The 72,089-nt window shown below is 38.5% G+C and overlaps 1 protein-coding gene across 2 annotated transcripts; it reads left to right on the top strand.

Moving 5' to 3' along the window:
* The first annotated feature begins 13,958 nt into the window (after positions 1 to 13,958).
* On the top strand, positions 13,959 to 19,109 carry LOC132055440 (ras-related protein RABA4d-like). Of its 2 annotated transcripts, none has more exons than XR_009414572.1 (3): positions 13,959 to 14,591; positions 16,569 to 17,166; positions 18,858 to 19,109. XR_009414572.1 is itself a non-coding variant. In XM_059447258.1 (3 exons), the coding sequence occupies exons 1-2, from the start codon at positions 14,365 to 14,367 to the stop codon at positions 17,014 to 17,016; spliced, it is 675 nt and encodes a 224-aa protein (XP_059303241.1). In that variant the 5' UTR covers positions 13,959 to 14,364; the 3' UTR covers positions 17,017 to 17,029; positions 18,858 to 19,109. The 2 variants fall into 2 exon arrangements, 1 of the variants encoding a protein (XP_059303241.1); XM_059447258.1 differs by having other exon boundaries at positions 16,569 to 17,029.
* The last annotated feature ends 52,980 nt before the right edge of the window (positions 19,110 to 72,089 follow it).

Raw genomic sequence — 72,089 nt, 5'->3', positions numbered from 1 at the left:
AGACAAAATTGAGTAGAACTCTACGTGAGGGAAACTTTGAGTGTGTTTTGATCCGGAAAGTGAAATAAACCTATTTGTATAAGATATAATTATAACACTTTGGACAAAATTGAGTAGAACTCTACTTGAGGAAAACTTTGAGTGTGTTCTGATCCGGAAAGTGAAATAAACAATTCTACTTCTTATTCGCATTTTCGAAAAACCCAACTCTTTTTGAAGAGAATGAAAGAACTTTACTGTAAACTATTTTTCATATGCCATGACCTTTTTATATACATATTTCTAAACAAACCTTTTAAGCAAGTATTTACAAAATCCACACGTTTAAAACCTGAAGGTCAACCGCATTCGGCGGATTCTTAATAAGGGGGTGTCTAACACCTTTTCGGGGAATCACCTGAACCCCGGATTCGTAATAAGGGGGTGTTTAACACCTTTCCGGGGAATCACCTGAATCCTTACCCGAACTCTGGTACTAAATAAGGTTTTTTCATAAATAACAACTTTAAAACTGGTTTTTCTAATTTCCATAAATAAATTAGGTGGCAACTCTAAAAATAGTAAATCCAAAAAGAGTCCACAATTATGAAGTAACTTTGATGCCTCGCGTAAAAGTGAACTGTAACGGGGGTTGAACAAATGTATGACATGAAAATTGGAAAAAGTTGGACAGTTTGTATCATGTGGTTCCTGTAGATTTCCAAATCAATAAAAACCCGGAGGAGGTTTCAGAACTTATATTAAAAGTAAACTGGACTGATCAGTAGCCGCAAAAATACTTTCATGTAGATATTGTAGAATACATAAGAACATAAATACATGTTGAGGAACTGAAAGGGTATTGGGATAGACCACGGTGGATGGTTACCATCATAGGCAAATTCACTGTCAACAGTGCTTGGAACATTATCAGAAACAAGTGCCTTCAGAACCTGCATATAGGAACATGTGGCTTAAAGGATTACCTTTCAAAATCTCACTTTTCCTATGGATGTTATGGAAACTTAGGACCGGTTTGGCCATGAGAACTTTTCACTTTTTTCGGAATTTTTTTTTTGAAAACTAGTGTTTGGTCATGAAAATTTCAATTACAGCTTGAAGTTGTATTTAAAATTTGGAAAACAATCAAAACCTTGTTTTCACTATTTTCATTTTCTGTTTTTGACCCTAGCTTTATTTTTCCTTTTTCAAATTTTACCCTAAATTTTTTATTTTTATAAACTTAACCACGTTTATTCTAGTATTGGTAGTATTTACAACAATTTGTTTTAGTTCTTGTTGGGTTTCGTATGGGTAAACTTACCGCACCGAGTGTGTACACCCAACAAGTAAATAAATGACACTTGTTATATTCTTTAGTAATAAATATTAATATTTAACCATAGTTAACCAAGTATTTTGCAGATGATCTTAATTAATAATATAAAATATTCTCACGCTATTTCGATTATCTACTAAATAATAAGTAGATTGACTATAATTTCTTAACACTTCTATATCGGTAATTAAGCACATCCCAAAGGCCATAACTATTTTTATGTTCCATTAGCAGTATGATCATGAAAATATTAGCCTATTCTTAGATTAGTTAGTTTTACAAATTTATCATCATATTCATTTATTATACTTCTATTTCACCTCCAATATCTTAATTAATGTTACTTAGTTAAGACTACAGATGTGATAGATGATATAATAACCAGAAATCTGCAATAACAAAGATGATTTTGGTAATGAAAAACAAGAGATGATTTTGGTAATGAAAAACAATATAAGAATTAAATCAACGGATGTCTTTATAATTTAAATAATTCAACCAAAACATGATAGTGTGCCCGAAAAGAGTTAAACAACAACTCTTCTTCTACCCACATTCGAATGTATACTAAGGAGCTTCTAAGAATAAGGAATAAATGTCTAACTCATCGGGACGCAGCCCGGAAACTAATATAAATAAATGGAATTAAATAAATAGGGTGTCCCACGAATGAATGTGTGGGCTCACCAAATCAGCAGCAACCGCAAGTCCTTCCTAAACGCCCGGAGTATCAAGAACCTGCTCTTCTCCGTTACCTAACATACCATAAAAAACAACAATGGTATGCCTGAGTACTTCGTACTCAGTGAGTGCCTCGGGGACAACAAGTAATATGAAAATAAAGTACAATAATACATAAAGAAATCGGTCCTGAAATTAATGTGAAACCAATGTAAGAACAGTTATTCAGTTTGTGTATCTCAATAAGAATTATCAAAACCGATTATAAGGCCTCTTGTCAAGGTACAACTTCAAATATGCCTTTCAATTGATCATAATTAACAACAACAATTCCATGAGAAAATAAGAATATCACACATGCCAATACAGGCCCAAGAATCAAGCACATCGAAGGGGTGACCGTAGAGGTTCCCTTGTCACAGTGCACCACACCGGAATATGAAATTCAACGGTGGCTATCCTTCCTCCCGAATAGCTAGGCATAATCACACCCCAGGTAGCGAACCCGAAGTGGCCACTCTTCCTCCCGAATGGCTAGGCATTATCACACTAGGATCCATAGTGGCTACCCTTCCTCCCGAGTAGCTAGGCCAAACACAACAACAAAGTTCATAATATAGAAGCCGATTCACAATTTGTCTCAATGTAGTCACACCATCGAATACCATTAAAGTTCATTATGCCATTACGAAATTCCATAATTTCATAGATAATCTTGAAAACGTTTCCACTTCTTTAAACAAGATTCCTTTGTCATAGTTTCTTTGTAAAACATCAATACCAACAATTAACCATCATTGATTATCTCTTTATAGAAGAAAACGATTATGATTTCATATACGTATATAGAGGATAATACAATCAAGGTTTAATGTGGGCTTGTCCCCTCACACACACCAACCACAAGCAAAGACATGAATTAGGGTTTTGCATGAGAAGTTCACCTTTTTATTCAATAAAGAACCTTTGAGAAGAAAACATATATCCATGATAAGGTTTTTAAAAGAGAGACATACCTTAGTATGTTAAACAAAGTTTAACAATTCACTTTTCTAGTGAAGAACACCCAAACCCTAGCTTGAATCACTTTAGGAAGAATTATGTTGCAAACCCTAGGTTTTAGTCACAAGAATCATGTTAAGAATCATGGGTTTGATGTTAGGATTGATAATCAATGATTAAGATGTTCTTACCTTAGTGTTGGAGCCCTAGAGAGATATTTTCGTCCTTAGGGTTTTTGAGAGTGAAAAGAATGGAAGAAAAACTAAAATTTTGCAACTTATATAATTTCAGCCCGCCAGGCACAAAGGACGGAGCGTCGAACAGAACGACGGAGCGTCGATCTGCTCCGTCGAATGGTCTTTGTGCTAGGTCAATTCGACGGTACAAACGACGGAGCGTCGATCTGCTCCGTCAAAGTCATGAAATTTCCAGTGAGCAACTTTCTCTTCCTCACAATCGACGGTGCAAAGGACGGAGCGTCGAACAGAACGACGGTACAAAGGACGACCGTCAAACCTCCTTTTCGTGAAACTGTAGAGAATTTTCATTTTGACCATCTCCTCTTGGGTCTTTAGCCTAAAGTCATGCACGTAACCCAACATATAAGGTTCCAAAGGACTCATACAATGCTTTCACACTCTATACGGATTTACGGGATGTTACATTATCCCCCCCTTAAGATTCATTCGTCCTCGAATGAGAATAATAGTCTAGAAAAGAATTCACTAAACCACAAGTTGCTTCGAACAAACACAACGATTCATCCATAAGTAATTTAAAACGCTAGCTCATACCTGCAATAGGGAACAAGTGAGGATATCTCTTCTTCATGTCCTCCTCTGCTTCCCAAGTAGCTTCCTCAGTATTATGGTTTCGCCACAAAACTTTAACCGATGCAACATCCTTTGTTCTCAACCTTCTAACTTGACGATCTAGAATCTGAACCGATTTTTCTTCATAGGTTAACCCTTCATTAATTTCAATCTCTTCATGGTTCAACACATGGGAAGGATCGGGTTTGTACAACCTCAACATCGAAACGTGAAATTCAGGATGCACCATGGCCATATCAGATGGTAACTTCAATTCATAAGCCACCGTCCCAATTTTCCTAACAATCTCGTAAGGGCCAATAAAACGGGGACTAAGTTTCCCCTTTTTACCAAACCGCATTACTCCCTTCATCGGCGACACTTTCAAGAACACTTTGTCACCGACAGAAAACTCTAGCTCACGCCGCCTCATATCCGTATAGGACTTCTGTCTACTCTGAGCTGTCTTGAGCCGTTGCACAATAAGATTAACCTTCTCAATTGCTTCATGAACTGAATCCGGACCCAACAACTCCACTTCAGTTGGTTCAAACCAACCAATTGGAGACCGACAACGCCTCCCATAAAGAGCCTCATAAGGAGCCATTTGAATACTCGCTTGATAGCTATTGTTGTAAGCGAATTCCACCAGAGGTAGGTGTTCATCCCAACTTCCTCCAAAATCGATTGCACAAGCTCGTAGCATATCTTCCAAAGTATGAATAGTTCTATCCGCCTGTCCGTCAGTTTGAGGATGAAAGGTAGTGCTCAATTTCACTCTAGTTCCCAACCCTTCTTGAAAGGATGTCCAAAAATGAGCAGTAAATTGCGTACCTCTATTAGATATAATCGATGTCGGAACACCATGCAATCTAACTATCTCTTTTAGATATAACTTGGCATACTCCGCTGCGGTATATGACGTCTTCACAGGGAGAAAATGGGCAGACTTTGTGAGTCTATCCACGATAACCCAAATCGAGTCAAACTTGGCCTTTGTGCGGGGTAACCCCACAACGAAATCCATATTGATCTCCTCCCACTTCCACTGCGGAATCTCGATATTCTGAGCCAGGCCTCCAGGCCTTTGATGTTCGACCTTCACTGTTGACAGTTTAAACACTTAGCCACAAAGTTAGAAATATCAACCTTCATGCTCTTCCACCAATAGTGTTGTTTCAAATCCTTATACATTTTGGTGGATCCCGGATGAACCGAATACTTGGAACTATGAGCTTCCATCATTAATTCTTGTCGAAGACCATCAACATCAGGAACACACAATCGTCCTTGCAACCGCAAAACACTATCACCAGTACCAACAGTAAATGAAGTGTACTCACCCCTTTCCACTCCATCTCTCAGCTTTGCCAAAAGTTCATCATCATATTGCTTGGATTTTATCCTTTCCACCATGTCAGACCGTGATGGCGTGATTCCCACTAACTCTCCATCTTTGGTTTCATCAAGTCTGACCCCAAGACTAGCAAGTCTTCGAATTTCCTTCCCCATGGGCATGTCATGTGCACGCAAATAAGCCAACGTGCCCATAGATTTTCTACTCAAAGCATCAGCAACCACATTAGCCTTACCAGGATGATACAAGATATTCAAGTCGTAATCTTTCAACAACTCCAACCACCTCCTCTGATTGAGGTTCAACTCTCGCTGCTTGAAGATATATTGCAAACTCTTGTGATCAGTAAAAACATCACAATGCTCACCATACAGATAATGACGCCAAATTTTCAAAGCAAATACCACAGCAGCCAACTCCAAGTCATGAGTCGGATAATTCTTCTCATGCTTCTTCAACTGACGTGAAGCATAAGCAATCACCTTACCGTTCTGCATCAATACACAACCCAAACCAATTCTAGAAGCATCACAATACACCACATATCCACCAGACCCAGAAGGTAAAGTCAAAATAGGAGCCGAAGTCAACCTTGTCTTAAGCTCTTGGAAACTCTTTTCACAAGCTTCGGACCACTGAAACTTAGCAGTCTTCTGTGTCAATTTAGTCAATGGAGAGGCTATTGACGAAAAACCTTCCACAAACTTTCTGTAATAATTTGCCAAACCCAAGAAACTACGAATTTCAGTCGCACTAGTTGGTCTAGGCCAATCCTTAACCGCTGAAATTTTCTGGTCTACTTTAATGCCGTCACCAGTCACCACATGACCCAAGAAAGACACAGACTCAAGCCAGAATTCACACTTAGAGAATTTTGCATAAAGCTCGTTCTCCTCAAGTGTTGTCAAAGTTATCCTCAAATGATTAGCATGATCCTCACGATTCTTAGAGTACACCAAAATGTCATCAATAAACACAATAATGAAGCGGTCTAGATAAGGCTTAAACACACGATTCATCAAATCCATGAATGCGGCAGGTGCATTAGTCAACCCAAATGACATGACTAGAAACTCAAAGTGCCCATAACGAGTACGGAAAGCGATTTTTGGGATATCCTTCTCCTTTATCTTCAATTAGTGATACCCAGACCTCCGGTCAATCTTTGAAAAGAACTTAGCATCCTGAAGTTGGTCAAACAGATCATCTATCCTAAGCAAAGGATATTTATTCTTAATGGTCACTTTATTAAGCTGACGGTAATCAACACACATCCTAAGGGAACCATCCTTCTTCCTAACAAACAAGACTGGGGCACCCCAAGGTGAGGAACTTGGTCGGATGAAACCCTTATCCAACAAGTCCTTCAATTGATCCTTTAATTCCCTTAGCTCCGCTGGAGCCATACGATAAGGTGGAATAGAAATAGGTTGGGTGTCGGGGATAACATCAATCCCAAAATCAATAACTCTATCAGGAGGAATACCAGGAAGATCTTCGGGAAATACTTTGGGATAATCACTGACTATGGGAACAGATGCAAATTCGGGTACTACGGCTTTTGTATCATTAACAACAACCAAATGGTAAATACACCCCTTAGTAATCATCTTATGAGCCTTAAGATAGGAAATAAATCTACCCTTTGGCTTAGCAATTTCACCCTCCCACACGATAACAGGCTCATCGGGAAAGGCGAAACGAACTAACTTATGGCGACAATCCACATTAGCATAACACGCGGACAACCGGTCCATCCCCATAATTACATCAAAATCCACTATCTCAAGTTCATACAATTCAGCCACGATCTCACGTCCCTTAATCACAACAACACAAGTTCTATACACTCTAGAAGCAATAACAGGAACACCAGAAGGTGTATCAACAACAAAAGGTTCCAACAAAGGTTCGGGTTTCATACCCATATCAAGAGCAAAATAAGGAGTCACATAGGATAAATTTGAACCCGGATCAATCAATGAGTAAGCATCATGAGAACAGATGGTAAGGATACCTGTAACCACAGCGTCAGACCTCCTACGAGTCAGCCCATAAAGTCGAGTTGTCCCTCCACCAGAAGTATTAGCAACTTCCTTTCCTTTGCCGTTATTACGAGCATTCTGATTATTATTGTTAGCATTACCAGCAGGCGGATTTTTAGCAGATGCAGAAGCAGGCGAATCATTCTTTTGGTTATTCATAGCAGCCATCTCACGTAGCCACTTTCTGCATTCCCTCTTAATGTGGCCTCTAATCCCACAATGATGACAGATACGTTCTTCCCACACTGGCGGACGACTACTTCCCTACGAAAACATTATTATTATATTATTATTATTATTATTTTTCTTATTATTATTATTCCTTGCCTACCGAAAGGCACACTAGCATGGGAATAAGCCGGACCGAGCGTGTGCGAATATACCTTTACTCGCCCTCCTTATAATTATTACCACCGAAACCACCCGCATCGGGCCTTCTTGTTCGATCTCGATCCACCCTCTCTTCATTTTTCCAACTCTCTTGTTGTTCAGCAAACCCAACCAGAGATGAGAAAGTGCAAGTAGGAGACATAGCAACAACAGCACATGCAGACTTGATACGTGGTACCAAGCCTTTCACAAAACGAGTCAACTTATGCTTTTCAGTCGGAATCATGTATAAAGCATACTTTGACAGACGGGTGAACTCCAAACTATACTCACGAACCGACTTGTTACCCTGTTCTAGCTTTTCAAACTTCGTAGCCATAGCAAATCTTTCCTCATCAGACAAGAACCTTTCCATGAACGCCTCTTCAAATTCAGCCCACGTCGGAGCTAAAGCAGCGTCACCCCTCTCAGATTCCCACATCTCAAACCATGCGTGAGCAACATCCTTCAACTGATAAGAAGCAAGCCTCACAGCTTCGAATCCTAGGCATCCATTGCCCTCAATGCCTTGAAGGTCTCATCTAAAAAGTGTTGGGGGGTCATCCACCTCTCGTGACCCAAAGAACTCTGGTGACTTCAAGTCGAGGAATTGCTTAAGTCTGCCTCCACCATGAGGTCCCACACCTCCACGCTGCTGCTAAGCCGCAACCAATGCAGTCAACATTTGAATAGCCATTTGCATAGTACCAATCTCAGGCACACCCGCAACAGGAACAACAGGAGCAGGCGGTGCTGGGGGTGGTGCTTGATTTCCAGCATTATTTCCATTAACAGCATTCGCGCCCCCAAGATTTTGGTTAGCTCTCACGGGTTGTGCTCGGTTACCATTTTTGGATCGCGTCAGAGCCATTTCTGCAAGGCACGAATTAACGAGCGAATTAGAACGATCCTAAAAGGACTTGAAGCTCTACAGCACAATCTAGAATCAAGAAGAATAGGAAACACCTATAAATGTCCTGGGAGTTTCTCGGTCATGCAGGTGATCAGGCTGCACAAGGAAAACTCCACTAGACACAGCTCCACAGACACCGACAATAATCCTAGGACGTATTTAAACCTAGGCTCTGATACCAAGCTTGTCACGCCCCAAAACCCACCCTAGACGTGACCGGCATCCGACGTCATGAACAACATCGGAAGAACCTAAACGACACAATAATAACACTTGAACCCGCCAGGTTCAATATTCGCCTCCAACAGTTTATAAAATAAATGTAACAAATCATGAATATATGAATTAAATCAGCGAAAGTCTTTATAATTTAAATAATTCAACCAAAACATGATAGTGTGCCCGAAAGAGTTAAACAACAACTCTTCTTCTACCCACATTCGAATGTATACTAAGGAGCTTCTAAGAATAAGGAATAAATGTCTAACTCATCGGGACGCAGCTCGAAAACTAATATAAATAAATGGAATTAAATAAATAGGGTGTCCCACGAATGAATGTGTGGGCTCACCAAATCGGCGAACCGCAAGTCCTTCCTAAACGCCCGAGTATCAAGAACCTAGTCTTCACCGTTACCTAACATACCATCAAAAACAACAATGGTATGCCTGAGTACTTCGTACTCAGTGAGTGCCTCGGGGACAACAAGTAATATGAAAATAAAGTACAATAATACATAAAGAAATCAGTCTTGAAAATCATGTGAAACCAATGTAAGAACAATTATTCAGTTTGTGTATCTCAATAAGAATTATCAAAACCGATTATAAGGCCTCTTGTCAAGGTACAACTTCAAATATGCCTTTCAATTGATCATAATTAACAACAACAATTCCATGAGAAAATAAGAATATCACACATGCCAATACGGGCCCAAGAATCAAGCACATCGAAGGGGTGACCGTAGAGGTTCCCTTGTCACAGCGCACCACACACCGGAATATGAAATTCAACGGTGGCTATCCTTCCTCCCGAATAGCTAGGCATAATCACACCCCAGGTAGCGAACCCGGAAGTGGCCACTCTTCCTCCCGAATGGCTAGGCATTATCACACTAGGATCCATAGTGGCTACCCTTCCTCCCGAGTAGCTAGGCCAAACACAACAATCAAAGTTCATAGCATAGAAGCCGATTCACAATTTGTCTCAAAGTAGTCACACCATCAATTAGCATTAAAGTTCATTATGCCATTACGAAAATCCATAATTTCATAGATAATCTTGAAAACGTTTCCACTTCTTTAAACAAGATTCCTTTGTCTTAGTTTCTTTGTAAAATCATCAATACCAACAATTAACCATCATCACTGATCATCTCTTATAGAAGAAAACGATTATGATTTCATATACGTATATAGAGGATAATACAATCAAGGTTTAATGTGGGCTTGTCCCCTCACGCACACCAACCACAATCAAAACATGAATTAGGGTTTTGCATGAGAAGTTCACCTTTTTATTCAATAAAGAACCTTTGAGAAGAAAACATCCATCCATGATAAGGTTTTTAAAAGAGAGACATACCTTAGTATGTTAAACAAAGTTTAACAATTCACTTTTCTAGTGAAGAACACCCAAACCCTAGCTTGAATCACTTTAGGAAGAATTATGTTGCAAACCCTAGGTTTTAGTCACAAGAATCATGTTAAGAATCATGGGTTTGATGTTAGGATTGATAATCAATGATTAAGATGTTCTTACCTTAGTGTTGGAGCCCTAGAGAGATATTTTCGTCCTTAGGGTTTTTGAGAGTGAAAAGAATGGAAGAAAAACTAAAATTTTGCAACTTATATAATTTCAGCCCGTCAGGCACAAACGACGGTACAAAGGACGGAGCGTCGAACAGATCGACGGAGCGTCGATGCTCTCCGTCGAATGGTCTTTGTGCTAGGTCAATTCGACGGTACAAACAACGGAGCGTCGAACGGATCGACGGAGCGTCGATCTCGTCAAAGTCATGAAATTTCCGGTGAGCAACTTTCTCTTCCTCACTTTCTACGGTGCAAAGGACGGAGCGTCGAACGAATCGACGGTTCAAAGGACTACCGTCAAACCTCCTTTTCGTGAAACTGTAGAGAATTTTCATTTTCACCATCTCCTCTTGGGTCTTTAGCCTAAAGTCATGCACGTAACCCAACATATAAGGTTCCAAAGGACTCATTACAATGCTTTCGCTAAGTGTTACTCAAAACTTAAACCAATTTTAAAGCAGTTCTAGTAGTGATACTCTGGGAATTATGGAAAAGGAGGAACCCACATAAGTATAGAGAAAAAATTAGCTTCACGAGAGTAGTACATGAGATTAATAATAACCTATACTATCTGGCAAATGTGACTTATCCATGGCTACATAACATCCGTTATCTATGGCCTGATATGGTTAAACACTTGGAATACTATAATAAACCTGCTATTATCACAAAAGCAGTTGCCTGGAAGAGTCCATATGAAGGATGGTATAAAAGTAATACTAATAGAGCATCAATAGGCAATTATGGACCTAGATTAATTGGATTTTGTGTGAGAAATTATCAAGGAGATATGTTAGTTTTGTTGGCGATCTAAGTACTCAAAGAACCGGGTTCTTTGAGCAGCTATACAAGAAGGTAAAGTGCAAACACAAGAATTTTCACGTGAAAAACTCCTTGCACAAAGGAGAAAGAAACCACAACCTACCTCTTGTAGAACGAGTAGTTTTAAGGTCACAAATTTATGTACACCTAAGGAACTGTTTCAACCATTACACCCCTTCTCCTCAATAATTTTCTCAATCGTTGACTCTCTCACCTAACTCTTCAATGACTCTACCCGGTCAATGAAGTCACTTACAACACAAAATAACACCTACTAAAATCTATAAGAATGTAATGAAGACAAGATCCTAACTATTAAAACTAAAAAACAATATAGATAAAGCATGATTGGAACAGCTTCTCTTGTTGTAGCAATTGCTTCTTCTTCTTGAGTCTGTTTAGAATCTACTCTCACTCTGATGTCTCTCTCTTTTGTTGTGGTGAAGCTCCAAAGCTTTATGACATGATGTATTTATAGGAGTAAAATAGCCTCGTAGTTCTCCAAATTCAATCAAGACTTAGTTCCATTAATTGTTCAAAACCACTAGTATTTGAACTTCACGCGTCTACGACTAATTTCTCTTAATTCCATGTGTCCAATTTATGTAATGTTTTCATATCTTGAACTCCAGTTCCTTGTAGAATTGGGTTAAGATTTAATACCAATTATCCAAGGTTTCCTTTTATGATATGGAACAACGTCTTCAATCAGTCTCCAGCTCTTGTTCAAAGGACCAGTTCCTTTCAGTAGTTTCTCTTCAGTGTTGCCTGTACGGATCTGATTCTTGTACATCTTCATTCATTCTTCCTTATACATTCATTATCACTTGTACATAATTTATCAATCATAAAAAATTCATAATTTCTTGAACTATTATTGAGATCACAACATTTTAACAAGATCTAGTGTTTACCACAACAAGGACATTGGCTTATACTACAAATGTAGTGGCTGAGGCTAGAGCTATACTGGAAGGTCTAGCATTTTGTGTAAAACATGAATTCTACCCCTTAATTGTAGAAACAGATTCATTATTGATTAAGAGGCTTATTGATAGGGTCTGGAAACCACCTTGGAGTATTATAACATAAGTGAAAAGATTTGGAGAATGATGTGTAGTTTCAATGTGATCATACAACATATATACAGGGAGGACAATACACTGGAAGACTTTTTAACTAACTTTGCTTTTTAATTTTGCATGTGAAGCTAGTTTTAACTCTTTCTCTGAATTATCTAGTGCAGATGGGAGGATTGTGAACTTGGACAAGAATCATACACCAAATCTCAGAATCAGGACAGTACAAAGGGAAGCTTCAAATTAAAGACAACATATGCAGGAATCAATAATCTGTCAAATAGTGACATCAATCCAATGTGTGGTACAACTTTTGCTCAATATATTGGAGGTCTGACAACATAGGACAATGTTGAAACATATAGACACATCATCAAAGATTACAAGTAAATGAAGGTTTAGCATCCAGATTTACTCAGAAGGCATAGGACAGAAGTACAAAGCACAAGTCCCAGTTTCTTTCAGAAGATAATTAACACTTTAATGGGCTTACTGGAATTGTATTTCTGCTTGTGAATGGTGGTAGTTAAAGCTTTATGTACTCCTTGAGGGATACTCATATTGTCTTAAGATTCATAGTACCTAGTGAGAGTTTAGAGGTGCTTCTAAATGATATTAGCCAAAGGAGTAGGGAGGCAACAACTTTAGTGCAACAGTTTAGTTCCATTTAGCTACTTAGTTGTTAGCTCATAGTTCTAGTTTTCTTTCCCAATTATTTTCTTTTGTTGTAAGACTTTTTCATCTTTTGATCTATATAATATTAGCTACTAGGCAGCTTGCCTAGTGGTATATTGGCTTTAAAAAAGGGCGGTGATTCCGTGAGTGGTTCAACCTCCTGTTACATTGAGCCAACTTTTGATTATAGATCCCAAGAGAGATATAAGATCCCACATAACGGTATGCGGATATTCATTTAATCCGATGTACATGTGACAAGTTTTTTGATTGCATGAATACAAAATTGTCATTGAATAATAAAATTGTACTACTCCCCAGGGATTTGAATTGCAGTCATATTGATGCGATTCCGAATGACTTAGTAAATCTGGAAATGAGATATTTTACTCACTATTAAAAATAATACTAAGATATTGTATCTAAGATCCATCAATTTGCAATTAAAATAAGAGGAAACAAAAACACAATTGGAATTAGAGAGGTTACCGAATAATGTGGACAAAGTGAAACATATTTGGATCGTCAATGAATTAAAAATTCATACATGTGGTTCCAAAAAGTATCAGAATGTCACACAAACAAATTAAACTTGCAACCTAGAGCAATTTTGAACTCTTTATGCCTCTACACTATAAACTTTTGTAGGAAATTCAACGGTTTATATATAATAAACTTTTTATTTTGACCTATTTGGACAGTAATCCAATTGAACCCCATATCTCCACTTACCTCCACTCCTGAGTGCAGCAAACAACATTAGAATAATTAAATTACTTAATATAATACATAAATGGAGTAAGTCTTTCTTTTTGTTGATATATGTGGATTGTGGATGACTAAATCGCATTATAAAGTGAAGTCATTTGCGGGTGCACCCCATCTGTTGTAAGTCATGAAAGACCGGAATGTCAACGGACATCTATTATTGACAAAATTAATTAAGTCATAAGTTGGGTACATCCTAAATATTGACTACTTTTTATACTTATGTAAACACTTTTTAATCAAATTTCTTTTATAACTTTATCCCTAACAACTTTTTTTAACGCGCTCCCAAATATGCTCTATATATATATTTTGAAAAAATTCTTTTTGTTAATTTTGCTTTGCACTCAAAAAGACAGTTAATGGTCCCGCACTAACCGTTGGTCTTTCCCAAGTTCTCTCTTCTCCAACATAGGAATCTGCATGCAGGAAGCCAAGTATTTCAACCAAAAGCACCATCCTCTCATCATTTTTCTCAAACCCTAAGCTTAAGCCTAATCTAGAAATCAAATTTATTGAACCCCTTCATGTCTCTCTTGAATTTCGTGAGAAATTTGCATCTTCAATTGCCATATATTCACTGACTGGGATTTTATTCTATTAAATTTGGATCCACATTATTAGCCTCAATCATATGCTAAAATCTGAAGATTTAAAAGGTGTTGGTTGAGGTAAAATAATTTTTTTTTAAAGGGGGGAATTTTGGTAAACAATGTCAAATTTATATGGAGATTACAATCAAAAGATTGATTATGTATTCAAGATTGTATTGATTGGAGATTCTGCAGTAGGGAAATCACAGCTTCTGGCTAGATTTGCTAGGAATGAATTTAGCTTGGATTCAAAAGCTACAATTGGAGTCGAATTCCAGACTAAGACTCTGACTATTGATCACAAGACCATCAAGGCACAGATTTGGGACACCGCTGGCCAAGAAAGGTCTGCATTTCCCTCCTTTTTTCTTTTAAAATCTTTTTGGAATTATAGAATCAAGTTCAATCATATTGTTTGAAGGAGAACGTTCGAACAACGGTAAAGTTGTCTCCGTGTGACCTATTTGGTGTGCTGTGGAAGTAGCTACTAATACTTGCATTAGGGTAGGCTATCTACATCACACTTGGGGTGCGGCCCTTCCCTGACTCTGCTAACGCAAGATGCTTTGTGCTTCGGGTTGCCCCTTTAGGTCATTCATATTGTTCTCCGACTGGCCTTACAAGTTCTGTAATTTACACTAAATTTGTCAAATGATGACCTGAAGGCCAAAAATACTTGCCAACGCTTGGTGTTTACACCAAATCTAAGCAATCTAACCTTAACAGTTAAATATTAAAGTGATAATACATATCACTTAACCATGGTTAAGTGATAAATATGTGTATGGAAGAGACATGCCTTGCATTTATTGGTTTGGTGTACACAACGCCTATGGATAAGTTTTTACCAAGAGAAAATTCATATTTTCATTAGTGAGCACTTTTTCAATGAGTTAATTAAAAAGTCTCAACAATTCAGTGACTATAAAAGAATTTGCCATGGTTTATCTGTTGGGGTAATGCGAAAAGTAATAGTATGGCTACTTAGAATTGCTACTCTGTAGGCACCTAGTGGATTAAATTGTGAGTGTATTAGCAACTAGAGTAATACTCCAAATCACTAATTAGACTTCCCGTCTATATGGACAGTTGTTGTTCATTATTATTCTTCTTAGTTTGTGCTTGAGGGTATTGTTCATAATAATAGATGTTTTGAGCTTTAGTTTTGAATTGTAGAATGTCATGCCAAATTGTGACTTCTTAATGGATCACATCTGATCTACATCTATAATGCAGATATCACTTCAGTTAATCTTTCTTAGAGTTTTCTTCTTCGGCCATTATATGGAAGTCACTTTTCTCAGAAGCATCGTTTTTTCGTTGACAAACTTCTTAATACATGCATGTGGTGCATTATTTTACACATTTGCAATGCCTTGGCTGTATCGAGAATTAAATCCGTTTTATAGGCTGACCTAAGTTACAGACTAGTTATTTTACCGCAGTGGTCTTCCTGAAAAGTAATCCTTAATAGGTTGATACCAGTCTAGTATTTTCCTGATTAATTGATACTCTAAAGTACCATAACATAATACGCTTCTATTTAGCCATACTGAAAAACACTACATGAATCAGATAAGTCTGTCTTGTGGTCCCTTTTTTTTTTTTCATTTATCAAATAAATTTGGGGTCCCTATTCCAGATACCCTACTTGTGGGATTACACTAGGTATGTTGTTGTTATATTCCGGACACTCTTGTTGTGCCTGGCATAAAGTGAGACCTGTTTAACACTAATTGCTTTTCTTTTATCATGTTTTTTAATAATCTATTAGTTTACTTCTTGGAATGTTGTCTTTTCTAGAGGAAAGAATAAATCAAGATAGAACCTTCTGATACCAATTGACTAGTTATTTATTCCCTCCTTGTGCATCATAGAAATTCAGACAATTTATATTTTCTGTATGCTAATCTTCATTGATTTGTATCAAAGGGTAGCAATGTTAGAGATTAGAGATAGTCTGAGAAATGCTACCTTAGAAATTTGCCTTGCATATGTTGATATGGTGATTGGGCTGGCAGTATATTTTGCTTTACACTTTATATACCATTGTTGTTTTACAAGTAATTACTAAAAGAAGCGAAAGGTGGTACGGGTCTTAAATAACCTTACATAAAGGGTAGTTTTGGAATAAAAGTTACTTTATCGAGAAGGTAACGACATTCTAGGACATCTTAAAATGGAAAAAAATGACAAATGATGATATGAGGTAAAGGCTTAGTGCTAATTGTAGTTTAAACTGTAAATTTACCAAATAGTTTCTCTCAGTATTTGCAGTTACATGATACATTGTCGACATAGTTCTAAGAGTAAATTTTCTCAGGTATAGAGCAGTAACTAGTGCATACTATCGAGGTGCAGTTGGTGCAATGTTAGTGTACGACTTGACAAAACGTCAATCATTTGATCATATGGCTAGATGGTTGGAGGAACTAAGGGGTCATGCCGATAAGAACATAGTTATAATGCTGATTGGGAACAAATGTGATCTAGGGAGTCTTCGAGCAGTACCCATTGAAGATGCTCAAGAATTCGCTGAACGGGAGAATCTGTTCTTCATGGAAACATCAGCCCTTGAATCCACCAACGTTGAGACTGCATTTATGGGAATATTAAAAGAAATTTATCAAATTGTTGGCAAGAAAACTCTCACTTCAGATGAAGGTGCAGAGTACGCAAAGTCACAATCTCTAAAGGGAACAAGGATCATAGTTCCTGGCCAGGAATCAGATTCTGGTGGCAGAGGAGGCTGCTGCATGTCCTCCTCCTGATCTTTGCTTTCAGGTTTTTAAAACTATTTTTGGTTCTTATTGTGTATTATTTTCTTGACGATCTATTGGAAACAACCTCTCTTATAAAGCTAGGGATAAGGTCTGCATACACTCTACCCTCCCCAGACCCCACTTGTGGGATTACTCTAGGTATGTTGTTGTAGTATTTTTTTGACGATCTTCTTAATTACGTGTTAGTGGGAAGTTTTCTTTGTAAATATAAAGCTACTGTTTGAGGATGAGAGTGCGTGGATGAAAAAATTTGTTAAGCTTCTGTGTAAGGTAGGATTATGAATAAGACTATATAGCTCACTTCTCCTTTTGTTCTTTACTATTTAGCCTCTTTTTTAACAAATAAAGTAAATTACATACTTAAATTAGGCTCGATGGTCTAGAAAAATACCATTTTTACTCTCCCTTAAATAACTATGCCAGCTAAGTAAATATTTAAACATTTGTATCAGTAATTTACTTACTGAAAATAGACAGAAGAAAAAGGTTTTTTGGTAAAAACTTAACATTAGCAATAGCATATAGTTTGACCTGTCTAGGATACATAGTCCCCAAGTAGTCAGTTTCAAAAGTAGATTGTGTCATACAACATTAAGATCTCAAAACTTTTCATATATCCTACTTCCATAATTTGCTGGCTTATTAGCTACCTTGTTTCCTTCCCTTTATATATGCTTCACATTGTCAATGAGTTATTCCCATGTAGAATCACATTGATCACATCCTTAGAAGCATTTTCCATTTACAATGGCATTAAGTCGTTTTGCAAGGCACCCAACTTCCATTCATCGTATACTGCCGAGGATTCTGCAAAAATGCTAGTTGTATATGCATACCTTTCCTATAATCTAGTTATTGTCTTATGTTAAAGTAAGCTATTGATTCCCCAACATTTGGGGTTACAATCAGAGGCGGAGCCAGGATTTGAGGTTTGTGGGTTCGACATTTTAAAACAGGTCAACGACTTCAAGCACAGGCAGAGCCAGAATTTTGAGGCTGTGGGCCTTCATAAAGAAGCCGATAGTCCGTAGTTAGGTCTCTTGTTAGTGGAGCCTGCTCTTTTAGTTTTCTTCACTTATCAATTTTAAGTTTTGTTTTATTAAAATTAACTAAAAAAAAATCTACGTTATAAGAAAAAGGAAATACTACCCGCTAATGGAGGACAACACGAGTGAGTGAAAAGTCTTTTATATATTTTTTTTAGAAAGAGAGCACATAGCAAAAAACAGAAAAGGACAGCATGAGTGAGTGCAAAGTCTTTTATATATATATTTTTTTAGAAAGAGAGCACATAGCAAAAAATAGAAAAGAAATGCTGGAGCTTGGTTTCGAACCCAAATCTCATAGGGAACAACACTTTACTAGCCTCTTCGCACCGTTGAACCATCCACAACATTTGTTACTGGGTGTTCACGTAATATTTTGATATTCATTCACTGGATTTTCTAGTACTATTACAGCGTCTACGCAAAAGCTACTGGGTTCGTCAGAAACCCCCTATTGCAGTGTAGTTCTGCCCCTAGTTACAATAAATCCATTTGTGTTTAGCTTATAAATCATTTTTTCCTAGTCGGCTAGCTAATGAATAAACTTAATATAGACCTCTCTTTTCGCTTTTGTTATTATTGCCTTGGCATTGAATGCTTTTGCTCTCGTTATGACAACTTGTGGTGATAAATTATTATTATTGCTGGGAGCTCTGTTATTTCTGTTTAGCCCTAATTATGCCAAAGACTAAATGAAAAAAGAGTGCTCGGTTATTTTTTGCACGGTTACTATTGTTGCTAATACATTCATTCTTAATCCATTTGTAAGTATGGTTTCTGTAGGATCAAGGACGACATCTGATTTGATGCAAAAGTTAGAATCAGCTGGACAGTGTATAAAGATAGGGTCAATGGTTTCAATATGATGTTGCAACTTGCAAGTATGGCATAATGCATTTGGAGTAAAACCTCTATCATGAATAGCTAGCCAGATGAAGTTTTTAGAGTTTTTAGTTTCCATAACCATTTATAGTTTTGGTTATGATTTATTATTGTAATGAGGTGAGACAATTCTATAAGATGAATTAACACTAAGGGATCCATCAACAGTATATTTCCAAAGTATGGAGTCCTTTTCTAGACTAGATTGCTTTATGCATGTACGATGAATTAGCTAAGTTATGTTCTCAGGTAATGGAAAAGAAATGTTGGATAAAGATATACTTTCCCCATTTTAATTTGTTTGTCTTAGGTTGACTAGGCAGGGAGTTTAAGAAAATAAAGAAGACTTTTAAATCTTGTGATCTTAAACAAAAGATGTGTTTAATGTACTAAAGTACCCTTTAAATCTTGTGGTCTTAAGTGTGTCATGTATGATGTTGCGTGTAAACAGTTACTAAATATAGAAAATGACATTCTTTTTTAAACAAACTAAAAAGGAAAGTAAGACAAACAAAGTGAAATGAAGAGAGTAATATTATTGGATATATATGGTATGGCCTCTGTGGTTGTTTAAACGTCCAAAAAGAAAAGCAAACAAGCATTTCGTAGAGGATGAAAGTGTTTGCTGAGATGTTGTGATCTCAATAATAGTTCAAGGGCATATGAAGTCTTGATGATTGACAAACTATGAACAAGTGACAATCAATGTACACAGAAGAATAAGGACAACGATGTATAAGAACCAGATCCTTAACAGATCTCCAGAAGGAACTGGTAAAGCAGGCAACACTGAGGGGGAAGTTTTGGAAGAAACTGGTCCTTATGAACAAGAGCTGGAGACTGTTTGAAAAAACTGTTCCATACACGTAAAGGGAAACCTTGGAGAATTGGTATTAAAGCTTAATTCAATTCTACAAGGAACTTGAGCACAAGATATGAAAACACTACTATAAATTGAACACATGTAATTAGCTTGGAATTAGGATAATTTAATCGTATACGCATGAAGTTTAAATCCTAGTCAAACAAGGATTGTTTTCGAACAATTAACGAAACCAAGTCTTAGTTGGATCTGGAGAACTACAAACGGCTATATTACTCCTATAAATACAACATTTTATAAATATCTGGACCTTACCCACAACCAAAGAGAGAGACATCAGAGTGAGAGCAGAGTCTACTGTTACACCTCGAAAATTTTTCCGTTGATGCACAGTGAGTAGGCCAATGAGGAGCATGAAGTATATGATGTTTCGATAAGTAAGTAATGACTTTTGATGACCTTAAGTAAGATTTTAAAGGCATCCGATGTTAGACGAGAAAGTGGCTAAGAGAAGGAAATGCATGCGATAAGTATCAGAAAGGATTTACAAGTAACAAGTTGATGATGACTTAATGATGTGTTGGGGAAGAGTTATAACACCCCTTAGATTGTTAATGAAGTGATAAACAAGTTCTAAGAAGGTTCCATAAGGATTGGAGATCAAACGAAACGCCGGGAACAACTCCGGTGGAACTGTGAGTTCCACGACCTTGTTCCACGGACAGCATCATGATCCACGGACCGTGGATGTGTTCGTGGAATAGCCAGCAGAGGAGATAGGCGGCTGGTCATGACCACGGCCGGTTCCACGGCCAACACTTGGTTCCCGGGCCGTGGAACGATCTGTGGAACTCTAGACGGTACTGAAATGTTCCAAGTTTATAAATGTCACACCCTAATTTTCGATAGGGCATGATGGGTACCCGACCCTTACCTAGGGCCGAGCGAACCTGCTGACTCTCGCAATACTCATAACCATACTGGGCCCACAAAACATGACATAAGTACATAATGAAAATTTTTCGGAAACAAACATGCTTTTCATCTTTTTCAAATCAAATAAAATCTGCAATCGTATGAAATCTGTAATATAATGCACAACAATACTTCGGCTTATATAGCCGCTTGCCAAACAAACCTGTAACATAATGCATAATAATACAACTTACACGGTAAACACAAACCGACGTCTTATACATACGAAATCGTACGCAAAGTCTCTACCGTAACTCGAATACCATAACAAAAGCACTCGACTCGGCAACACTCACGGGAAATGGAGCTGTGCCAATCCGGTGGAACCTCTTCTACTCGTACATATATACTGCCGCGGCATGAAACGCCCCCAGGAAAAGGGGGTCGATGCGAAATATGTCTTGAGCATGTAAAGCATGCATACGTACGAAAACGAGATCATAACCGAAGTAAGAGGTACGAAAGTGAGCATAATAGCCGAGAATACCAAAGTGCTTGCATACGAAACACAAATCGTACAACGAGTGCCGAAGACAAATATAATAATCGAAATGCCAAAATGCTTACCGTAACACATCATAACATCATAACTTATCATATGAGCTGACATTAACCGATGTGAGATTCGCCTAAACCAATGTGGGATTTGCCTAAACCAATGTGGGATTTGCCTAAACCAGTGTGGGATTTGCTAAACCAATGTGGAATTTGCCTAAACCAATGTGAAATTTTGCCTCATCATTGGGTTTGCCCCACCATTGGGTTTGCCCCACCACCGGGTCCGATACCAATTGATCATATTCCAGAATACATATATATATATATATATCATATAACGTGTCCCGGCCCTCCAGTGAGGGACTCGGTAAACAGAATCATCATATCATCATATCAGACTTTGTATCACATCATTTACAAACCAAGACAATAGTCAAATCAGGTTTTCCTCCGAATATCACTCGGGAACATATCAAACCGAACTTCAGAAACTATAGTCACGTATCAAAATCACATGCATAAAAATCCTCATTTCAGACTCAACAGATAAATAAGTAATCATACTCGGGGGTCGGAAAGATAGTCATATTAAGCTTTTTCAAAAGTAGGTCGTTAGAACCAAACATAGAAAGCCGCGGGACCCACGGACGAGCGTCAACCCGATCCGGGCCCGCCTATGAAAGTTAAAGATTATTACTTGTTATCGAATCATCTACGAACGTTTCATAGCAATCCGAGACAATATATGAAAGTTACGGTCGTTCGTAGTTACAGAATCTTTTAAAAACAAAATCTCTTTATAAAACTTTTGAAATCCAACCATACAAAAGACATATAAACCATAGCTTGACCATATAAGGATGCCAACATCAAGAAGCAAATATGAATCATAAACATGCTCGGAACTTCGGAATAGAGTTGCCCCCAAGGCTCATAACATATCATAGCTTACTTACGTCTAGGACATGCCAAAAGAAAAGAAGGATAAGCTTTACATACCTCGTCCGCTTCCTACGCTAACCAGAACTTCAGTCTCAACTTCTCAAAATCTACAACAATGTCATTGGATACTAACATTAGTCATAGGCATCGAAGAATTCAATTCTAAGCCATCATTTTATCTACAGAAATTTGGGCAGCATTTCCCCTATAAAGTCAACAACCCCGAGAATTCAACTCGGCCAAATCTTCAACAACAATACCAACAATCATATAAACAATATCAATAATCAATTCTAAACACATTCTAACATTAGTAATTCCTTTCCATATGCTTCGACGATATTCCATTTTCGTTCAATTCGACTTTCTACATTCAAGGCAACGTCAATGCTCGCATATTCAAATACTAATCCGAGACCACTCAAGCAAGTTTCAAGAACGCCTCAAACCATCCACACAACATTCAAACAATCCAAACAATACACCATGGAACCCGAAACCTTCCCAACTCAACACGAACAACAATAACATATTTCTTTCTTCCACATTCATAATCTATATCAACAATTTACGCATTGACAACATTATTATCATAAATACAAGAAACCATATTTAATTCACATTAGCTTCCATAACAAAACTCAAACGACTATAACTTCAATTTGAACCATTAAACTCTCATTTGCATTATAGAATCCACAACACAACATCCCAAACATACTAAATAGAACTAGTTCTTCACTCCTACATGACACCACATATACACGGCCAAGCTCCCAACAATTACAATTTCGACTTGAATCGTTCAATACCTTCATTCTCACCACATCATCCATAACAACAACAACCAAAATACTACACAAACTTAGTTCAACATGTCTATGCCAAATCAGTCCATTTTCGGCCACACATCACATACATAAATTTCATGACTTTCATCCGTTTTTACACGTTACAACAACACACAAACATGCTAACTACAATTACTTCACCACTCTTACACAACAACACTTGTACATGCCACACACACACACACACACAATACACTTCCACATGCATAATTTCATGAATTTCATTCTTTTCCACATATCACAACATGTACAAATCACTCACAACACATGAAAAGAAGATTAAATCTTACCACTTCTCACTTCACTTCTTCATTCGGCTAGAGGTGTACATAGCAACAATGAATGATTTATTTGCTCCAACAACTACTCCACGTTGTAGAGGACCTTCCAATTAGTAGAGAAACTAGAAGAAAATATTTTTTTGAAGGCTATTCTTGGACTTCATTTTTTCCTCCATGGCCGAATGGCCCCTTAAACCTTTCTCCAAACTTCTTGAACTTTCTCAAGTGTGGAAGATGACTAATTAGTCATCTTATAATACCATATATAATTAATACATGTGGCCTAGGGCCCACACCTCACACATGGCCACATATGGCTATTTTCATGAAATATTAAGTTCCCAAAATTTCACTTCTAGCCCTTAATTTTCATGAAATGCTTAACTTTCCATAATTCACTTTTAACTCCAAATTTTCCTTATTCCAAATTTACCCTTAACACTTCCATGCCAATGAAAAGATGAATATGCAACTTGTGCATTAAAACAAAATCAACAAAACCGGAAATTAAAAGTCTTGTCCATAACTTGTCGCAACCAACTTAGAATATTCCAACGTACAAAGTACGGGATATAACAATAAATGTATTCCCACTTCATTTATTTCATTCCATACACCCCTCCATCTCTCTCAAAGCTTCTAGAACCTTCCATACACTTCAACCACACGAATTCAAGCAAAAATTGTGATCAACTTCATCAAACCAACAAGAATCAAGATTTTGAAACTCACAAAGCCATCTAAACCAAGAAATTCAAGAAAGGGGGAAATAGGGTTTTGGTTCAAGAGGTGTATTATCATCCAAGGCTTGTTCCTCCATCATCTAAGGTAAGTTTTATGGTATTTTCATGATGTTAGAAGTATTGTAAAGTTGAAACACTTGGGTGGTACAAAATTGTATGAAATGGGTCATAAATGTGTCAATAGTGTTGTTGATGAATAGAAGTTTGGTTGGAGTTGTGAATATTGATATGTTGAGATTATGAATACGTTATAGATGACATTTAGAACATGGAATGAGTATTGTATATGAAAGAACACGATAGTGAAATTTGGTCATGAATATGAAGAATTTGGAGTGAAATTTCTAAATGAGGATAATGTGAATGGATGATGCTTATTGTTTATGATATTGTGATCGTTGTTATGAATGTTGAGGGTTGATATGGAATATGGAGAAAAGTAGTATAAACAAAGGAAATGCTGCCCAATTTTCTATAGCTTTAGTAAGTACGCTCTCATGATTGTCTAACTAATGTTGATACGAATCACATTGAAGGTATTAACGAGTGCATTAAAAGAGGACGAGCAAGCAATCGAGTAGTTAAACGACAAAGGTATGTAAGGCTCAACCTTTCTTTCTAAGGCATGACTCTATGGTATGAATCCTCCTATCTTTCAATAATTTCTCTACATATATGTATGTATCGAAAATGATGAGTCTACGTTATAAAGAGCTCGCATGAGATGAAGTAATAAGAATGTTATGAATATGATGATGAGCTGGGTCTAGAGATCCTAAAAACTTATGATACAAGATTTCTACAAAGCTAATGACCTTCATACGACGCCTCGCTATTATTCTTTGTTGATAGACCCATCTTACGATGTTAGTCTCTTTCCCTTCAAGGCATGACCTTCCTCCGTCTCCATGAATCTCCCAAATTTCAAAGAACTAAGAGCCTACGTTCATAAATAGCCATACGAGAGAAAGATAAGAGATATATTATGAGCACGATAGTAATGGCGATGAGTCTATGACTATAGGGAGCTACACATGTATAAGATAAAGAAGAGAGATAAGGCACGGGCATGATAATTGATGATGATGAGTTAAATCTAAAGGGGTCCTAGAGTGAGAAATGACGCCCACGAAGTCAATGATTCTAAGTACGGTTCCATTGATGCTTCTTCTTATGTACACTCACCTTAAAATGTTAGTCCCTTCAAGGTGAGATACGATGATCTGATTACTCCATAATGTGGTCGGGGTTCCACGACCTTACGTCACCCCGACATAACTATAGATGCCTATGAGTCCCAATATATGTTGTGATGATATGTGTATATATATATATATACATGTATGTTATGATACTAAATTGCGATAGAGCCATGATATGTTTGTAAGACGATTAATAATTGTAAATCTATGATATGTATGATGATGTTAGCCTACAATGTACCTATGAAATGTATGATGATGAGGATATGGTATTTATATATGGTTTGATGATGTGAAGTTAGGATAAAGCCACGATATGTCTATGAAATGTATGGTAACGATAAGCATATGTTATGTGTGATGATGAATGCATGATATGTATGATGATGAGATTCCACCGTGCTTAATTGGCCGGACATGTCACCACTAGTGGGCTGCGTGCGACTACACCGCGCCGAGAGGGCCGGACATGACCACCACTAGTGGGCTGCATATGAGGGTTGTTGCTATGATTCCACCGCGCCTAGAAGGCCGGACATGACCACCACCAGTGGGCTGCGTACACCGTGCCTAGAGGGCCGGACATGACCACCACTGGTGGGGGCGCATATAATGGGTACCCAGACGCGGACTAACGATGATGATGTATGTTATGCCGATGTATGTATGATGTGATAATGTTTGTATGATATGATGATGCAAGTATGATATGACGATGTCTGTATGATGTGATAATGTATGTACAACATGATGAGGTATGTATGATAAGACGAGGTATACGCTATGGTAGCTTATATGATATGCTATGTGTAATATATGTATAAAATGTATCCAGTCGAAGGTTATGTCCTCGTCCTGTGCCATTATGCCTTCCCTATTATATTCATTTCATTCATGCCTTACATACTTAGTACAATATTCGAACTGACGTCCTTTTCTTTGGGCGCTGTGTTCATGCCCACAGGTAGACAGAGAGACGGTGCAGATCCGTAGGAGCTATCAGCAGATTACAGGAGCCCTCCTTTATTCTGGAGGTGCTATTTTGAGACATTATTTTGTGTACATCTATTTTGGGCATGACGGGGTCCTGTCCCGTCCATATGTTCAGTGTTCTAGTAGAGGCTCGTAGATACGTATGTGTGGGTAGTATGGTCTCACTAGTTCTTATGTATATGCATGTATATATATATATATATATATATATATATATATATATATATATACTATTATGATAGCATAAAGGGCTTATGTTTATATAGTAAATATGTTTTAAATGGAAGTTGTTTTCTATGATTATGAATGATAAGAGATATGAGTGAAGACAGGATAAGCAATAGAATGAGTGGTGCTCGGTGGTCAGCCTCGGGTACCAGTCGCGGCCCTAGTCGGGTCGTGACAGAAGTGGTATCAGAGCAGTTCAGTCCTAGGAAGTGTCTACGAGCCGTGTCTAGTAGAGTCTTGTTTATGGTGTGTTACGCGCCACGCTAATAAACAAGAGGCTACAGGGCATTTAGGAAAATGACCATCTTTCTTCTTATGAGATCGTGCGATAGAGCCATGTTATAAGATTTTCCCCCTCTCTAATGGTGCGTTTATGATTTCGGTAAAGTCGATGAAAGGAAAAGCTACTACAGCCCAGAAGGGGCAAGCGGTGATTGCGGAAGTCGGAAGGGGGCCATCTACGGATGTGGGGGAGAGTGAACCCCAAAACAAGGCCCTATCTCGGATTCCGCGTACCCTGCCCACTTTAGAGGATCAGAGGGAAGCCCCAATTTTAGCTCCCGCACCCCCAGTCCCTTCTCCAGACACCTCGGGCCAAGAGATGAGATAGGCCATTCTTTTACTGACTCAGTTAGTAGCCGCCCAAGCTCAGCGGCAGGATGTGGGCCACGGTAATAGGGGTCGGAGAAAAAGAGTTAATTCTTCAGAGTTTGATCAAGAGTTAAGGGGCACTCCGAGACAACAATTCTCCAGGCACTCGGTTCGTTCAACAACTAGTGCTCCTCCACAGTTTCCTGGACCCAGATGTGATGGATCTACTGATTCTAGACTGCCCCAGAGTCCCAGGGTTCCCAATTCTCACGTTAGGGGTGATTCAAGCCGGATAAGATCACCCGTACCGCGATGTAGTCAATGTAGGAGGTTACATTGGGGACCGTGCCGCTTGGGTCTGGATGTTTGCTATATGCTGTGCAAGCCATGCCATTTATGAGAGAGTCCATTTTGAGGCGGTAAAGATGCGGTTTAGCCCTACGGGATCCGCGTAGCTAGATCTTCTTCGTCATCCATGCGCCCTCCAAGGCAAGACTCTCGGACATCGGCAGGTCGGTGAGGGGATCGGGAGGAGAGCACTTAGTTCGAGTGGATCCCAGCGTCATACTTATGCATTAGCTGGGCGACAGAATCTTGAGTATCCCTCCGATATTGACCCAGGTATATTTTCATTAACCCTTTATGGTATGTATGTACCGATTGATTCGGGTTCTACGTTGTCATATATTACTCCTGGTGTGATGATTGTGTTGAGGTGAGAAATCTGAGCCAACCCAACAATTTGAGATGACAATAATTGCTAGTGACCTAGTGATAGCTGGAATCATGATTTACAAGTAAGTTGATTGGAGGTGTGTGTCATATAAAATATATATAATGGAATCCTAGACCGAGTGTGCAGGCACAACTTATGAGACAAGCTCCATTATTTATACCCTTTAATGGTAAGTGATCTTATGTTGCTGAGTTGCATATTATGTGTGTCCCGATACATGTCCTATTAAGGCATGGGACGTGTTTTTATTGGACTATGTGTAGGTTTGGGATTGTTATGTTTACAAGAGAAACCCTGCCGAAATTTTCTTTGGAATTTAAAAGAAATGGCGGGAACCGTAGACAGAATTATCGTGAAGAGAAGAGAAGGCCAGCAAATGAGTGATTGAGAACGGAGTGTATAAAGGTGATATATTCTAAAGGACAAGGCGGTACTGAGTTAAGGATAGAATTCCTTGTGCGAGGAATAAAGGACTGATTATAAGAAGGGAGGAAATAGGATAAATTGAGAAGAAAAGGATGTAGAGAATTGAGTACGGATATAGAAGGAGGAGAAGATACACGAAGTACGCGTGCCTAAGAAATAATTGCACTATGAGAAAAGGAAGATGCATCGCCTACGAATATCCTCCATTAAGACAGAACGAGTAAAGTATATAAAAGAATAAATTGGAGAGAGAAATGTGGTTATGAATTACGAGTTCACCGTACGATGATAAAGCGATAAAGTAAGGCTGTCATCAACAACAAATATAACATGATTATGATTGGTTTTGAAGCCAATGTCGAGGGTGACACAAGAGTAAAGGAGTAGAAGGCAATAAGGGGTGTTAGTGGTATAAGAGACTTGGATCCTTGAAAACAAAGAAACAAAATGGCGAGGTTAAGGGAAAACACATTTACGATTGCTATAGGTCGATTATAGGAAGGAGAGGAATAGTTTGAAATGAGAAGAGAGGGAAAAAGATGATGCTATAGGTGAATTTTGGGTATTGAAGAAAGGTAAGTGACAGAAGTGGTTGAGTAACTAGACATACTACTATTGTGAATATTCCCATGAAACAAAAGTTGTTAATTGGAGCGAATCTAGACATCGACTCATAACTACCAGATGAGCTAAGTAAAATACATCCTTGTTCGGATTGCTATGCCTGTTGTATCATTGATTACGAAATTATAAGAAGAGTATGTTAAGATCTCACACGTAAATTATCGAAGTTATAAATCATGGGAAACGGCCTGGATAAGATGTAGTATAGCAAGGGATATATATATGAAATCAAAAATTTGAAGGTGAAGCAACGGATTGGAGAATGGTACAGGCAAAACCCTTAAAGGGGGGAAGCGAGTAAAGAGAACCTAAGTATAGAGATTGAACGATAGACCCTAAGATGTGACAGATAGGTGTAATGAACGACGATAGTAACGATGCCAAAGATGCCTATGACCTTATATGTATATGTGCCTATGTATGACACTGAACCCTCGTGGTCGGGTATGCTATGTAAATGCTATGTATATGAAATCAATATGAGTACGAATATGCTAAGCAAATGTAATATATGTGATATGTATATGATACGAATGCGAGTACAAAAATGTTATGGATATAGAAATGCTATGAAAGTGAATATGTAGGTGAATGCAAGTATGGATGAAAATACGGCTACGAACACGAATATGTATACGGATATGGATACATGTATATGTATGGGTGTATGCACACGAATCACTCAAGAATGATTATGTAACTTGCTAGTATTTATACTTTGCCAATGAAACCAAGTGAGATAGATCTACAAACCATGTAAGACTTAATATCATTATTGAGCAAGAAAAAGGATCGACGAGACGTAGAATTTCAAGTGAAAGACCGGGTATCCTTGAAAGTGTCGCCAATGAAGGGCGTTATGAGATTTAGCAAGAAGGGGAAGATAAGTCCCCGGTATATTGGACCTTATGAAATTGTGCGCAAAGTAGGCCAAGTGGCTTACGAATTAGATTTACCCCCTGATTTGGAGTTAGTCCATCCAGTTTTCATGCCTTGATGCTTCGTAAATATGTTGGAGATTCTACTAGGATCGTCCCCGTAAGTGATGTTCAAGTGACAGAAAAGTTAGCTTATAATGAAAAACCCATTGCCATATTAGATAGGCAAGTACGGAGGCTTAGAAACAAAGAAGTGGCCTCAGTTAAAATTTCGTGGAGAAATAATAATCGAGAAGAGATGACCTGGGAAGCGGAAGAAATCATGAGGTCCAAATATCCGTACTAATTTCAGCCTCCGGAAGAAAAATTATGATGAGACATCGAGATTTTAAGGTATGTATGCTTTTCCTTCATGTAAATGGGTCGTGTGTGGCCAATTTATATTGCTATTGTGTTGTGGACCTATGAGGCATTGATATTATGGGTTGTTGTGACAGGATGGTAGTGCCATATTATAGGGGAAACTCTGGCGAAATTTTTGTAGAATTCCCAAGTGCTTAACATTCGAGGACGAATGTTTTTAAGGGGGGAAGAATGTTACACCTCAAAAAAATTTTCCGTTGATGCACAGTGAGTAGGCTAATGAGGAACATGAAGTGTATGATATTTCGATAAGTAAGTAATGACTTTTGATGACCTTAAGTAAGATTTTAAAGACATCCGATGTTAAGGAAGAAAAGTTGTTAGAGAAGGCAATGTATGCGATAAGTATCGGAAAGGATTTACAAGTAACAAGTTGATGATGACTTAATGATGTGTTGGGAAGAGTTATAATGATCCCTTAGATTGTTAATGAAGTGATAAACAAGTGCTAAGAAGGTTCCATAAGGATTGGAGATCAAACGAAACGACGGGAACAACTTCGGTGAACCGTGAGTTCCACGACCATGTTCCACGGACAGCATCATGATCCACGGACCGTGGATGTGTTCGTGGAATAGCCAGCAGAGGAGATAGCTGGCTGGTCATGAACCACGACCGGTTCCACGGCCAACACTTGGTTCCACGGACCGTGGAACAGTCTGTGGAACTCCCGACGGGCTGAAATGTTCCAAGTTTATAAATGTATTCCCACTTCATTTATTTCATTCCATACACCTCTCCATCTCTCTCAAAGCCTCTAGAACCTTCCATACACTTCAACCACACGAATTCAAGGAAAAATTGTGATCAACTTCATCAAACCAACAAGAATCAAGATTTTGAAACTCATTAAAGCCATCTAAACCAAGAAATTCAAGAAAGGGGGAAATAGGGTTTTGGTGCAAGAGGTGTATTATCATCCAAGGCTTGTTCCTCCATCATCTAAGGTAATTTTTATGGTATTTTCATGATGTTAGAAGTATTGTAAAGTTGAAACACTTGGGTGGTACAAAAATGTATGAAATGGGTCATAAATGTGGCAATAGTGTTGTTGATGAATAGAAGTTTGGTTGGAGTTGTGAATATTGATATGTTGAGATTATGAATACGTTATAAATGACATTTAGAACATGGAATGAGTATTGTATATGAAAGAACACGATAGTGAACTTTGGTCATGAATATGAAGAATTTGGAGTGAAATTTCTAAATGTGGATAATGCGAATGGATGATGCTTATTGTTTATGATATTGTGATCGTTGTTATGAATGTTGAGGGTTGATATGGAATATGGCGGAAAGTAGTATAAACAAAGGAAATGCTGCCCAATTTTCTATAGCTTTAGTAAGTACGCTCTCATGATTGTCTAACTAATGTTGATACGAATCACATTGAAGGTATTAACGAGTGCATTAAAAGAGGACGAGCAAGCAATCGAGTAGTTAAACGACAAAGGTATGTAAGGCTCAACCTTTCTTTCTAAGGCATGACTCTATGGTATGAATCCTCCTATCTTTCAATAATTTCTCTACATATATGTATGTATCGGAAATGATGAGTCTACGTTATAAAGAGCTCGCATGAGATGAAGTAATAAGTATGTTATGAATATGATGATGAGCTGGGTCTAGAGATCCTAAAAACTTATGATACAAGATTTCTACAAAGCTAATGACCTTCATACGACGCCTCGCTATTATTCATTGTTGATAGACCCATCTTACGATGTTAGTCTCTTTCCCTTCAAGGCATGACCTTCCTCCGTCTCCATGAATCTCCCAAATTCCGAAGAACTAAGAGCCTACGTTCATAAATAGCCATACGAGAGAAAGATAAGAGATATATTATGAGCACGATAGTAATGGAAATGAGTCTATGACTATAGGGAGCTACACATGTATAAGATAAAGAAGAGAGATAAGGCACGGGCATGATAATTGACGATGATGAGTTAAATCTAAAGGGTCCTAGAGTGAGAAATGACGCCCACGAAGTCAATGATTCTAAGTACGGTTCCATTGATGCTTCTTCTTATGTACACTCACCTTAAAATGTTAGTCCCTTCAAGGTGAGATACGATGATCTGATTACTCCATAATGTGGTCGGGGTTCCACGACCTTACATCACCCCGACATGACTATAGATGCCTATGAGTCCCAATATATGGTGTGATGATATGTGTATATATATACATGTATGTAATGATACTAAATTATGATAGAGCCATGATATGTTTGTAAGACGATTAATAATTGTAAATCTATGATATGTATGATGATGTTAGCCTACAATGTACCTATGAAATGTATGATGATGAGGATATGGTATTTATATATGGTTTGATGATGTTAAGTTAGGATAAAGCCACGATATGTCTATGAAATGTATGGTAACGATAAGCATATGTTATGTGTGATGACGAATGCATGATATGTATGACGATGAGATTCCACCGTGCTTAATTGGCCGGACATGTCACCACTAGTGGGCTGCGTGCGACTACACCGTGCCCAGGAGGCCGGACATGACCACCACTAGTGGGCTGCATATGAGGGTTGTTGCTATGATTCCACCGCGCCTAGAAGGCCGGACATGACCACCACCAGTGGGCTGCGTGCGACTACACCGTGCCTAGAGGGCCGGACATGACCACCACTGGTGGGCTGCATATGATGGGTACCCAGACGCGGACTAACGATGATGATTTATCCTATGCTGATGTATGTATGATGTGATAATGTTTGTATGATATGATAATGCAAGTATATTATGACGATGTCTGTATGATGTGATAATGTAGGTACAACATGATGAGGTATGTATGATAAGACGAGGTATATGCTATGGTAGCTTATATGATATGCTATGTGTAATATATGTATAAAATGTATCCAGTCGAAGGTTATGTCCTCGTCCTGTGCCATTATGCCTTCCCTATTATATTCATTTCATTCATGCCTTACATACTTAGTACAATATTCGTACTGACGTCCTTTTCTTTGGACGCTGTGTTCATGCTCACAGGTAGACAGAGAGACGGTGCAGATCCGTAGGAGCTATCAGCAGATTACAGGAGCCCTCCTTTATTTCGGAGGTGCTATTTTGAGACATTATTTTGTGTACATCTATTTTGGGCATGACGGGGTCCTGTCCCGTCCATATGTTCAGTGTTCTAGTAGAGGCTCGTAGATACGTATGTGTGGGTAGTATGGTCTCACTAGTGCTTACGTATATGCATGTGTATATATATATATATATATATATATATATATATATATATATATATATATATATATATAAATATTATGTTTATATAGTAAATATGTTTTAAATGGAAGTCATTTTCTATAATTATGAATGATAAGAGATATGAGTGAAGATATATATAAGCAATAGAATGAGTGGTGCTCGGTGGTATATATATATATATATATATATATATATATATGACATCTACACAAAGTCACGAAGAAGAATATATATATATATACATAAAAATAGATACTCGTTCCTATCAAGTTTCTCTATATTGTTCTTGAGTTGTAATAGTTAGGTTCTTTTGGTTTCAAGACAAGATCTTGATTACATTCTTATGGATTGTAGTAGGTGTTGTTTTGTGTTTTAAGGGACTTCATTGACTAGGTAGAGTCATTGAAAAGTTAGGTGAGAGACCCAAAAATTGTGAAAATTGTTGAGGAGAGGGGAAAGAACTGTTGGGAACGAGTTGTAACCTTTAAATTACTCGTGTTTAGTGAAGTTCGAGAAAATCCTACAAGAGGTAGGTCGTGGTTTTTCCTTTCCTCCCTTGAGCAACGAGTTTTCCAATTGAAAATTATTATTTTGATTTACATATTTCACACTTTACCTTCTAGTCTAGCTGCCCAAAGAACCTGGTTCCTTGAGTGCATAGGTCGCAGGAAAACTACCAATTCGTATTAGATCCAGATCTTTCAATAAAAGGTTAACACCTTGAAAGACTAAGGATGGTTGTACCTACAGAAGTACAAGAAGGAAAATTAATCACAAGGTCTCCATGCTTTAAATTAAAATATTATGGATGATGGAAGCAAGAATGCAAGAGATCTTAGTTGGTGAAGATCGAAAGATATGGAACATTATTCAAAATAGCCCCAAAGGTTCCCTGAAAAAAGATCATAAAAAACGAGCATTCAGACAGATGCCAAAGCAAAAAGGATTCTCCTATGTTGCATTGGTCCCAACGAGTATAGTAAATCTCCACTTGTATCCTTGCAAATTAAATACAACTATGGAGACAAAGGATCAACATTTACAGACCACACAAAATCTGTATTATTATGTTGAAAAAGAAAACCTTCAGCCCACAAAAAATGAAGAGAAATATATGATACTTACAGCTCAATCAAACTCAAACGTTAAGAATGATGAAGTTGAGGTGAACTTCGTAGAAATCAACGATGTCATCCACACTTACTCCAAGAGGAAGCTAGTCATTATGGCTCACACAGTATTGGAAGCACTAGAGAATCTACGTGCTGACAAGGATAAGGTGTGTTGAGTAGCTATTGACTCTAGATAGATGCTGAGATTATAATGATGTTTTGATGATTTGACAAACAATGTTCCCAATGACAATCAAGAGAGATATAAGAAAGGCATTTGAAGAACCAGATACCCAAACAGATCTCCAAAGGATTCAATGAAGCAGTCAAATCTACAAAGGAATTGTTCAAAGGAGCCGGTCCTTATTATCACGTATCACTAGAGATTGAAAAACTATTTCATGCCAAATAAGAGAAACAAAGTATTTACTGATTCCTACTCGATGAAAGGTTGGATTTCAAATTATGAAAATATTACCATAAGTTGATGAACATGGAATTAGCATTAAAGTAGGAAAGAGGAAGCCGAGCCACTTACTGCACACAAGTACAACTGTGAGTTAGCCCATGCTTTAAGTCAAAATGACTAAGTGGTCTCTATCCATCCCACATGCTCCTACTATATATACAACATGATGGCAATGTATTGAGTAGACTTGAAAACCTAATCAAAATTGAGCACATCCTTACCGTCACAAGTTCTCTCAAGAACAAGTCAATTGCAAAATTGAAGAACCCTATCCAAACACAGCTTTAGTCTAAGTTCTTTATGTCGTTTTAAGTCTTTGTTTGTTTGTGCTTAAACTGTAAACCTACTCTTCTTGTTTTAGAAGCTGTTTTTTAGATGTTTTAAATTCTCAAAGTGTGCTTGCTGGAAGTGTGTTTCCACAAGCTTTTGAGTGGTGCACTAGGCTGCATATAGTCTAGGTGTATTAGTTTTCTTGACTAAAGTTAGTCAAATAGAGGTTCTTACAATCGATGTATTGTAAGGGTAGAGGGACTATGAGAGTTAGTTCTTAGGTTGCAACTATTGTAAGGGTGAGGGATTGTGGGAGTTAATTCCTAGTTTGTAGTAGGTTGTAACCGGAAGTTACTCGTGTAGTGGAGTTGAAATTCTACTGGGGTAGTGGTTTTTAATCCCTTGAGAAAGGAGTTTTCCATGGTAACATCCTGTGTCCTTTACATACTACACTGCATAAGGGAACTGGTACACAACCATGTCCCTCATACATTATTTGGTGGACGCACAGCCTTCAATAAGGGTGACTGAAGCAAGCTTAACATCTTCTTGAAGTTTCTCTAAATTAGAGTTGTATCAACATGAAACTGTAGTGTGGAAAAACATAGAGCTAGTTCTTAGGGGGAATATTGTCAACATAGTAGCTATGCCTAAGGAGAATGTCACGACCCATTTCAGCCTAGGTCATGCGGGTACCTACCTTTCCCACCTCGGTTGGCGAAAAATTAACTTAACATTCACAATAATAGAAAATAGCGGAAGAACGTAAAATAACATAAGTCTCACAATATAATATAATGTTAACAAGTGCAGAAGTAAATGAAATCCACCCCAGTATCTGGTCTGGTCATACAGGAGCATCTAAATCTGGGGCGGTCACAGCACCGCTGTTGTAACATCCCGTAAATTCGTATGGAATATGAAAGCGTTATATGAGTCATTTTGAACCTTATAAGTTAGGTTGTGTTCACAATTCGGGACTTAGAAATCAAATTGGGGAGTGTTGAGATGAAAATCCCATTTCAACGATAATTGGGGGATTTTACGACAAAAGTACGGCCCGTACTCTGTGGACGTCCTTTGATCTGCAACAATCTGAACTTTCTGGAAATTTTAGGGAAAGTACGGCCTAGAAGTACGGCCCGTACTTCAAAGGACGGGACGTCCTTTCTGCCCGTCCTTTCCCCGTGTCTCAACAATTGTTCACTGTAAAATTCTTGGAAGTACGGCCTGAAAGAACGGCCCGTACTTAGAAGTACGTCCCGTCCTTTTTGGACGTACTTCTCCCGCGTTGACCAGAAACTATAAAAGCGTGGGTTCAGTTAATTTTATCACTTTTCAACTGTTCAAAAACCCTAAGTACGAAAATTACTTCTCAAAACCTCCAAATTCAAGGGAGTAACTGCATAATCTAATTCAAGAGAATTCAAGCTAGGGTTTGGGTGATTCTCCTCTGGGAAAGTAATTTGTTGAACTGTGAATAACATAATTAAGGTATGTATCTTTAAAAATAAAATCCTTTTTGAATATAAAGATAATTTGTATGTCTCTCTTTTAAAAACCGCATCATGGATATATGTTTTCTTCTCAAAGGTTATTTATTGAATAAAGAGGTGAATTTCTCATGCAAAACCCTAATTCCTTGCTTTGATTATGGTTGGTGTGCATGAGGGGACAATCCCACATTAAACCTTGATTGTATTATCCTCTATATACGTATATGAAATCATAATCGTTTTTCCTTTATAAGAGATAATCAATGATGATGGCTAAGGATTGTTTTCATGATGAATTATGACATTGAAATCTTGGTTAAAGAAGTGTAAACGTTTTCAAGACATTTATTGAAATGATTTATCTTTACGATATGGCATAATGAACCTTAATATTAATTGATGGTGTGACATACCTTGAGACAAATTGTGAATCGGCTTCTATGCTATGAACTTTGTTGTTGTGTTTGGCCTAGCTACTCGGGAGAAAGGGTAGCCACTATGGATTCTAGTGTGGTAATTGCCTAGCCATTCGGGAGGAAGAGCGGCCACTACCGGGTTCGCTACCCAGAGTGCGGTTAATGCCTAGCTATTCGGGAGGAAGGATAGCCACCCAGAATTTCATATTCCGGTGTGGTGCGTTGTGACAAGGGAACCTCTACGGTCACCCCTTCGATGTGCTTGATTCTTGGACCTGTATTGGAATGTGTGATATTCTTATTTTCTCATGGATTTGTTGTCGATAATTATGATCTATTGAAAGGCATATTTGAAGTTGTACCTTGACAAAAGGCCTTATAATCGGTTTTGATAATGCTTATTGAGATACACAAACTGAATAACTGTTCTTACATTGGTTTCACATGATCTTCAAGACTAATTTCTTTATGTATTATGTACTCCATTTTCTTATTACTGATTGTCCCCGAGGCACTCACTGAGTACGAAGTACTCAGGCATACCATTGTTGTTTTTGATGGTATGTCAGGTAACGGAGAAGAAACGTGTTCTTGATACTCCAGGCATTTAGGAAGGACTTGCGATTCTTCGATTCGGTGAGCCCACACATTCATTCGTGGGACACCCTATTTATTTAATTCTAATTATTTATATTAGTTTCCGGGCTGCATCCTGATGAATTAGACATTTATTCATTATTCTTAGAAGCTCCATAGTATACAATCGAATGTGGGTAGAAGAAGAGTTATTGTTTAACTCTTTCGGGCACACTATCATGTTTTGGTTGAATTATTTAAATTATAAAGACTTCCGCTGATATAATTCATATACGTACGATTTGTTTAACTTTATTGTATAAACTGTTGGAGGCGAATGTTGAACCTGACGGGTTCAAGTGTTATTATTGTGTCATTTAGGTTCTTCCGATGTTGTTCATGACGTCGGATGCCGGCCACGTCTAGGGTGGATTTTGGGGTGTGATAGCTGTAGCGGGTAACGGGCAGTTAAATCCATTAAATGAGTCTTAGACCCTCATTATTTCATATCTCGATATTAGAGCTTGGGAAAGCTGTTCTTGGAGATAAATTGAAGGAATTCTTGAAGGTAAAACTTTGTCTAATCCTTTACTCCTCTTTAATTACAATCATCTTAGATTTTTCCCTTCCATTTTCAATCCCTTAGAAATGGAATTTGAAGGAGGGTTTTGGGAGATTTTTCTCTAAGATTATTCTTGATAAATTGATGATGTTAATGTTAAAATGTGATGAATCTAAGCTTAGTAAGCCCATATCTTCCACTTTTAACGTTGAATTTCGAATTAGAGAATTAGGGTTCATATCCAATTTGGGGTTTTACTTGAAATCGAGATTTGGGACAAGTCTTGAGTTAAATCAATAATTAATGATTGGGTTATGATTACCTAGGATTCAATTTTATATTTTAACCGCAAATTTCCCATTTCGCCCTTGTGGGCCCGTTTTCCCAATTTCTAGGGTCAAAATGGACCTAATTGATGTCATAGCAATATTAGTATCATTCTCCATTAGTTCTAATTTAGAATTCGATTATGCTTAGACTACTTTGGTTCTGAGCTTCAGAGGAAGGGCAAGGCGATAGAGTGACTTGTTGGTGTTGCGGTTCGGCAGTCCAAGTAGGTTATGGCTTACCTCTAGTGAGACTATGCATAGCGAATCACATATTTAGAATATAATGTCGGAGACAGCATGTGAACCTTCGAGTATGAACTTGGGTTGGATATTGCCTTAGGTTAGGCCCTGATATGTATTGGGACTAGCCACCCCGTTATGTGAGTGTATTGTTCCATTTTGATGGTTGATGCTACGAGTAGTGGTGAATATCAGAATTTGTATTACTATCCTGATTGAGATATGGTTGACATACCCATTATTGGTACTAGTAATATTGATATATTGTTAGCATACCCTTGATGGTATTGTGATATGATACATTGATGGCGTACCCGCCGTGGTACTTGTGATATTGAACTTGATTGTTGGATGCTTGACGTACGCATTGCACTCATTCTCACACATTCATGATGCATGGCCGATAGCCAGTGATAATCCGGTATCATTGATTGAGTAAATTGATATTTGATAAACTCCTTATTTGAGTGATTGTAAAGGCTGATGTCTGAAGATTCATTCCGGAATCGTTGATTGTATGAAACTGATGTTTGATAAACTCTTTTACTTGAGTGATTGTGAGAAGGCCGATGTCTGAGGTTCAATTACGGAATTGTTGATAAGTGCATTGCATATATTCCCTCATATTCATGATGCATGGCCGATAGCCGGTAAGTATCCGGTATCATTGATTGAGCGACTCTTTTACTTGAGTGATTGTGAGAGGCCGATGACCTATTCCAGCATCGTTGTTGTATGGCCGATTTCGATGTTATTCCGGAATCGTTGTTAGTGCATGGGCTCCGCGGGTCCCCCAAGGTGGTGCCGGTGAGACTCCCCCTGTGAGCAATTAGCAAGGGTCCTGTCTGTCTGTTGGGTAAAGATTCGGGACGGGTGGCACTTGGACTCCCTGAGTGTCACTGGGTTGTGCTACCGAGACGTCAATATTTTCGTCCGGAGTACATATGTACACCTCATTTGCATAGCATTACATCTCATCCATTCCACTATTGCATTGCATTGCATTAGCCTGATTTCAATTCGCGGTGATTGATTTTGATGATTGGATATATATATTTCAGACTTGGAGTACTTGGGTTTAGAGGCTTTACGTAGGCGATGACGAATACTTGGTTGTGATCTTATTATCTTATACTTGTTGGATTCCTTGCTATCTACTTATTTTTACGAATTGTGTTATCTATGCTTGGTCGGCCGATGATGCCTACCGGTCTTGTTGTTTGTCTTGACACACTTGCTTGCATTCTTTTATGAATGCGAGTATCGAATCGGATCTCTTCTGCGAGTCGTGGCTGATCGACTCTTCACCTTCCACTTGAGTTTTCGGGGTGAGCATAGTGTCCGGCGACCTCAAAGACTCTTACATTACTTATGTCTTGCTTTCCATTCAGAGACATGATTTGAGACTACTTATGTATTATTATTCAGACCTTTAGTATTCGAATTTAGATGCTCTTGTATGATCAATCCAGACACTGGGGTGGATTTCATTTACTTTCGCACTTGTTAACATTATTATATTGTGAGACTTACGTTATTTTACTTTCTTCCGCTATTTTCTATTATTGTGAATGTTGAGTTAAGGGTTTGTCTACCGAGGTCGGAAAGGTAGGTGCCCGCATGACCTAGGCTGAAATGGGTCGTGACAAGTTGTTACGACCCAATTTTGGCTCATGTAGGCACCTACCTTCCCACCTCGGTAGGCGAACCCTCTCATTTATTGTTACACCTCGCATTTTTGCACATTTGAATATTTCGAGTTGATGGCGGGAAGTTGAGGACGGGGTTATATTTTAGTTTGGTTGGATGCGCAAGTCGCTTATAATATTATTGGCATGGAGTGTTAAGGGCAAATTTGGAATTCGGAAATTATCGCTTGTTGGAAAAAAAGAGAGAAAAGAAGAAAAAGACATGGAGCATGTGCATGGTCATGTGCACATTTTATTAGTTATATATATATAAAAGGATGACCAAGTAAGCATGGAAGTCATCTTTTATTAATTAAGGAGAATTCTAGAAATTTGAAGAAATATTGGAGGGAAAAGAAAGAAAGAAAACAACAAAAAAAAAAAAAAGAGAAGAAGCACATGGCCGGCCATGTGTGTGGTCATGTGCATGGCCATGTGTCTCCACTTATATATATATGTGTGTGTGTGAAGATTAGAGAGCAAGCCTTCATCATTTTGCTCTAGAACTTTCAAGAAAACATGAGAAAAAAAAAAAGAAGAAGGAGAAATCAGCAAAGGGGGTGACCGAACCAGCCCATAGGAAGTGTTCAAGAAAATTTTGTCCCTTCAAGTTTTTATACTAAGTGGAAGGTCTCTATCATGTGGAGTGGTTGTTGGAAGAGGAAAACCAATTGTTTTGCAAGGAGCACGTCCTAGCCGAGAGGAAAGATTGAAGAAAAAGGGTAAGGTTTCATCTCTTTTGTATGTTGTGGATGCTTGTGAATATTGTAGTATGTGGAAATGAATAAAAATCATGAAATTGTGGATGTTAGAATTGAGCCGTGGGTAGTAGTAAGGAATCGTGTACATGTGGTGATGTGTGTAAGTAATGGATTAAGTGAATTTAGCATGTCTTTTGTGTTGTTATAATATGTAGAAAACGAATGAAATTCATGAAGTTGCATATGTTGGAGTGTGGCCGAAAATGGGCTGCCATGGTGTGGGAAAGATGAATTAATGTTAGTTAGTATTCTAGTTGTTGTGTGATGGATTCTATGTAATGAAAATGAAGGTTTGATGACTCAAGTTGAAATTATAATTGTGTGGGCTAATTTGGAGCTTAATGTGATGTTAATATAGTTTCTTGAAATTGTGAAAATATCGTTGAAGACGTATGGAATTGTTGACATAAGTCCATGGATTTGAAAATAGAAAATGTGTCGTGAATGTTTCTAGTTGAATTGGAAGGTGTTGGCGAAGTAGAATGTTGATTGAATCGTTTGGATGTTATGTGAATTGAGTTAAATTGAATTGAATATTATGAGTGTGGTTAGAATAATTGTTGGAATTGTTGTTGATATTGTGGCCGAGTTCCATTCTCGGGTTGTTGTTATCGAATTGGGCCGAGCCATATTCTCGGGGTGGCACGTTTACAGGGGAAGTGCTGCCGAAATTTTTGTAGACAATGATTACTTTGAATTTCAACTTTTGGATGCTCCAATTGATATTTGGTAAATGTGACCAAATCATAGATTTTGGCGGATTCGCAAAGTGGATTTGGAGTAGCAGAAGGAGCGGAAAGAGGTATGTAAGACTTCACCCTTCTTTCTATGGCATGTCTTAGACATACTAAGCTGGATACGGGCCTCGGGGATCATTCCTTTTCTTGAAACCTAAGATTGAAAATAGTTACTATTCATTCAGAGAATTGAATTAGAACTTGCGCGAAATGTCGGAAAGACTTCTTAAACATCCAAACTTACCCAAGTAAGACTCGATTACCCTAAGACCCTCCCAAGTGACGCCATGAACGTAATATACGTAAATTTGATACGCCGCCTCGTTTGCCTCGAGGTAGGCCCACTATTCCCCGAATTCTCTCCTATTGATCCATTTAGCTTACTTTCATTCTATAGTTTAAGGAAACTTTTGGACATCTTTTCGACTACCGAGATAAGAATTGTTTTAATTAAACCCTTAACCCCAATGCATGATTTTTCCTCACTAAAAGTTTACAAGTGTTTTCCAAAATATTCTTTTCTTCAAAAACCAAGTTTTACAATATTGAAAGTCTTAGCGACTAAAGCGACTATGATACTATGATGACAAGGATCCTATGATGGCTATGATTCTATGATACCTATGATTCCATGGTGACCATGATTCCTGTTACCTATGATTCTATGATGTCGGCTATGCCATGTCTATAACCCGACATATATATATATAATAACGAGAATCGGAGCGCTATATAGAATAAATATACATGGAATATAATAGTAGAACCGGAGCGCTATAGACGCTAAATATATATGATATAAGTGTGTGCATGTGACAAAAAGAATCGAGAGCGCTATAGATATATGCATGTGATGAAGGAGACAGGGCGCTATAGACGCCGATATTTATACATGAAATATGCAAATATTTACGGGGAAAATAGGGATAAGGGCAGTGCGTTATGTACGCGTATCCACCTGATCAGTTGGAGTTTGGCACATGATATCGTCCGGACGCGGGGATGCCCGGACGCGGGATGTGCATATTATGGTTAAATGGATCGGCTGCCGACGCGCTCGGCAATATAATATATTCTTTTTTTTATGTATGTATGTATATATACGAGTAAGGAAAGCTAAGAAAGCACGGCATTTGCCCAAGAGGCAAAAAGGTACAGGCTATCCTCTTATCTCATCGCAGATTCTATAATCCCATGGTATTGTTGTTCATACTTACGTTCCTGTTCGTATTATTATTATTCATGTCTTGCATACTCAGTACATTGCTCGTACTGACCCCTCTTCTTCGGGGGCTGCGTTCATGCCACGCAGGTACACCCAGACGGATCGAAGTCAATATAGAAGATGTTCCAGCGAAGTTGGCAAGCTCCATTTGGCCGGAGTGTAGCCGAGTCAGAGTACACGTGCCAGAGTTCCGGTTACGGTTAGAGACTTTGCGAGACAGTCGTGGGTTTTGGGAGTCGATTTGCATTATGACATGAGTTTTGTATAGCTACATATTTTAATTGATTAAAGACAACGAAAGAGTCTTATTATATAAAAGTAATCTTATTAAATACGTTTGCTTTAAAGTTTCAAAAAAAAAAAAATTTCAGTACGTGATAGGAGTCAGAGGGTTCGCTCGGCCCTAGGTAAGGGTCGGGTGCCCATCACACCCTGATCAAGATCGGGGTGTGACAAAGTGGTATCAGAGCAGGTCGGTCCAAGGGTTGTCTGCAAAGTCGTGTCCGGCAGAGTCCTGTTTATGGTGTGAAGCCGGCCACATTTATAAACAGGAGGCTGCGGGGCATTTAGGGACGGTTGACCTTCTTTCTGTCATTAGATCGTGCGATAGAGCCAAGTCATAGGAAGTAAGATTCATTATATTAATTGTTGATTTCCGTAGGCGCCCAGTATCGGCGGAAAAAGGCGAATGATGATATGGAAAGTCAGAAAAGGTAAGATGGGACTGACATACTTGTTCTGTTGTGTGGAGCTGGGCGCCAGACAGGAAATAACCATACATGCAGGCGGAAGGTGGACATCGAGAAGAGAAAAGGGTAAAGCGGTCATTGTAGAAGAAAGGACGTATTACGAAAATGTCTCGGAAGTTATAAAGTTTTGATTGGCCTCAGACCGAGTAGTAAAGGCCGTGTGGGAAAGTGGACGCAAAAGTATTAGCATTAGGACACCGAATTTCAGTGAAGTTTCGAAGTTAAGCGTGCTCAAGTGGGAGCAATTTCAGGATGGGTGACCCCCTGGGAAGTACGCGAGAAATTCGATATATCCAGACCTAAGAGACAACTGAGAAGTTAGAATAGCCTAAGGGAAACTAGAGTATATGGGATGGTTGGAGATCACAAGAAGACGAGTAGAACGAGGCAAACTTGCTTGGTAAAGAGACCGGAATAGCAGCATAGCCCTAGGATTAGGATAGGCTTGAACAGCGTTTGGACGTATTTTGTGGGCTAGTTAATGGTAGTGATATATATATATATATAAGAAGGTGTAGGATATCCTAAATATGATTGTATCGGCGGACATGTGAATCCCAGCAACCAAAGTTACGGTACAAAGGCATTAATCGAGTAAGGGTACCGAAGTTCCAGTGATAGCAAGAGTAAATGGTTCAAGTGTTGCCAAGTAAGCTGTTATTATCCCACTGTAGATTGAGATTTGGAATGAGGATATGAGATGAAGTATAAATGGATAATGGTATAGGTGCGCCCCAAAAGGGGGGAAGCAGGTGAGAGAAATACAAGGATGAGATAAAGACAGTGGATACGGTAATATGTTTGGTATGGATGCTTAAATTACAGATGAAACCCCCTTCATGGGAATAAGTCAGTGAGATCGGAAAACCGATAATGAGGGGATAGAAGTCTGGATAATATTTAAGGTAATACGAGAAGTTCGCACAAACTTTGAGTAGTGCGACGCCAGAAAAGGACGTGTATAAAGAGAAAGAATATGACAAAGAGAACGGTGTTGGATAACTTAAGAGGTAATGTGAAGGATAGCGCTGGTTATAAAAAGGGAGCTCCCCCGAGGTGCTTATACGACCCTGTAAGACTAGTTGAACATTCGAGGACGAATGTTCCAAAAGGGGGGAAGGATGTTACACCTCGCATTTTTGCACATTTGAATATTTCGAGTTGATGGCGGGAAGTTGAGGACGGGGTTATATTTTAGTTTGGTTGGATGCGCAAGTCGCTTATAATATTATTGGCATGGAGTGTTAAGGGCAAATTTGGAATTCGGAAATTATCGCTTGTTGGAAAAAAAAAGAGAAAAAGAAGAAAAAGACATGGAGCATGTGCATGGTCATGTGCACATTTTATTAGTTATATATATATAAAAGGATGACCAAGTAAGCATGGAAGTCATCTTTTATTAATTAAGGAGAATTCTAGAAATTTGAAGAAATATTGGGGAAAAGAAAGAAAGAAAACAAAAAAAAAGAAAGAAGGAGCACATGGCCGGCCATGTGTGCTTGGTCACGCGCATGGCCATGTGTCTCCACTTATATATATATGTGTGTGTGTGAAGATTAGAGAGCAAGCCTTCATCATTTTGCTCCTAGAACTTTCAAGAAAACATGAGAAAAAGAAAAAAGAAGAAGGAGAAATCAGCAAAAGGGCTGGCCGAACCGACCCCATAGGAGTGTTCAAGAAAATTTTGTCCCTTCAAGTTTTTATACTAAGTGGAAGGTCCTCTATCATGTGGAGTGGTTGTTGGAAGAGGAAAACCAATTGTTTTGCAAGGAGCACGTCTAGCCGAGAGGAAAGATTGAAGAAAAAGGGTAAGGTTTCATCTCTTTTGTATGTTGTGGATGCTTGTGAATATTGTAGTATGTGGAAATGAATAAAAATCATGAAATTGTGGATGTTGGAATTGAGCCGTGGGTAGTAGTAAGGAATCGTGTACATGTGGTGATGTGTAGAAGTAATGGATTAAGTGAATTTAGCATGTCTTTTGTGTTGTTATAATATGTAGAAAACGAATGAAATTCATGAAGTTGCATATGTTGGAGTGTGGCCGAAAATGGGCTGCCATGGTGTGGGAAAGATGAATTAATGTTAGTTAGTATTCTAGTTGTTGTGTGATGGATTCTATGTAATGAAAATGAAGGTTTGATGACTCAAGTTGAAATTATAATTGTGTGGGCTGATTTGGAGCTTAATGTGATGTTAATATAGTTTCTTGAAATTGTGAAAATATCGTTGAAGACGTATGGAATTGTTGACATAAGTCCATGGATTTGAAAATAGAAAATGTGTCGTGAATGTTTCTAGTTGAATTGGAAGGTGTTGGCCGAAGTAGAATGTTGATTGAATCGTTTGGATGTTATGTGAATTGAGTTAAATTGAATTGAATATTATGAGTGTGGTTAGAATAATTGTTGGAATTGTTGTTGATATTGTGGCCGAGTTCCATTCTCGGGTTGTTGTTATCGAATTGGGCGAGCCATATTCTCGGGGTGGCACATTTACGAAGTCTTTGCCGAAATTTTTGTAGACAATGATTACTTTGAATTTCAACTTTTGGATGCTCCAATTGATATTTGGTAAATGTGACCAAATCATAGATTTTGGCGGATTCGCAAAGTGGATTTGGAGTAGCGAAGGAGCGGAAAGAGGTATGTAAGACTTCACCCTTCTTTCTATGGCATGTCTTAGACATACTAAGCTTGGATACGGGCCTCGGGATCATTCCTTTTCTTGAAACCTAAGATTGAAAATAGTTACTATTCATTCGGTAGAATTGAATTAGAACTTGCGCGAAATGTCGGAAAGACTTCTTAAACATCCAACTTACCCAAGTAAGACTCGATTACCCTAAGACCCTCCCAAGTGACGCCATGAACTGTAATATACGTAAATTTGATACGCCGCCTCGTTTGCCTCGAGGTAGGCCCACTATTCCCGAATTCTCTCCTATTGATCCATTTAGCTTACTTTCATTCTATAGTTTAAGGAAACTTTTGGACATCTTTTCGACTACCGAGATAAGAATTGTTTTAATTAAACCCTTAACCCCAATGCATGATTTTTCCTCACTAAAAGTTTACAAGTGTTTTCCAAAATATTCTTTTCTTCAAAAACCAAGTTTTACAATATTGAAAGTCTTAGCGACTAAAGCAGCGACTATGATACTATGATGACAAGGATCCTATGATGGCTATGATTCTATGATACCTATGATTCCATGGTGACCATGATTCCCTGTTACCTATGATTCTATGATGTCAGCTATGCCATGTCTATAACCCGACATATATATATATAATAACAGAATCAGAGCGCTATATAGACGCTGATAAATATACATGGAATATAATAGTAGAACCAGAGCGCTATAGACGCTGGTAAATATATATGATATAAGTGTGTGCATGTGACAAAAAGAATCAGAGCGCTATAGACGCTGATATATGCATGTGATGAAGGAGACAGGGCGCTATAGACGCCGATATTTATACATGAAATATGCAAATATTTACGGGGAAAATAGGGATAAGGGCAGTGCGTTATGTACGCGTATCCACCCGATCGGTTGGAGTTTGGCACATGATATCGTCCGGACGCGGGATGCCCGACGCGGGTGTGCATATTATGGTTAAATGGATCGGTACGCGACGCCGGCAATATAATATATTATATTTTTTTTTTTATGTATGTATGTATATATACGAGTAAGGAAAGCTAAGAAAGCACGCATTTGCCCAAGGGCACTTAAAGGTACAGGCTATCCTCTTATCTCATCGCAGATTCTATAATCCCATGGTATTGTTGTTCATACTTACGTTCCTGTTCGTATTATTATTATTCATGTCTTGCATACTCGCACATTGCTCGTACTGACCCCTCTTCTTCGGGGGGCTGCGTTCATGCCACGCAGGTACACCCAGACGGATCGAAGTCAATATAGAAGATGTTCCAGCGAAGTTGGCAAGCTCCATTTGGCCGGAGTGTAGCCGAGTCAGAGTACACGTGCCAGGAGTTCCGGTTACAGTTAGAGACTTTGCAGACAGAGTCGTGGGTTTTGGGAGTCAGTTTGCATTATGACATGAGTTTTGTATAGCTACATATTTTAATTGATTAAAGACAACGAAAGAGTCTTATTATATAAGAGTAATCTTATTAAATACGTTTGCTTTAAAGTTTCAAAAAAAAAAAAAAAAAATTTCAAGACGTGATAGGAGTCGAGGGTTCGCTCGGCCCTAGGTAAGGGTCGGGTGCCCATCACACCCTGATCAAGATCGGGGTGTGACATTTATATAACATTTCAATCACACAATATTCCTTTCAAAATCATTAGAAAATTAAGAAAATACAGCGGAATTTCATTTATAAATACTAACTCGAATGTTTCATAATCCAACAATATATATTTACAGACTCAATACAATTTTCCCTTGATCTGGTCTAGACTAATACAAGAGCGACTAAGTAAATTTCATAATGACATAATATTCTAAGACTCAACCTCCAATCCTGAAATGAAATGGGAGGAGGCCTTCCAGACAAGCACTACATAACTTCCGCATATACTTCGATCAATCACCTGAAACAATCTGTTACACCTAGCACTTTCAGAGCATGAGCGTGCCACTTACTTCACTGTATTAATGGAGTATCGGAGACGTCCCATGAAGTTTTGGAAGGTACAAGTCATGGGAAGTACGTAACAACGAAGTAAAGGATGAATTACGATCTCGTAAGTCGTAACGGGGAAAGACAACCTTGAAACCAAAGGACAAGACCATTATCAAGTATAATAATTGATAAATATCATGTATGGGTATTTTTGGAAGATTTCGGGACCAAGCAAATCGAAGAAAATAAGTTTGTCGAAAATTTAAAAAAAGTCGGCAGAATTTTGGGTCAACTTTGGAGGGGTATATCTCTGGGTATATTAGGAGTTTTAAGGTGTTTCAAAAGCCTAAAATGAATTTCATCGAGTCTAGTTTCCAACTCAACAAACCTCTTGTCAAAAAGACATCAGAGTAAGGAGTTATGGCCATTTTAAGATAACCCTCCAAACTGTCAAATGGCTTTCGCGGGTCCCACTTGGGAAAGCCGGTTCCACCGACTTTCAAGGGGTATAAAAACCCCATCAACCCCATTTTTTCACCATTTTACACTCCCATGAGTTCTATAAATCTCCTAACACATCCCCCAAACATTTATAGCCCATTAAATCAAGAATTTAACAAGATTACACCAAACTAGTCCATGAAAGGTGATTGTTCTTGCTTCTACTTGAGGTTTTGGTGAGTTTGGTCTTGAAGAAAGTTGGTGTGGCAAAAGTTCTTCACGTATAAGGTATGTTCTTCATCCTATCTCTTATGTTGAGTTTATTTGAAGGTTTGGCAAGTCTTAAAATTGAAAATAGTTATGGAGGAAAGGTCATAAAGTGTTGTGTTGTAGTTGTTGTGTTTATGGACTGTTTTGAGCATGTTGTGGCCGTGTGGTTTGGCTAATTTACATGTATATGGATGGTATCTAATTTTGTTGGTGTGTTGATAAGATTATGCTCCTTGATTGGGAAGAAAGGAAGTGTATATTGTTGTTGTATGTTGAAAAACATTGTGTGGGATGATTTATGGAATATTTTGGTATTGATGATGATGTTGTTGATATTAGTATTACTATTGTTGTTGTTTTGTTGGTATTGTGATTTCGGGCTAGGGATATAAACAGGGGAGATGCCGCCCGAATTTCGGCTGATTTTAAAAGGGTTTAATTTGAAGGCTTAAGATAAGCATATGACGATAAGCCTAACAATAATATGAATTCTCTTGAATGTAGATTTACGAGCTTGGGAGGATAAGCATTAAATAGTTAAAGTTACGGCGACCGAAAAGGTATGTTAAGGCTAGTCCCTTTCTTTCAAAGGCATGATTCCCATGTTATGATTCCATATATATTTCCATAACCTTCTTACTTCCAAAGTTTAGAAGTTCATGATTCTTAAAAGTTTCTTATGATACTAAAGATGAGATGTTTTCTATGATGAACATGATGATGATGATTCTAATTCTAGAAATTCCAAAGGTTATGATTTTAATGGTCATACGAGATTATTGAGCTTATTTCGTAAATTTCTCCATTTTATTCATTGTTGTTGATCTCACCTTATAATAATTGTTTCTTCAAGGTGAGATATAGCGATGATAATTATTCCATAATATAATAAGAGGTCACCGACCTTACGTCACTCTGATAGAGATGTAGCTTTTAATTGGGCTCTCATGCATGCTTATTTTTATGTATGATTACACCGGGCCTAGTTGGCCGGTCAGACACCACTACGGTGGGTGTAGTGGGCGGCCTATGATTACACCGTGCCTAGTATGCTGGGCAGACACCACTCGTGGGCGGTGTGAATGGTTACCCCGGACGCGAGCTAATGATTATGTTATATATGTATGAGAAGTGTTCTTTTAAAAAAAAAAAAAGAAAGCCAAGCATGCATAGTATTCACCTTACGAGGCAATCAGATGTACAGGTTATCTTTATCTCATGTTATGTTCCATATTTCTTATTATGTTATTATTCATGCCTTACATACTCAGTACATTATTCGTACTGACGTCCTTTCTTATGGACGCTGCGTTCATGCCCGCAGGTAGGCGAATCCGACCCGTAGGTGCTTTATCAGCGGATTCTCAAGAGCACTCCACTTACTTCGGAGCTGCAGTCCATTTGATATTAGTCTTTATGGTCACATGTATTCTATGTAGAGGCTCGTAGACATGTGTGTACAGTTAGACGTTTCATAACCCTACCAGTTCATATCATTGTGTAATATTTTAGTAGCCTTATTGGCTGGTGACGATGGGCATAATTGTTGAAGATTATGTAGAGATGTGCCGTTATATTGTAATATATGTCCTTGCAGATTATGATATCCAGAAGCTATCTTTGTGGTCCACCTAGAGATAATTATGAGATGCATGTTCAGAAGTGCTCGGTATGTTATCTCCGGGTGCCCGTCATGGCCCTCTGGGTGGGTCGTGGCAAAAGTGGTATCAGAGCAGTTCGTCCTAGGGTGTGTCTACGAGCCGTGTCTAGTAGAGTCTTGTTTATGGGTGTGAAGCACGCCACACTTATAAACAAGAGGCTGTAGGGCATTTAGGAACCATTGACCCTTCCTTCTCATCTTAGATCGTGCCGTAGAGCTAAATTATAGGATGTGTGTCCCTGATTCTAATCCTAAATGTTTTGATTGTGGATAAGCAGTTGGTTATGCCGCTATGAAGTAATTGATGAGAATTGAAGTTGTTACTCCGAAAGGTATGTTTCCTGCCTTATTGATATTGATAGAATTTGGTATAAAAACCCGAGCTAGATGTTACGAGCATTTGTGATCGCCCTGTGAGGCATTGGATGTGTTTTCTGGGCTATGTGCAGGAATGAGGTAGTAAGAAGTATAGAGGAAACTCTGCCGATTTTTTTTTACAAATTGAATTATTTGAATGTCTATGCTATAGAGAAAGAATTAAGGGAAAATGTGACAATCGGATGTTTGGTAAGTAATGATTGAATGAACCATTATGAGACGCTTTCAAAGAGGAGTTTTAGAATGATTTTAATTTAATTTAAGAGAAGAACCCTGGAGGGGAAAAATGATTAGTAATTAAAGGAGTTGGAATGAGTGCATTCGAGATTTCGGAGAATTGAGATTTATTAAAGATATAGGGAAAGCTGACACTAAGAATTTAAATGCAGTATTACAATTTATCGATTGGTGAGTAAGAGATAACGAAAAGATATTGATGTGGGAAAGGAAGTTAACGAGTAGAGGAAAGTTTTACTCTAGAAGTTTATGCATATACATAAGATCAGGACGGTTTGATAACAGGCACACAGACTCATTTTATTAGACCTTCCCATATGATGTGGGTTACATTGGTATTTAGAAGTCACCAGTCATTAGAGAATTTTGAGATAGTTGGCCGAGTTACTTCGGGTATTAATGACGACCTTGACCTCAAGAATGAGAACTGGTTAGGTAAGTTTGATTGCAATTATGAATGTCTTCTGGATTGCTTATATAACTTCTAAATGTGATGTTGCTTGGTCGACGAAAGAAGTAGAGATTGTATCAACTTTAGGAATATGTGGTGTATTTCTAGCTAATCCTTATAAGAAGGATTCACCTCAATTTTTTTCAGACAGGTGTTGTGAAGGTTATTTGACGATAGAGAAATTAGGTGCGATGTCAGTTTATGTGTAAGGAAAGAAGAGAGTAGGTGTACAAGTGAAGATAAAATATCGCAAGGATCGATTCGGTTGCTACAGGAAAATAACGGATGCGAGGTTGATTATCTTAGACAAAGAGACAGGGTACAATTACGAGCAAAGATTTTTAAGTAAAGTTATATTGCTGGGATTCACAGTTAGGACATAGAAAGATATGCTAGGAAGACCTACAGATTTAGACATACGAAAAACATATATGAGAAACGGGAATAGCCCGAGGGAAATTAGGAGCATATGAGCTTTACAATTAGGATTTTCTGGCTAGCTAAGCAAAAGATAGGGGAGATGTATTAAAGCCACAGATTCAGGACAAAATCAAATGGCAACGGGATATCTCGCAAGAAAAGGTGTTGAAAAGCGATAAAAAGATAAGTCACGAGTGGTTACATCGAGTATAATGTATACCCTTATGATTGATGTTACGACATGTTAAAAGTGTTGATTGCATTGTATGTCAAAATTGAGGTAGAAAGCACTACAAAGAGAATCAGGATTGGGTTTTCTCGGGAATTAAAGTCAGATAGCGGTAACGCGACCAAATATGTAAGCACGAGCATTGGAAAAAAGAAGGCTATGATATTATGAAGGGGATAGAAACTTGGACAAGGAAAACGTATACCCATTGAGGGTCAGGTAATATATATTTGAGGAAAAGGTTAGGATGAAAGCAGGAAATCAGACGATAGGATCAAATTTAAATAAATTAATAGGAGATAGAGTAATATTATACGTGACAAGGGATGAACGTGAGGACCCTGGAACCAACCTACACAGAAATTAGCCAAGTACCTAGATTGATCCTAGGCCTAGCGGACGCTCTCTTCTCTTTGCTAAAATTTCATGCAAACCCTAATACTACAAACCCTAACCTAGCCGTATCATGGCCACTCCGGCCACTGGTCAGCCGTCGTCGGCGGCTGACAGCCTTTCCCTCTAACCTCCTCAATCATATTTCCACCTCTACCTCAATCCAACCTACCCCCTTCATCTTCATCTCATCCAAACCCTAATTCTTCAAACCCTAATATAAACTCACCTACAAACCCTACTTCTTCAAAAAGCTTTGCTAACACTTTAACGGGTTGAGAGGAAGTTTGTAAAACAATAAAGCAAAGAATGTGAGCCTATACCTAGGAAGAATCTAACGTACATTGATTCCAATGGTGAAGTGGACCGAGGCTGAAATCAAATGAATGGAGATATTGGAAAATCTTCAACATGCAGTGATAGGAAAGTTTTCTCATGGATGGCCTGATTTGGAAGAACTACGCAACATTATACCATCACAATGTGGCGTAAAAGGAGATTGTAAGGTTGGTTTATTTAGGCCAAGGCATGTTTTGATCAGATGCTCACTGATGGAAGATTTTATCAATCTTAAATCCAAAGGTGCATATTATTTGAAGGCTAAAGATGGTTTTACTTATCAGATGAGGCCCTTTATCTATGATTCTAAGTTCAAAGTGGATGAAGAAACATCCCAGGCAATGGGGTGGATTTCTTTTCCAAACTGGTTACCTACTTTTTTTGTCAAAGAATCTTTATTTACTATGGCTTCTGCTGTTGGAAGGCCTTTGCAGTTGGACATGGCAACCATAAACAAGACTCGACCTAGTTGTGCTAGAGTCAAGGTCCAAGTAGATCTTCTTGCTGAGTTACCTAACTTTCTGATGTTGGAAATAGAGGATGAGGATACAAAGGATATCAAGAAGATGAAAGTCAAAATTCAATATGATTTCTTACCAAAATATTGTACTGAATGTAAGATTCAAGGCCATTCTAGAGACGAGTGTAGAATCCTTCATCCTGAATTGAAGAAAACAACAGAAGTTAATGCTATAAGCACAGATAAAGGGGTGAAGAATACAGGAAATCAAGAGGAACAAATTGTTCAGGATAAAGGCAAGCATGAGGCACGCAGATGGTATCATGGTAGAAATTACCATATGATGAAATTTGTTCCAAAAGCTAACACTTGTGATAAGGTGGATGAAAGCAAGGTTGTGAATGCAGATGCAAAGAATAATGCTGATTCATAAGTACAAGTGGTGGTGCAAAACAAATTTGATGTTTTAAATACAGCGGAAGAAGGGGAGATACCAAGTACAAGTACATCCAAAGCTGAGGGGGAGAATTCAAATGCAAATGGCAACAAGGATGGTCAAAGTAATCAGTTGGAGACTAGGCTGAATAATGCAGACATGGAACAAACAAATGCGGATGACATTATTCAATGTTCCACACAAGGTCAGAAAAAAAAAAAGGAAGTTATGCCAGGCATTAATAATGAGCAAGGAATAATGCAACAAACAACTACTCAAAAGGTGATAGATCAAGAGGAGGAACTTCATAGTTCATGGGCTGATAAGGTGGAGGAAAACGAAATGAAAACAGGAGAAAGGCAACAGGAAGATGGAGAGCAAGGTAATACAGATGGAGATCCTAGGAAAGAGCACAGTGTGGAAGAAACATCTGAAGGAAATCCTGGTGGCATCAATACAACAGATAAGGGAACAAGTTTGAGGCAAGTAGAGGTTCCAGGCAAAGAGGAGGTTCAAAAACAAGATGCTCATCCTGAACATGATGAACATGTGGCTGTTGATGATAGAGGATTAGATGGAGTAAAAGAGGATACAGAAGGTTCTCCCTCAGTTATAATTCATGATCCTTTGCAAAGAGCAGGAAAAATGCACGAAAAAAAGGCAATTGCTGTAGTTTCCACAGGTGACAAGATGGAGGAGCAGATGGATTTGGAGCAAGATGCTGATCCACCAGATCGTCCTTCCTCAAAAAAGGCACTGGTGATTTCACATACTGAGAGCCAACATGTGACACTTTGTAGAAAGCCTTCCCCAATCAAAGAGTTCCATGACCTGATCTCTCACAATATTGATGTAATGGAAGTAGAGGATGATGTCAGAGATCTTCATAAAGAAGACAAGGAGGATAATATTAAGAAGAATAAGGAAAATATTCTTAAACAGGCTGATATATCTCCTAATAGCAAGTCTAACAATAAGGGTCAGAAGAAAGGAAAGAAGAATGCTATTGACAAGCAAATTCCACTCAGGGACCAAAAAGGAATGATGCTAAATCTAATGTTAAATGATGTTAAAATCATTCATTTGGAACATTAGATCAGTGAAGACACAAAAAGCCTTTCATAGGGTACAAATGTTAAATAAACATCACAAATTCTTTTTGATTGCTCTCATGGAACCATTTCAACATGTCAGGACAATAAACCATTATAGGAGAAGGTTGGGAATGTGCTTAGCTAATGCCAACTGTAATGGTAAAATCTGGTACTTTGTGGCTGATAACATAGAAGTGGAAGTTTTGATGGATTCCCCTCAGCAGATTACTTTGAAGCTATTTTTACAAGATTTGAATCAGCATCTTATTACTACTTTAGTATATGCTAAATGTAATGCATCTGAAAGGCTAGAGTTGTGGGAGGATATTTATCATCTTTGCAATACATTGACTTTTTCTTAGTTATAGGAGGAGACTTCAATGTGGTTTTGAATGATGAAGAAAAGATCGGGGGTAATCCTATTCAACCTCAGGATGTAGAAGAGTATGCTTTTTGCATAAATTCCTATGAACTTGAAGAGGTAAAGTTTAAGGGAAGTCCCTTCACTTGGTGGAATGGAAGAGCAGATGAAGCATGTATTTTGAGAGACTGGATAGGATGTTGGTGAATTCTCCTCTTCTTGACAATTTTGGAAATATTGAAGTGGAGCATCTTACAAAAACTGGATCAGATCATGCTCCACTTTTGTGTACTTATGGTGACAACCATCAGAATCATTTCAGACCATTTAAATTTCTATCATTTTGGATAGAATATGCAACTTTCCTGGATACAGTTAGGTAGAATTGGTCCACTTGGGTGCATGAGGACCCTTTTATAAACTTCAAATACAAGATGAAAAAGTTGAAAGGGGTGTTATCCAAATGGAACAGGGAAGTATTTGGTGACATCTTCAAGCAGCTGATCATAAGGGAGGAAATAGTGAGATTAAATGAAGAATTGTTTGAAGAAAATCCAAGCCAAGTAAATAGAATGGTTCTCAACGAAAAGCTCGGCCGAGACTAAAAGATACTTGCATTATGAAGAAGAGTCTTGGAGACAAAAATCGAACCTGGATTGGTTTGTAAATGGTGACAAAAATACTAGATTTTCCCATAATATAGTAAAAGGACGAAGGAAGAAACTGCAAATCAAAAGAATTCAAAATTCAGATGGTTCATGGATTGAGGATGAGAACCAAATGGCAGCTGAGGCTGTGCACTTTTATACACAACAATTTTCACAAGAAGATTCAATTGGAGGAGAAAATTTATTGTCACATATTCCTGTTTTGATTAATCAAAATAGAAATGATCTACTGTGTCAAATGCCTAGTGTTGATGAAGTCAAAAAAGCTGTTTTCAACCTTAGTGGATCAAGTGCTAGTGGACCTGATGGTTTTCCTGGAATTTTCTATCAGACTTGTTGGGATATTATTAGCTTGGATGTATACAAGATGGTGGTGGCTTTCTTTCAGGGTCATACTTTTCCTAAGGTAGTTACTCATACAAATCTTGTTCTATTACCACAGAAGGAGTTGGTTCAAAGTTACTCAGACTTAAGACCTATAAGTTTAAGTAATTTTATCAACAAGGTGATGTCAAGAGTGATTCATGATAGATTGAAAGCTGTGCTACCAGAGTTGATATCTATTAATCAAGCAGGCTCTGTATAAGGGAGAAGCATTATTGAGAATGTGCTCTTGGCACCAGAAATTGTAACAGACATCAGAAAAAGGGGCAAACTAGCAAATGTAGTGATCAAATTGGACATGGCAAAGGCCTATGATAGAGTATCTTGGTCATATTTGATAAAGGTACTCAGCAGAATGGGATTTGCTAGTCAATTCATTGACATGATTTGGAGGCTGATTGCAAATAACTGGTATTCCATCCTTTTCAATGGTCAGGCCAAAGGATTTTTCCATTCAACCAGGGGTGTCAAACAAGGTGATCCACTTTCACCTGCACTGTTCATCCTATTCGCAGAGGTGTTATCAAGAGCTCTAAATGCAGAATTTGACAGTGCTGAGTATGTGGGCTATGGCATGCCTAAATGGAGTCAAAATATCAATCATCTGGCTTATGCATATGATACTATAATATTTGCATCTGCAGAAGGAGAGTCATTGAAGAGAATTATAAAGATTCTGCAGGATTATGAGGCAATTTCAGTCAGCTAATCCATAAAGACAAGAGTGCCTTTTATATGTATCACAAGATTCCTGGTGTACTATCTCAACAGGTGGAGCAGATTACTGGCTTTAAAAGGGATTAGTTTCCATGGAAGTATTTGGGATGCCCTATATTTCATGCAATGAGGAAAAAGGTATATTACAATGACCTTATCAAGAAGGTGAAAAACAAGTCGCAAAATTGGAAAGGAAAATTGCTCTCTTTTGGTGGAAAAGGCCTTATCAATAGTGTGCTTCAGAGTATCCCCATATACATGCTTTCAGCTGTTGTTCCCACAAAATATACTATTAATGAGCTTCATAAAATCTTTGCAAGGTTTTATTGGAGTACTAAAAAAGAGGGTAAAAGCAGGCATTGGTCCTCTTGGGACAAGGTTTGTTTACCAAAAGAAGAAAGAGGACTAGGATTTAGATCTCTAGAGGATGTGTCTAAGGCCCTTTTGCCAAATTATGGTGGAGATTTAGAACATCAAATACATTGTGGTCAGCCTTTATGTGGAATAAATATTGCAAGAAGATGAAACCTACAGAAGTACAGTGGAAAGGTGGATCACAAATGTGGAAAAGAATGTTAGAAGCAAGGGGTCAGGTGGATCAACAGATATGGTGGGAACCTAGAAATGGAGCATGTGATGTATGGGAAGATAATTAGACTAAAATTGGTTCAATAAAATAGGCAATGCCTCCAGAATTTCAGATTGACACCAGCATTGAAGAGGTATCATACTTCATGAATGCACAAGGCTGGGATGCACAGAAATTGCATAACAAGCTGCCTATTAATGTTTGTGATCATATCCTTCAAGAGTTGAGTATAGTGGAGCATTCAGAGGAGAAAGATAAAGCCTGGTGGATGGCTAGTACTACAGGAAATTTCACTGTAGGGAGTGCTTGGAATTTGCTCAGGAAAAAGGCTCAAACATCAGCTCACTTTTCAAAATTGTGGTTCAAAGGTGTTCCATTCAAAATATCATTCTTCCTTTGGAGATTGTGGAAGTTCAAAATACCAGTGGATGATGTACTAAAGAGAATGAATATTAGTATTGTATCTAGATGTAGATGCTGTCTGAACCCTCATCAGGAGGAGACAGTTCAACATCTATTCTTAACAGGTGAATTTGCAGCAGAAATATGGCAATATTATAATGCTGCTGTGGGGATAATTGTTCCAAGGATTCAGATTCATCAGACAATTTTGCAATGGTGGTATATGCAAGGTCCTACAAAACTCAAGTTAGTTATGCAGGCTGCACCAGCATTCATATGCTGGCAATTATGGAAAAGAAGAAATACTATCATGCATGGGGGTAAGATAAATAAAATAAAGGTGATAAATGGGATCAACTACAATCTACAACAACTGGTGAAGACATTATATCCTTGGCTGAGAAATATTCCTTATGATTGGCCTCACATGGTGAAATATTTGGAGGATTACAAGCCTAGAGTAGGATATAAGATGGTGCAATGGAAATGTCCTGATGCTGGCTGGTTCAAGTGCAATACAGATGGGGCCTCCAGGGGTAATCCAAGTTTGAGTTCAGCTGCTTTCTGCATTAGAGATGATGTTGGAAACCTGATATATGCTGGGGCTAGAAGAATAGCTGATACAACAAATATTACAGCAGAATGTGTGGCTATATTGGATGGAATTGAATACTACATTAAAAATGATCTGGTGCCTGTAATGATTGAATCAGATTCTCTTTCCATGATAAACATCATTCAAGGAGTATGGGAGATTCCATGGAAGATTAGTAAGATCAAGTTTTGGAGGAACAAGGGGCAAGTGTAGTTTGCTCATATCCTTAGGGAAGGCAATGCACTTGCAGATTTTTTAACTAACTTGGTTTTTGATTTTGCCGGTACAGTTCAATTTCATTCATTTGCTGAATTACCCGGCGAGGTGCAAAGAAGATTCTCAATAGTGATAAGATGATGATGCCTAACTTCAGAAGCAAGATTTACAGAAATAGAGAACCAGACTGAAACTCTCATATACATCTGATTTCTGTATACAAGCCAACAAGTGATGACACATGATTTAGTTTCACAAGGAAGTAAAGTTTCATGATCGCAGCTTGATCTGATTGTTGTAGTCCTGGTTGGATAACTAAGGTTATCCTTGTTAGTGTGTGGTATTAACAGAAATTTTCATCCTACTAACAGGAGCTCTTTAGTTACCTAATCCAGTTACAAACATTCAACATGACCTCATGAGTAAGATTGATCAAGGATATTGGACAGCAAAGGACAACAACTATGAGGAACTTCATACCACACCTCTTCTTGAAAGATTTTCAGTGAGATTAGATACCATAGCACCTGGTGAGAGCTTGAGGTGACTGATAATGGCATCAATCCAAAGAAGGAGTGTTCTTGTTTGCAGTTCCTTCATTGTTACACTTGGCTGTTCAAACAAGGCTTAGATTTTTTGAATTCCTAGGATAGAGTAGTATAGTTTATTTTCATTTTCTTTCACTTTGTTCTGTAAATATCTTTGATTTCTTTTAATAAATATCCAACAACATCAGGCTGAGTGGATTGCTTAAAAAAAAAACGTCTTCATAATTAGAACCAAGGAGGTTGTAAATAATAAATAAAGGTGCATCCTTGAGAAGAAATAAGCATCTTATGACAGGGATGAGAGAATTTTAAACTCCTGAGATTTAACTAGGAGAATGGATGTGAACCCATGATTGGTACGCCTATTTAAGGGAAGAAAGTACTCAAGAAGAGATTTTCAGCGTCAAAGGGATTCTCACTCGTAATGAAACACTCCAAGGTTTCCTAACCTAAGAGTAAAGGATGACTAATGGAAACAGACGTTTTACGAGTGAAGGAAAACAAAAGAAACTATGAGGACTGAAGGAAGGAGGAGGTGTCAATGAAATGGTTGAAGGGAATTATGTGGTCACAATAACAAGGAGAATGTTAATGAATCAGTAGGCTTGCCCAAAGGAAAACAAATTGAAATTGTAAGACAATGGTTGTGTGAAAGATGCGATTATGAAGAAAATCGAGAAAATTTGAGATATATATATATATATATATATGTGTGTGTGTGTGTGTGTGTGTGTGTGTGTACAAGTTGTAGTATCATAAAGGAAGATGAAGACTCGACGAAAGAAGAAAGGAAAGGGTGTACTTTGTGAGGATTTCATGATAAGAACAAGAACCGACAGAACACTAGAAGGACTATGATGCATAGCTGTGATGCAAACGAGTAGTTAAGAAGAATTACGGGACAAATGAGCTAAGCTAATGAAAGGACAAGTCGTGGAGAAAGATTAGGACTAAAAGAGTGTGGTATAGTCGGACACTCCATAAGGGGCTTAATGAATTTCGATGTCCCCATTAATTCATTAGCCTAGAAGGATTACTAGTCATGAAGGGTAGAAATGAAAAGACAACAAATAAGGCATCTGAATTGTATCCAATATGTATAAGCATTTCGATTTGATACAAGAACTCAACTAGCAAAAAGGAAATATGTTAAACCATGCGATGAAAAGAACTTTGGTATTATATGGAATAGAAGAGTTGAATAATCGATAAGGCCAGCTAGATGACTAGCAAAACGGTTAATACTCGAAGGTTACTGGTATATGAGAACATCTTTTAAAAGGGGGGAAGAACAAATTCAGTTCTAAGATGAGCTAAAATATTCCGAAGCTCAAAAGAGGGAAATGTACTACTTGAAGGAGCCAAAATTTGAGATGAACCAATATATCAAGAATGTACTAAAGAAAAGTGAGAATGGATTAAATGTAGGTATATCAGGAGACAAATATGGGAAGGAGAATAAGTTTCGGCAATGCGATACGTCGTATTCCGGAATATGACTCGAATCACTCACGCCGAAGAAATTTTAGGTACATTTAGATATGCAGTAAAGTACTCCAAGGGGTAGCAGAAGAAGTGAGGAAGGCCACATGTGACCAGGGATAAGTATAAGGGACAATCAAGATTACTAAAAAGAACTTGTAGCACTAGAAGAGATGAAAGCTTTAAGAGAGGAATATTTATAGGAAAGTTCAATAATCTTCAAAGGAAAGGAAGATAGAGTGCCTATGGATAGCAAGACAATAGTACTGCCTGAGATTGGGGAGTACCTCATAAGTCTTGAAATTCCAAGCCGCTGGTTATATCAATTGTGAGAGTGTATGACATAGAATTATATAAACAATCGCCATGATGAAATGGCTAACAGAATGGTGCAAGGACGACGATAAGGAGCCGAAGAAGAATGAAGGTTAGTTTAAGTCTCAATTGGTCATCGGTATAAGAGAGCCAAGGAATTAAGGAGGGAAGCATACTCGTAGTGAAAGGAAGTTATGATTAAATACGATTTTCTCTTAGTCCCATGTTTATTAATTTATATTGTAATTATGTAAAGATTTGAGGAGAGGAAGTTGGAGGAAATTTTCAAATATGAATTTGATAATATTCTGAGTTGTAAATTAGCTTGAGCTGAGATTATTAGTATGTTATGAGTATAATTCTTCTACGAGGGATAATAATGATGATGAGGGAGTATTATATACACGTATATGTGGGATTGTGTTGAGGTTGTTGTTGTGAATTGATTATGAAAAGATGTCTGGATGGACAATCTGAAGTAAAATAATCACTCGAGAATAACGAGGTCATCGAGCTAGGAAATGCTATTGCAAATCATGCGGCGCTATCATAGATAGAACTATGAAGATATTGCGAGGAATTAAAGAGTCCGACCAAGAAAGTAAAAGGAGATGATATGGTATGCACATAAGGTCGACTAGTATAAAAAAGGATAATCTAAAATAGCACCAAAGAAGCAAGCAAGGAAAGGTGCCATATCTGAACGAGAGAAATTGTCTACTAGTAGAGAAATAAGGAGCAAGGCAAAAGAGTACAACAATTAAGAGTGCTCATAGGCCGGCAGGAAGTCGTAGCAATCATGAGTTAAGAAAATCTTAATGGCAACAGGTCCCAGGACGGTAGCTAGATATCAGTTGACCACTGGGTACATACGTAAGAACATGAGGATATGGAACTAATGAATGAGTTTAACAAAGAATTGGGAGAATATGAAAGACGACTAATGAGTCCATAGTATAAGGGCATGGAGATCAGTAACTAAAGGAGGACAACCATTTCAAGAAATTAATAAAAGCGTCGTAAGCTCACAAGCTACAACATTCGAGGACGAATGTTTCTAAGGGGGGAAGGATGTTACATCTCGCACTTTCAGAGCATGAGCATGCCATATACTTCACTGTATTAATGGAGTATCGGAGACGTCCCATGAAGTTTTGGAAGGTACAAGTCATGGGAAGTACGTAACAACGAAGTAAAGGATGAATTACGATCTCGTAAGTCGTAACGGGGAAAGACAACCTTGAAACCAAAGGACAAGACCATTATCAAGTATAATAATTGATAAATATCATGTATGGGTATTTTTGGAAGATTTCGGGACCAAGCAAATCGAAGAAAATAAGTTTGTCGAAAATTTAAAAAAATAAGTGCATCTTGGGTCAACTTCGGGAGTGGTATATCTCCGGGTATTGACTTATACTTGCTGATTTATCCGCCTATCCTCGCTTTATTGTCCGAATTATGTTAGTTAGTCGGCCGATGATACCCACCAAGCATCGTGGTTTTGTACCGACTCGCACTCGTCGCATTCTTTTATGAATGCAACCTGTGTCGGATCTACTTTTGTTTCGTCGAGATTTGCTTAGAGTCCACGGGTGAGCATGAGACGCCCGCCGCCTTGAAGACTCTTCTTTATTTATGTCTTATTTTCTATTCCGAGACATACTCAGACTTGATGTATTATTGATATTCCAGATTTGAAGATTTTCTTTTAGATGCTCTTGTATGGATTAAACCAGACCCTGGGTGTATTCCTTATTTCCGCACTTTCTTCTATATTATTATCGTAAGACTTATGTGCATTATTCTCTTCCGCTTAATTGATATATTTAGTTATGTCTTTACTATTGTTGGGTTGAGGGTTCGCTTATCGAGGTGGGAATGGTAAGTGCCCGCCCGACTTAGCCAAAATGGATCATGACAAGTTGGTATCAGAGCCCTAGGTTACCCGATTTATAATACAAGAGCGTGTTTAGTAGAGTCTTGTGGATCGGTATGACGTGAGCTTCGGTACTTATCTCGCGAGAGGCTATAAGACCTTTAGGAAACTTCGAATTCTTTCATTCTCTCGTGCGACTTTATTCAAATTGGTATCTAGTCGATTACAATTTGTATCTGGACCTTCTTATCTTGATCATCCTCGGAAGATGAAAATTCATCCTTAAATTTGTGCGCGAATGGTCGATCTATGATGTGTTGTGGAATAATACGAGATGTGTTATCCGATTCGGACGTGTGATTCAAGTTCACCACTAGTTATGGCCCGAGGTTTCATTTACGCGGAGTCGCGACTAGACTCGGTATCGTGTGGAGTCACATTAGACTCGTTTATTGTGGAAGTTCGTGAGGAATTAGAAGATAGGTCAGAGGGTTACAGGGTCTCCATATTTTAGCATTGGGTTGCTCGGAGGTGACAAGTGCATTTATGGCTTCACAATAGTAGGTTGTTCGATGATATGATCGTGGACTTTAGCTTGGCCGTGGCTTTATGATGGTGTGCGTGACACCGGTAAACCAATGGCGGGTTGACGATTCAAAGAACGGGAGAGTATTAGACTTCGGTACGTGAGAACAAGTGTAAGTTCGTGATGACACCGAATGTGGACAACGTATCGTGATCGCGTGTACTAAAGACAAGTGTTGACAATAAGGATACGAAGGAAGACTTTGGTGGAAAGTGCGTACCAAAGTGAGACTTCATAAAATATCTTGGACGTGAGTACTTTCGAGAGATTGGGAAGGAAAAAAATTGGTAGCTGGCATGGTTGTCAGGATAAGGTTGCCACTAGTGCTAAAGGTTATTCTTGATATAAGTTAGTTGATGTTAAAGGACTACTCTATTAGTAAGTGAATGCTATGGTCAAATCGTTTGGTTGGTAAATCTGACTGGGTTGTAGGCTTCTGAGGAGCTAGTAACCGACTGATAGAAATGACTTCAATTATGGGCGTATACGATGAGTTAATGACTTGGAAAGTTACTGGGTGTTCACTTAGACGCAGGAGGAGAAGATTGATTTGTTTTGTGGTTTTTCGGCTTAGATGGATGATTAGTTTAGAGATCGAGTGGATTTGAGCGTTTGTCGTTGATAAGGATATAAGTGATTTGAAATGAAACACTAGAATTGAAGGATTACAATGGGACATCTTCACACGGTTCGTGGAATTATGGTCGCAAGATTGAGGCGAGGTGGATATGGGTACTGAGCCGTGGTCGATTTGCGGGGAACATTATATCAATACGTGTAGTAGGTGTGTGATCGATGAGGTTAATGGGTGTCTACGAGGTTAAGGGCAGAAAGGAAATCGTTGAAGGAAGAGTTAGTGATGTGGGAGTTTGGTTGTAGTGTACAGTGTAGAGTAGGCTTAAAAGTTTATGGATGGGTAGTATGTTCGGTTATGTTATAGACTAATAGAGATTAATGGTGGACTAAGGATGGGAACCCTGTATTCATTGTGTTATTGGCTAGATCCCTCTACTAGTGTGTTATTACTTGACTTGGGTGATTAAATAAAAAGGGATAGTCGTGCAAGTGGTTAGAGGTTTTCAGATTCGATAATTGAGGTAAGAGGTGATTCTTCGAGGACTAGTAACGCTGAGGATTTGAGTAAGGGATTATTAAACTGTAACGACCCTTCCGGTCGTTATGAAAATTTAGGACTCCATTGGAAATTCTGAGGCCGTGGTTGGGTTCGTAGGGCGTTCTTTTGTATATATGCATGTTTCGTTTTGTGTTTTAAGGCCTCGGATGAAATATGGGGTGGTAGGGCGAAAAACTGGACAGAAAACGACCACACTGCCCAAAATGGACCGCTACAGCGGTGGGTTTACCGCTGCGGCGGTATCACTGTAGCGGTGCTCGAGCGGCCAAACCGGCCAACCATTTCTTTGGTGGCCGCTGTGGCGGAAGGTTTACCGCTATGGCGGTACCACTATAGCGGTGAATCGACCGCCATAGCGGTCATTCGGTAAAGTGAGGGACCACTATAGCGGGACCGCTGCAGCGGTCGACGGAAGGCAGAATGCGGGTTTTTAAGGCCTTAGTTTTATTTTCTCATTCATAACACCCCAACACACTTCCCAACAAACACTTAGAGAGAAATTCCAAGCTAGGGCAAGACAATCTTTTGAGGTAAGTTTCATTGCTTCCATTCTATCATTCCTTTTTCATGATTATAATCATCCTCATGGGTCTTTAATGGTGGAATTGAATTAGAAACCTTAGAATATTAATGGAACTTCTAAACTTGTTGGGTTATGATTATTATCGCTTAGTTATCATCTAATTGCGTTGGGTAGTTGTTCTAGATCGTAAATTGAACATTTAGAGACATAAGCTAAGTGATTGGAGACCTTGGGTTATATAAAAATGGTGTCTTGCCATAGAAAACTACTCGTAATAGGAATATTGATGAATGTTGTTATAAATTGATGATTTATGATTACTAAGAGTCTAAATAGGTTGTTTATCACCTATAAAATCATCCAACCCTTGGAATGGGGTAAGGGAAGGGTATTCTTGCATTGGAACTTGTGATAGAGTATTATAACTCATTGGGTTTCCTATTTCTAGACTTTGAGCGTTCTGAGGCTTTGAGGAAAGGAAAGGCTGTAGCAGAGTGACTTGCATTGTTCCAGCTCTGCTTTGAGGTAGGTTATGGTTTACTTGAGTTAGACTTTGGTTAGTCGAATGTATGTTTGTGATTTCATTAGGAGAAAGCATGTCTAGTATCCATTACATGCTATTGTATGGTTGAGCTACGTGTTGTGATTGAATATTGTGTAGGCTTCGTGCCATTATTTCTGTGTGATTTAATCTGCAGTGGTTGTATTATGAAGAGAAGTTAATATAGTCTTCTCGAGGGTATTGGGACATGAAATGATGAGGTGAATATGAATATTGAGAAGGTAAGAAACACTATTCTGTAAAAGGTATGACAAGGCACAAATGTAGCCTAGTTTATGGGCTCGTGGTCCGAGGTTAGTTCCCGAAATGAGAGGTTTATTGTTATATCCCGCGTTCGAGGTTCGTTCCAGAGCGGAGGTTGTGCTCAGGTCCGAGGAGTGTTCCGGAACGAGTGGTACATGGACACCATAGGTCCCCTGCAGGTCATGATTACTGAGCTATGACATCAGATAGCATGTGTGTACAACGAGTGGGGGTATAGTGTACTTTTATCTCCGTTGTAGCTAACGTGTTTGTGATTCTTGGCAATTCGGTGATTTGTTATGTTCGTCTGTGGTTGACTTGATTTGATGTATTGATATTCGTGTATGATTGACTGGCTTGTTTATTTTAGTGATTACATATGATATACATGATACTAATCTTAGTCGGCCTATGATGCTTACCGGTACATAGTGTTTGTACTGATACTACCTTGCTGCATTCTTTGAGTGCATATTTTGACATATAGACCGCTACTCGTCCTCACATCTAGCGTGGAGGATATTTGGTTTGACGTATTTTGGGTGAGCTCCTTTCATGCTGTGCCCCCGAAGATCTTCTACTTATGATGTCTTTTCTCATTCTGGACATTATGAATATTTATTAGATAGATTTCAGTTCTTAGATGTGTTTTTGGCTTAGAGTCCTGTACGATGACTTTCGAATTTTGGGAAATTTGTAATAGTTAGACTTCCGCACTTGTTTCTATTATTTTATGGCATGACTTACCCAGTTTATTTGATGCGTGAATGAGTATATTTGTTGACTTGCATAATATAAAATCAGACTTGAATTAATAGAGATCTTGTATGTTGGTTCGCCCATTAGGATTTAGACGGGTGCCGGTCATGGCGGGTTGGGTCGTGACATAAACATGGGTGCTTGAAAAGATAGAATAGGCGATTATGGGTTAACTGAGTTAAGTTCGATATACATTTCGAAAATTGAGTAAGGCAATTCAGGCAAGGACGTTTCAGTGAGATACATGAGGATATTAGTGAGACTATTTGTGTAATACGCTAGATTTAGAGAGTGTTCAGCTTAGAGTGGTAAGCGTTAAGGAAACCATAACGGATAGAGTTGTGGCCTACTATTACCTTCAGATGTGATTCAGTCAGCGTATGAGACTTATATTTATGTGATAGACTACTGAGTGGGTTCGAGTAATGGTCAGACAATGGCGGTATAAGTGAACTGATAGAGATTGAGGAATTGAAGAGTCAAGAAAAGGTATAGTTGATCGAGAGTCGGCAAGAATGAGGTACATCTTGGGATCACTTGAGTCTATTTAGATTTTGGCATCGTTGTCTTGCATATTCAGATGAGGTGTGATAATTGCGTTAGCTTAAGGAAGGAAGTCTATAGATGGACTAAGTGAAATGAGGAAAATTCCGTAAGATTCGCGATCGACAGCTAGTAATAAGCATATTCAGTGAACCGACATGTTGAGAGTTATAAGAAGTGGCGTAGTGGTACACCGTTGGAAAAGTTCGTAACATTCTACAGTGAATGAGCCAGCGTGCTTTAAGGGAAAGCATTGTGGGATACCTATTACGTGATGCTGGAGTATATTTTTGAGGGGAGACCCTACTCTTAGTAATACAGTATGATTGCAAGTAATATTGACGGGATGGTTTGGGTAAGAGCTTTTGGTTATTAAAAACTTGGGGGTAATTGTGTGAGATTTCAAGCGGTCGTGTAAGATTGGATACTTTCGGAGAATTTACGGGCATATCGAGGTAGTACTATGAGAGGTTTGATGGTTATATAATTACTATATGAGGCTTCTGGTTTTGCGTCGAAAAGTTCGGGTTTGTATTGGAATTGCGTATCGGGTAAAGGTTGAGAAATATGAAGATTGAAATGGTAAGGTATAGTTCTTTGGTACTAAGTTGATAACTGGGATAGGACTCAGCTTATGGAGTCGAAGGTGATAGACAGGATTTGTTATGCATGGTATGGCTGTGATTGGTTTCGAAATTCGGAGTCAGTTCTAATGTCTATTGGTGGTATTCGAGAGTTGTCCATTCATTCAGGGTCAGCGTTGTTCTAGTTAAGCTTAAACACTACGATTACACTTCCAAGTAGATACCTATAGACTCAAAGCGTTTCAACTCAAATTTGAGGAATGGCAGATTTACCGAGCTTTGTTAGGGTTGTCTAGTGGATTTGAGGATATTTTCTGAGAATAATTACTTGGATAGGATAATGGATTGCAATGAGCTTAGTATAGATTTGACGAGGAACTATTGTACGAGAGGTCTTTATAGGGACCAGTTGAGTTCCCACGGACTTTGCTCGGCGAGATATTCAGTGGTGTTGTTCCTATTTTGTGATTTGAAGGTTTAAGAAGACTTGGAACTAGCCAAGTTGGCTGTCACTAAGGTCAGTTTTGATGGAATTGCGTAGAGAACTTAGGTGCATCGAGGATTCATTTCTGTCAAGAGTAAGTCATGGTTTCGGGCTTGTGGTGTGTGTTCATGTGTTTCTAAGAAATCACGGGCAAGTAACGGCTTTAGATGATGTGAGAGAAGAGTTAGCGGAATCAGAGTATTTTATCGGTTCAGAAGGGGCTATGGGTTGTGACCATGTTTCAGAGGATTGCGTTGGTTGGGAAGGTGTTTGTGGGGCCTATTGATCGCGTTCAGAGTTGCGGTTTTATATATAAGAGAATTTGAGTAAAGCAATTCATTTACTCGAGGATCAGTTGCAAGGGAAATTCGAAAACGGAGATATGAGGATTGGAGCTTGAGCTAAGTCTGGAGAGTTGTGACTAGTAAGTGAGCTGAGGTGCTTGGGCTTGTTTGAGACTACCCGTTGTTGGACCCTTGTTCTATGAGTTAGTTTTCACCAGATCTGTCGAATTTTCATCCGGTTTTCCATGTTTCTGTGTTGGAGAAGTACCGTTCTGGTGGTTTCAATATCATTCGTGGGATTCAGTTTTGTTCGATGAGAATCTTTCCTGTAAGGAGAAATCCGACATGCGTGGCCGATATCTTCAGTTGTTTCCGATTCAAGCATTTTTTCGTCCTCTCTTTCTAGTCGCTCGAGGACGAGCGATTGTTTAATTGGTATTTGATGTAACGACCCGTTTGGTCGTTATTGCATTTTCAGCCCTTTTGACCTTTTCCCGAGCTTGGTTAGCTCACTTTTGACCCCAGGGGACCGTTGACACACTTCTCGAGGTGTTTAAACACGCTTCCCGAGGTGTTTAAACTTGATTCGAATGACTTTTTGTGAAATTTGGGCTTAAAGCAAAAAAAAAAAGATTACTCAAAGTTGACTTTTGGGTAAACGGACCTTTTTTGAAATCCGTCGATTCCGAGAGGTCCGGATGGTCAATTAGAACTTGTGTGCATATCTGGTTCGGTTCCCAATGCACTCAGATGCATTTTTGAGACTTCGGTTAAGAAATTGGAATTGAGATATCAGGGGTTGACTCGGTCAACGAGACCTCCGTTGGGAATTCCGTGGCCACGAGCGCATTCGTAGCGTGTTTTTATGTGTGTGTGTATGTGGGTTGTGAGCAGATGGCTTCGGGAATTAGACGAAAATTCGAGTTGAAATGTGAAATTTGGGAAAGTTTCTGGTGCCCGCTTTGGCGGCACCGAAGACCGCGGCAGCCGGGGCCGCCCCAGCGGTCTATGCCAATTGGGCATGACCGCAATAGTGGTCATGGGACCGCTGGAGCGGCGCCGCTGAAGCGGTCTGAGTGATCGCGGAAGTGGTGATCGGGCAGTGACTGCCGCAGTTAATGATATAAAACCCCAAATCTTTTCATTCATTTATTATTCCGAAAGTGATTCATATGGGGAGAAATTCTAGAGGATTCTTGGAGAAGATTCTTGGTGGTAAGTCCTTCTAATCTCCTTGCTAATTCATTATTCCTAATCATCTTAGAATCCTTTCCATCTTGGTAGTTCATTAAGTAATGGAAGATTAAAAGTGGGTTTGGATATTCTATCTAGGCTTCTAAATGACGAAATTGATGGGGTTTATGCTAGACTATGATGTATCTAAGGTTGTTAATCATATATCTCCCATTATTAGTGTTGAATTCTTGAATCTAAGAGTTAGGATTTATTACTTAAAATTCGGGGTTTTGCTTGAATTTCGAAATTGAATGAATCTTTGAGTTAATTTAGCAATTAGTTGATGGATTTTGATCACCTAGTGTTGAATTGGGTATTTTACCCCCGATTTTGCCGTTTTGACCTTGTGGGTCCCGTTTTCCCAAATTCTAGGTTTGGGTTTGACTTAATTTGAATGATAGCAATATAGGTATCGATCTTCATTTTTTCTAATCTAGATTTCGAATATGCCTAGATCTTTTTGATCTTGAGGCTCAGCGGAAGGGGAAAGCTAAGGTGTGATTGTTGGTGTATTGTTGTTCGGCTATCCAATAGGTTATGGCTTACCCTTGGTGAGACTTCGTGTAGCGAAGCATATATTTATATTATATTATCGGAGAAAGCATGTAAACCTTCGGGTATGAAGTTGAGTTGGATATTGTATTAGGTTGGGCCCTGTTGTGTGATTGGGGCTAGCCATCCCGTTATGTTGTGATTGATTTGTCCTATTGTTGTGGGCTTGATGCCGCATAGTGATAGTGGATATTGGAGACTATTGAGATATCTTGTTCATGATATTGTGGTGCCCCACTTGTTGGCATTTGATTTCGGGGATAGTGTCTTTATATGACTTGTGTAGTCTTTCATGATATTGTTGGCGTACCCATGTTTGGTACTTGTGATATTGATTTGATTATTCATGTTGACTCATACATCGCACGCATTCACATCTCTCGTGATATATTGTTGATACATTGTTGATACTTGATGAAACACTGTGATGAGCTAAGCTCAGTTTGCATGAGATGTGAGTCGTCCGATATCCGATGGTTGTCTAGGAATCGTGGATTGTGTGCGAGTGATGTGAGTAGTCCGATGTCCGATGGTTGTCCCGAAATCGTGGATTGTGTGATGTGAGAGTCCGATGTCCGATGATTGTCCCGAAATCGTGGATGAGTGAGTACATGGACTTCGCGGGTCCCCCATGGGTTGTGCTACCGGGACGTCGATACTTCCGTTCGGAGTACATGTGTACACTGCATTGCATTGGCATTCTTACATCATTGCATTTCATTGCATCTTGGCTTATATTGTGATGAACCGGTGTTTTACTTGTGTTGTTGGTTTCGGATTGAATATATTGAGACTTGGCACACTTGGGTTTAAATGCTTCTACCTAGGTGATGACGGATACTTGTTTCTGATTGTGTTTGACTTATACTTGTTGATTTATCCGTCTATCCTGCTTTATTGTCTGAATTATGTTAGCTATACTTAGTCGGCTGATGATACTTACCAGTACTGTGGTTTTGTACTGACCTGCACTTGCTG

Source organism: Lycium ferocissimum, chromosome 1 (assembly GCF_029784015.1).
Source record: "Lycium ferocissimum isolate CSIRO_LF1 chromosome 1, AGI_CSIRO_Lferr_CH_V1, whole genome shotgun sequence".
Lineage (NCBI taxonomy): Eukaryota > Viridiplantae > Streptophyta > Magnoliopsida > Solanales > Solanaceae > Lycium > Lycium ferocissimum.
Note: the sequence above shows the minus strand (reverse complement) of the source record. Positions and strands in the feature narration are given on the sequence as shown.

What these genes read in the sequence shown, in the direction of transcription:
- LOC132055440 (XM_059447258.1), top strand. Translation starts at nt 14,365, where the DNA reads ATGTCAAATTTATATGGAGATTACAATCAAAAGATTGATTATGTATTC. An exon ending in GACACCGCTGGCCAAGAAAG is followed by an intron (nt 14,592 to 16,568) that starts GTCTGCATTTCC and finishes AAATTTTCTCAG; the next exon opens with GTATAGAGCAGTAACTAGTG.